This window comes from Cavia porcellus, unplaced genomic scaffold (genome assembly GCF_034190915.1).
Source record: "Cavia porcellus strain 051 isolate PalLab524CR breed Dunkin Hartley unplaced genomic scaffold, mCavPor4.1 scaffold_15, whole genome shotgun sequence".
Classification (NCBI taxonomy): domain Eukaryota; kingdom Metazoa; phylum Chordata; class Mammalia; order Rodentia; family Caviidae; genus Cavia; species Cavia porcellus.
This window is the reverse complement of record NW_026947498.1, coordinates 12,034,686-12,106,774: the sequence shown is the minus strand read 5'-3', so window position 1 is coordinate 12,106,774 and position 72,089 is coordinate 12,034,686. Positions and strand designations below refer to the sequence as shown.

The 72,089-nt window shown below is 39.1% G+C and overlaps 1 protein-coding gene across 15 annotated transcripts; it reads right to left on the bottom strand.

Moving 5' to 3' along the window:
- Positions 1-36,209: 36,209 nt before the first annotated feature.
- Prmt2 (protein arginine methyltransferase 2) lies at positions 36,210-61,915 on the bottom strand. 15 transcript variants are annotated; one of them, XM_063224704.1, is made up of 12 exons: positions 61,402-61,842; positions 60,292-60,393; positions 55,220-55,336; positions 53,988-54,170; positions 51,032-51,193; positions 50,143-50,307; positions 45,887-46,027; positions 44,169-44,344; positions 39,549-39,678; positions 38,500-38,636; positions 37,435-37,606; positions 36,210-36,805 (listed from the first exon to the last, which is right to left on the bottom strand). In XM_063224704.1, the coding sequence occupies exons 2-12, from the start codon at positions 60,328-60,330 to the stop codon at positions 36,773-36,775; spliced, it is 1,455 nt and encodes a 484-aa protein (XP_063080774.1). In that variant the 5' UTR covers positions 60,331-60,393; positions 61,402-61,842; the 3' UTR covers positions 36,210-36,772. The 15 variants fall into 15 exon arrangements, 10 of the variants coding, with proteins under 10 accessions (XP_063080774.1, XP_063080773.1, XP_063080777.1 ...); XM_063224703.1 differs by having other exon boundaries at positions 60,292-60,390; XM_063224707.1 differs by having other exon boundaries at positions 60,292-60,390; positions 61,618-61,842.
- Positions 61,916-72,089: the final 10,174 nt, after the last annotated feature.

Here is a 72,089-nt window from a genome sequence, read left to right as displayed (position 1 = left end):
TTTCATTATGTATCAGCAGGCTGCCCCTCAGAGATACCTACCCTCATTCCCTCCACCATAGAGCGCCTTCTCTCTTTGCCTGTTTGTTCTCTGAGGTTTTCACTCTGTGGAACCCGAACTGTGTGCCCACGTAGATGGATGTGTTACACTGGTGAGAAGCAGAATTCTATTCTAGAAGAGCCAGAATTTTATTCTCGAGACAAATCCTCTCCCTAAGTGGGTTACTGGTGGAGATGCTGAAAAGGCCAATCTTACTTCCACTCTTTGTTTTTCAAACTTGCTTTTTAAAGCAGCAGACACAATATTGGTCATATTCTGAAAGCAGAACCTAAGATAGAAATTCATGTAACATGCCCAGAACTCTCACAACACTACAGATTCTGTGTGCATCAAATGATAACTCCCTTCCCCAAAATTTCTTTTGTATATTGTTATATTTTCTTATCCTTATGAACTTAATTATTCTTCATGCGTTATATAAATATAATCATACATCTGTCTTTATTTAGATTCTTTTACACATACCATTGCACGTTGTATGGAAGAAAAAGAACTAAAAAGCCTCCAAACTGGAAAGGATGAATTAAATTTATCTCTGTTCACAGATGACATTTGGGGGTTTCTATTTATAAAACCCCAAAGATACCACTAAGAAAAAACTGTAACATGGCAATAGTTGTATAACAGAGTGATTATGCTTAATGAATCATACACTAAAAATTGGCTTAAACAGTAAATTTTACAATACCTACATACATAATTATATAAAATTTTAACAATATGTATTCATTTTCATTACATGTGCATTGAAACCTTCTGCCTTACATTAAGCCACAGTTTTAAAAGAAAAGCTGACATTCTTGGCTCTTAGGAATTGAGAAAAATGTCACATTAACAGTCATAAAGCAAAACCAGAAGTCATGAGACCAGAGCAGCTCAGTTTGAGGCTATCACCTGATAAACCCAGCCACAAGGAAGAGAAAAGACAGCTTTAACCCAGGGAGTCAGGACAAACATCCTGGAGGTGTCACACAGTGAGGTCCCTGAGAGCAGAGCAACAGTGGAGGTCGGGGAGGCGATTGTTCTAGGCTTCCGAAGTGGAGGAGCAAAGGTGCTTGACTTCTGCTCAGGAATATTACAGTCTCCTTGTTCAGTTCTACCTGGAACCTGGTCTGAATCGCTGCTGCGGTGATTTCTACGGTTATGATCACTGATGAGCTGAGCCAAAGCAGAGGTCCTGAATGTTTGACTGTCAGGAAGAAAGAGGTTTCCAGAAAATGTCAGAGTCTCTTTCTACACCCATTGATGCTCCTCCAGAACCGTCCCCTAATCTTCAAGTTCATCACATTAACTTAAAACCTAGAATTTCCAAGTCCATCTGGCTATTATAACAAAACCAGCTATAAATTTTAAATTAGCTTTAAGATTTTCAATCTTTGAAATTAAAGATAGTTTTATACAATTTCACATATATCCAATTACCAACAGTACAAAGTCCTTGTATTTTTCCCTAGTGTCCTGTTTTTTCAGAATGTTTAAACTCTATATTTTAACAGCTTTCTGACCTCAGCACAAACGGAATCCAAAGCCCTTTCAAATATTCGCCTACTGGGTTTCCAGGCACCCTCAGAGCCTCTCTGCCAGGAGCCTTGTCTGCAGACCTTTTTGCCTCCCACTTACAGCCTCAGTCTTTCACAGTATAGAGATGAAGAGGCTCTGTAACCTCATCAGATTTCTCCCATGCACCTGAGTTAGAAGGCAAAGTCTGAAAGTCATTCGCTCCTCTATCTGCAGAGTAATACGGTGAGTTGCAGCCAGCGCTGTGACTTTGTCAGCTCTTTAATAAATTACATTCAAGGATAAAGAGGACGACATCGCCTTGCTGATAAACCAGCTCTTTACTCTCCTTTTTCTACAATACAGTATTAAAAACACTGAGCATGTCCTTATATACCTTAGATATATAATATGTATAATTACAACACACAAATCCAAAAAACAAGCTGCAAAGAATATGTTTACTAACAAAAAATGGGAAGTGTTTCAGAATAAGGGACACAGGTTTTAAACTCTGTAATCTGTTAGCAGCATGTTGTTTTTGAACATCTGAGCTAAATTGTAATTCTGCTAGTTACAAGTGTATTTCAGCCTTCTGTCTTGCACTGAAACATAAGCAGTGATTAACCTTGGGAAAATTTGGACTAGAGGAAGGGATATTTGCATTTACTCTAGCTTTTAAGTCTGTATACAATTCTGTGTATATAAAGTGCTGTGATGGTGACATTAACTCTTTGCACTGTAGGGAAGGCACACAGCAGCGACTAAGAGGCACTAAAGAACTTACTCAGGGTCAACCTCCGAGGAAGCACAACCAGAATTCATTCACACGGCCCTTCATTGAATATTGATATAAAATCACCATTAGAGTTTTTAAGTTTTTCAAAGCAAAACTTCTAAGTTTTCCCTCTGAGTATAAATATACCTCTTGGATGAAAAAAATACACAAAGCTTAAGTTTTCCCTAAAAATAAATTTGACATATATAATATGTATTAATAATATGTTTATAAAAACTTCCTTGAACCTTTCTTATTAAATGCTACACAATACTTTCCAGTTACTTTATTTCCTACTGTCTATTTTTATGCAGTAAACATCAAAATAGAAGCTCTATCAATCTACATAAAAGATTTCTAACGGGACTGATTCTGAATTGTTCACTAACATGTTTTTCCTGTAAATATTTCACACTGCAGACTTTTTAGAATGTTAGCACTGGCTCCTTTAAAGGATTTTTAGCCATATATTTTCAAACCAACAAAACAGTTAAATGCAAAGAAAATGTGGGGGAGTGAGAAGATAAAGGCAGCGCCAGAGGCTTACAAGGGTGGAGTTCTTCTGCCACCTTGAGGCTGTTCTGTGTTACAGCCAGAGCTGCTTTAAAACATTCGGGAAATTTTTTTTTTAAGAACTGTTGTAATATATCTATTAAACATATGTGTGTATGTTTCAAAGGCACAATGGTCAGGGGTTTATAAATATGATTGCTGAATACAGTCACCCAGAACACACGTAGAGGGCCCATCCCTTGCCATTTAGTCCTGCCTGAGTGTGGGGAAAGGTTCAGGGTGTCCCAGCCCTCGTTGACAATGATGCTCACTTGGACGATGACGCATCCAGCTGACTCTAGCCGGAGATGACACAGCTTCCACGTTTCTCATAGAGCATCAGTGTCTTCTTCCTGGGCTCACAGCTAAACCACAGCTGTGCCTCTCGTGGTCCACATGGAATCATCTCCTCATCTTCACTGAATGTGATTGCTTTGTTTCCATTTTTCTTTTCCTGAGATATCTTGGCTCATTTTTGGTTTGATGACAACTTCTTTCTTGATTTTTTCTTCATCTGGAATTTCACTCAGATTTAGATTTTCTCTCCTTTTTTCTCCTGCTTTAGAACAAATGAAAATCGTCCAAGTCTAAGATCTGTGTCCACTGTAGCCAAGTTGGTCTCCCTCCTCCAATGAGACCCGGGTTGCCCTTATAACCCGGCAGAGCTAGTGTTTCTGGGGGAGCGCAATCCTCTGACACTCACATGGCACCTTCCCGACCTCTTGAAGTCTTTATTCAATTATTCTTTTCCTCACTGGACACCGTATTTATAAATGCAGCTTCTTTCCAACAAACTCCTTATGCTCATCTTGCTTTGTTTTTCCACAGCACTGATACACTACATAATTTTAACACATTTTAATGTCGATTGGCTTTTTTACATAATATATAAAAGCCATGAACACAGAGACTTTTGCTTTCTTTGCTGCTGCGTGTTCACAAAGACAAACTGTGACCGGTACACTGTAGACATATTCAAAAAATATTTGTACAGTGATAAAATGACAGAATGAGCAAATGAATGAATTACTGACTCATTATATCAGTAAATAAAATGAGACTACATTTAACCTCACAAATATGAAGCTACACTGAATAATCTAAAACACCATATTTTCTACTGAACCAGTGAATTTATATGATGTTTTGATATAATTCCCAAACTAGGTGAAGATGTAGTAAATTCCATACACATATGTTTTCCTAAACTGATAGCTAAGTTAATTTACAGTCATAAATATTTTATAATCTTTAACACGAGTCCCCCTTTTGAAAATATGCTGCAACAAAATATTTTAAGAAATACATAGATTCCAAGTAGCCCTGTATTGCAGCATTATTAATAATGGTAAATAACAGAAGGAAGCTAAATATTTAATAATAAAAATAATAAATTATATGAATTATAGTCAGTCAACTACTTTACAGCTATTGTAATTATAAGAACTTTCTGAAACCTGAAAATCATTTGTGGAAAATGAATTATTACATATTATACCTATGTGGAAAAAATCTATACAGAATGTGCAAAATTTTTCATTACTGTTTTAGGTGGTAAACTAAATCTTGTTTTTCCATTGCCCAAAAGTTCCAGTCTACTGCTACAGTTTTTACAGGTCTTCAATATTCCAGAGGAAAAACAATTGTTTTGTTCCTAAGTACTTATTTTATACCTCGTGCAAATTTATTACGTTTGAAAAGTGATTATTTCTTGATTGTATTATATTCATCAAGAAAAATTTGTATCTCTGTGGAAATACCTTTAGAATTGGTAGTTAAATTTACAGGCTTTAGATTTACTTGCATGAAGTGAGCAATCCAATAAATTCAGAATAAATTTAACATTATTCAAAAATTAGATTCTGTCTTGATTTTCAAATCTGTCTCTTCTACCTAATGTCTACATTGATTCACTTAATAATTTCTTGTGTAGTTGTGATCATATGCCTCCTCCTCTCACATTTTTGGTAAATGTTTATAATTGTTCCTCTTTTACAGTTACTAGTGCCCTTCATTTTGTAGCACATTACCTAGGAATTCATGGGGGCAATGGTTTAGACATAATAATTCACAGCTTGGAGGGCTCTCCTTGGAACCTGGGCCCCTGGCTAATTGAATGGAGTGGCTTCACCAGCGCATGTGATTCCTGGCTCCTTGCTTCCTCTGTCCTTTCCTTCTGGCTCTCAATCCAAGTTTAGCTTCCATGTTCTGTGACCTGATTCATTGTTGAAGTTGTTTTCCTTTTAGTTGTCTTGCTGAGCAAACTGTTCAGACCCGTGGTACACAGTTTGATATCTTTGGACACTCACATTAAAATTTTACCCTGTTGGCATTTCATTCAGTTTGGACTTGGGCCGTGACCCAGGCCCACTTTCGTGGTCATTTGATGGGGTGGCTGCCTGCAGCAGTCTCACATTGGCATGACTGCGACGCAGCCCAGGAATTAACTTGAAGGGTCATAAGGTCCCAACATTAAAACCATGCTCTGAAACAAACCAGCCATTCATTAATTCTCTTCCTTGTAAATCATATGACAAAGGAAAATACAAAAAGAAAATCCTTGTGTCTTCCTGTGGTCCCCTGACATCCAAGTCCCTGCTAGCAGGACCATCAAACTCCTCAGTCTGCTGACAGGCTGGCCCACCCCTGCCTGGGATTACTCTGGACAGAGAAATGTGAGAGAAAGTGTGTATTGTACCTTCAGCTTTCAGAGCCATCATATGATTCTTCCAGTGTTTATTCCTCTGCCTAAAAACTAACAGTGTCCTACACAGGAAACGCAGATCAAGTGTTCTGCAGTGAAAACCAAAATGAAAAACAATTTTTAAACTTAGTTGTTGTACAAGACTAAAGCTTTCAGCATCAGTTGTCACTATATATAATTCATCCAGCATGGGCTGCTACAATTGGTGTCTTCTTTCTAACGTTTTAGAGGTTATGTAAAATGGTAGATTCTGTGACCTTGAAAAAATTGCCTAATATTATTTTTTCCCTCTTATAATATTGTAGCAATGCATACTACAAGAGGTGATCATGATACACAAATGGTTGAAAACATATGCAAGCTATCTGTCATATAACATATGCTTAATAAATGTTAAAAGATTCATGGACCAGAGGCAAAGAGAACAGACACCCCAGCAAGAATCCCCCATCTGGGAACCAGTGCCATATGCGACCACCACCAGACTGGAACAGACCCCAGCCCCTTCTGGTGTACAGGCGGGCAAACAAGATGTACCAACTGCCTCACCGCCATAAGCGACAGGCTTATCCAGAGAAACACAGGCTGTGGTGAAAGCTGTGGAGGTAAAATATGATTGGATGCCTGTGGTGCTTTGGTGATTCACTAACGTTGCAGGTCTACGGCCAGTGATTTGATAGGTTCAGAGGATAGTGATACAGTGTGATCTTCTGAAGGAGATTCTCCTTCAGAGGATTACGGCCATTGTTGATTCCCTATGATCTTGTTTTGAAGTCATATATTGCTTCCATTATTTTGTTGGGTTGGATTTTATTTTTTGTTTTGTTTGATTATGTCAAATCTGGCAGGAGCAGCTATTTCAAAGATAGCAAGATATATTGTGGTAGCAATTTGGGGTTGGCTTGTTTTGAAGTCCTTTATTGCATTCATTGGATTATTTTTATTGCTTCTATCCTATTCTGTTCTGTTTGATTTTTACTATGTCTGAGGTTATGTGCAGCTAATTTGAAGCCATCAAAAGGCCTTGTAACTATTGTTGATATCATAATGTTTTGAACTCTTCTGTCTTTTACACGTTTATTTTGATTAGTTTGATTTTATTTTATTGTCTTTAAAATACAAATTTAAAAAAGAATGTTAGATACTATGTAGTAATAGTAGTAGTAGCAGAAGCAGCAGCAGCAGCAGTAGTAATAGTAGTGGTAGTAATCTCCAGCAGACATGAATGGTACCCTAATTTTGTGTATGTATCACATCTAGCAGAGTCTGTCTCCTTCAGTTCACCATTTATGTCAATGTTCCAAATGTTTTTAATTGACCAGCAGTTTTTCTTTTGTTAGGTCCTCTCTTGTATTTCTTTTCATTGGTTGTCTTTTGTCATCATTTTTCCTCTTCTCTTTTCAAATAAATAAATATATATATATGACGAAAACGTTATCATGCTTCAAGTACCTTCAAAACATTTATATCCTGAACAGATTTCATGGATTTCAATTTGTTCTTTGCCCTAAAACCAAATCCAAATAAATCACTTTGAGTATCAAAATATCTGCTCGAAGCACATTCTAAGCACATTCTAGGATGCAATATGTTCTTGTAAACACTCAGAAGTACCTGAAAGGGTCACAAGTTATTGTGTGCTGCCCTGCAGGAAAACTCTCTCAAAGCCATTCTTTCCTATTGTCATTTCTCAGAGTTGGGAATAATGTTTTCCTTTTCTCCCTACATGGGACAATTATATGAAAGACAACCTTTGATTTTTTAGAGATCCTAAAATTTTTCATGCTTAGTTTCTTATGTCTTTCTGTTCTACTTGCACCCAGCATTTGTAGTCATCTATGATCCTGATTTCTCACTGCAACCCTTTCTCCTGGCTTCTCTAAACAGAAATACTGTGTTTTCAGTTAGCAAAATCTCACATTTAAAAACACCTCATTCTTCAAAGCAAGAAAATAAAATGGAAAGTTCCTTTCCAGCAAAATTATCTGCATTCTGTTCAGTTTTGTAGATATCTAAATGTTTTGTTGTGATTATCTGATTCCATGATTGTCTAACTGACTACCTGGACTTTAACTTCTCCCTCAATCCAGTTGATTCTTTATTTTGTTCTCAAAATTATCATCTTAGAATTTAAAATTGATCATTTCATTTGGGAGTGAAACCTCCATTCACTCTCCAGTAGCTAAAATATGCCAGGCTTCTGAGCATGATCCTGTTCCTGAGCCCATCTTTCTTTTTGTTATTATTAGTGCATGGATGCAGCAGAGGCAGTTTGCAGTCATCTTGGGGAGTGGGCGCAGGTACATTATATAACTTGATTCTGTTTTTTAATCTTCTCCCCTCCCTCTTTTCTCTCTCCTCTAGGTCCCCTTTTCCTATTTTCATTCTTATTGATATTAATAATCTCAGCACACGTTTCTGACATAGGAAGTTGTGTTCACTGAGGTGATTAGCTTCCTGTATGTGGCATATCTTTAATTTCCATCCTTCCTAAAGCTCTTTCTTTCTTGCATTCCTAAAATACTACCTTCACTTGCTTCTCTGACTTCACTTTTAACCTTTTCTAGGCACCTCTTTCTAGATCTCTAAGTGTAGACCTGCCCCATAAGTATGTCTTCAGGCTTCTGCACTTCTCTATCACCTCATGCCAAAGACCCCAACCACTCCCAGGTTGCCTCTGACAGAGACCCACAAAACCAGCTAGAGTAAGCCTAGTCAGGAGAAGTACAGTGCATGCTGCAAATGTGAGTCACATGCGTAATTTTTAATTTTTCTAATAGCCACATTTAAAAAGTAAGACAGAATCAACTTAACAATATTTAATCTACTATATTCAAAATATTATTTCAACAGGAATTAATATTATAAAATAGACATGTTTTACATTGTTTTGGTTTTTGTTTTCTTTGAGTAAGTCTTTATATAACATATACTTTAAGAACACAAACAATGCATCCCAGATAGGATCAACCACTTTTCTTTAAAGTTCTCAATGCTCATATGTGACCAGTGATTACACTATTAAACAATATAGATCTAGTGCCTGGTACACTTTCTCAAAATTTACCTTCCTAATCTATTTAACATCTCATGTATTCTCTACCTGTGCTTCAAGTTGACCAGTCTCAAACAAAAAACATTTCTCCCTATATAGTCCCTTGTGCTTTACATAGTTAACTCTTCTTCCTGACTTCCTGAGCAGACAGAAGCCCCAAGAATAGCTCCTTACTTAGGTTCTGTAACTGTTCTAATCTTGAAAGAGCAAAAGGAACCTTTCAGATCACCCTGTCCAATCCCTGGGACTTTTCTCTCTACAAATGTGTTCTTAACATTCAAATACTTACAGCCGTTTGCATAATTGCTTCTGATTATAAGACAATGCAAACATTTTTACAGAAAGGCAATTTGTGTCTCTAAGGTGCTAAGATTTTTTACTCTACTGCACATTAGTTCAATTGTTGAACTCCCTAGAACGTGATAAATATTAATGCCTGGCTGTTTTGCATTTGGTTTGCCGTCACTAAGCTCACTTCATTATCAGCACTCTAAACTGAGGGTGATTATATTAAGGGCTCTTCATCTTTTCATTATCTTGCAATTATTTGACTACCCTACTTGACTACTTCATATTTAATTGAAATAACAATTGAGACCTCAAATGGGAAGTAGAGCTATTGTGTACGTCTTTCTATTTGAAGCATTTGAGATAGACAGGTCTTTATTCTTTGCATTGCAGAAAGAAAGTAGATTTGATGAAACTTTTCAAATGCTCAGGAAACCTCCCTCAAAGTTTTTTTCCTAAATCTCCAAAGCCATCTTCCTAAATCACATAAGCCAAAGTCTTATTCTACAAACAAACTGCTATCTCTGAACCAAAAAATCAGGTCATAATTAGAATGCAATACATGTTAGCAGGTTATTCAAACTTTTCCACAACTTCTAAAAGGCTTGACATTTCTAAAGTAAAATCTCACCTCTGTCTAACTCCTCTCATTAAAAAAACACTTACCATATTTTATTGAAAATTTAGAAATTATTTTCCTTTATCAAAAAACAGCATCCATGGTGGTTAAGAAGTTTTAGGGTTAACACTCATAAATTTTTTAGTGTTGATTTTTCTTCTGTAATTGCTTTAGTAGATCCCACCTATTTTGCTATGTTGTATTTTTATTAATTATTTTGTTCAAAATATTTCCTCGCCAGCCTGTTTAGCTGCCGCGCCTGGCCATAGGTCTGCAAAGGAGGAGCTGGGAAGATCTGGGGTGCCCTCACTGGCCTCTCTGCGTGTCTGGAGGACTCTGGATTTCTGCGCCCAGACTGCTGGAGTTCCCTCAGGCTTCCAGGTGCAGTGAAGGAGAGAGGTGGGTTTGAGGCTTCCACATCAGCCTCCCCATTCCCGGCTTCATTTGGAGACCTGCTGAGCTCCCGATAGGTGGGCTGGCCCACACTACCAGCCTAGCCCAGCCTGTTTAGCTGCCGCACCTGGCCATAGGTCTGCAGAGGAGGAGCTGGGCAGATCTGGGGTGCCCTCACTGGCCTCTCTGCGTGTCTGGAGGACTCTGGATTTCTGCGCCCAGACTGCTGGAGTTCCCTCAGGCTGCCAGGTGCAGTGAAGGAGAGAGGTGGGTTTGAGGCTTCCACATCAGCCTCCCCATTCCCGGCTTCATTTGGAGACCTGCTGAGCTCCCGATAGGTGGGCTGGCCCACACTACCAGCCTAGCCCAGCCTGTTTAGCTGCCGCGCCTGGCCATAGGTCTGCAGAGGAGGAGCTGGGCAGATCTGGGGTGCCCTCACTGGCCTCTCTGCGTGTCTGGAGGACTGTGGATATCTCTGCAACCAGGGAGGGTCCACAGGTTCCTGAAGCACTGCGGCCTGTGGTGAGTACCCTAACCCGGCTGCGATTGAAGAACTGTGGAGCTTCCAAGGGGCAGGTGGGCGCACAGTGTCCCTGAGGCCCAGCTTGTCTGGAACTGCGGAGTTCTGAGCAGGCAGAGGAGGGCCACTGGTTCTGTAGGCCTAATGGCTTGGAGTAGCGCGGCGCCAGAGTCCCAGTAGCTCCAAACATAGAAGGGGATTTTCAACAGATCCTGAACAAGCTTTCAAATAACACTTGAAACACAGAAATATAGGAAAATGACAAAACGAAAGACCAAATTACAACCTCAAACCTCCAGCCCATCTCAAGAAACCCTAGGAGCGATGTATATAGAAGAAAATATATCCCAACCACCTCATATATCGGACACAATAGCCACTGAAATTGACAAGCAACTCCAGGAAGCTTTAAAGAAATTCAAACTCGAAATAATCTCCCAGATAAAAGAAGAAATGATAAAAGAAATGAAAGAGATTCTAAATATATCTAAAGAAAACACAGATAAAAAATTGGAGGAACTAAACAAAAAGATAGAATCCCTAGACGAGCAATATAAGAAACAAACAGAATACATAATGCAGATGCACAGAGATATACAGGAAATAAAAAACTCCACTGAAAGTTGTAAAAACCGCCTTAATGAAAGTGAAGATAGAATTTCAGACCTTGAAGACAGGATTGCAGCTAGTGAACAGAAAAGGAAAGATCTTTTGAAAATAACAAGGAACCAGGAAACAACAATTCAACAACTGCAAGATGATGCAAAGAAGAATAACATAAGAATGATAGGGATTAATGAAAGAGAGGGAGACAACATGAAGGATGTCAGGAGGATATTTAGAGAAGTAATAGCTGAAAATTTCCCAAGCATGAGATCAGAAACTGACATCAGGATCAGTGAAGCATATAGAACTCCAAACAGTCATAACCAAAATAAAACTACACCCAGACATATAATAGTCACCATCCCAGAAATCCAACACAAGAATAGATTATTAAAAGCTGTCAGAGAGAAAAGACAAATCACTTATAAAGGAAAACCTATCAGAATCACAGCAGACTTCTCAGCACAAACGATAAAGTCAAGAAGAGCATGGAGTGAAGTATTCCAGATCCTAAAGCAAAATGATTTCCAACCAAGACTGATATATCCTGCAAAACTATCATTCAAAATAGATGGTGCAATACGATACTTCCATGACAAAGAACAGCTGAAGAACTTCATGAACACCAAACCAACCCTGCAAAAAATATTGAAAGACAGTTTAGATACACAAAGGAAAAAACCACTAAGCAAAGCAAATAATTAAACAGAACCAAAAGATAAAGATGCAACAGCAGAGAGATAACATTCCTACAATTAACCAGCATTTAACAGTAATAACCATTAATGTAAATGGTCTCAATGCACCAATCAAAAGAAACAGACTAGCAGAATGGATCAAGAAACAAAATCCAACCATATGCTGTTTACAGGAAACCCATCTAACCCAGAAAGATACTCACAGACTGAAAGTCAAAGGATGGAAAACAATTCTTCATGCAGCAGGAATCCAAAAAAAGGCAGGAGTAGCCATTCTGTTTGCAGACAACGTGAACTTTAAACCAACAATGACCATAAAGGACAAAGAAGGTCACTACATACTCGTAAGGGGAAAACTCCAAGAGGAAGAGATAACTATCTTAAATATATACGCACCAAACTCCAGAGCACCCAGTTATATAAAACAATTACTAACAGAAATGAAAACTCAAATTATCAGTAACACAATTGTAACAGGAGACCTTAATACACCACTGACACCAAGGGACAGATCAACCGGACAGAAAATGAGCAAAGAAATACCAGAACTGAATCACACCTGTGAACAAATGGGTTTGATAGACATATACAGAATGTTCCACCCAACAACATCAGAATACACATTCTTCTCAGCAGTACATGGATCATTTTCTAAAATAGACCATATATTAGCTCACAGAACATATTTAAGCAAATGCAAAAGAGTTGAAATCATCCCTTGCATATTATCGGATCATAGCGCTCTGAAATTAGAAATTAATGACAAAGGATACTGCAAAAATTCCGCAAACACATGGAAACTAAATAACACACTCTTGAGTAATCAGTGGGTCACAGAAGAAATTAAAGAAGAAATTAAACAATACCTAAAAGAAAATGAAAATGCAAATACAACTTACCGGAATCTGTGGGATGCAATGAAAGCCGTTCTGAGAGGAAAATTTATTGCACTGAGTTCCCACATCAGGAAAACAGAACGAATACAAGTAAATAACTTGATGCTACACCTCAAACAGCTAGAAAAAGAAGAGCAAGTCAAGCCCAAAGCCAAAAGAAGAGAGGAAATTATAAGAATCAGAGCAGAAATCAATGCAATAGAGACTAAGAAAACAATCCAAAGAATCAACGAATCAAAGAGTTGGTTCTTTGAAAGAATAAATAAAATCGATAAGCCCCTAGCCAACCTTATTAAAAAAAGGAAAGAAAAAGCTCAAATTCATGCAATAAGAAATGAAAAAGGAGAAATCACTACAGACCCAATAGAAATACAGAGGATCATCAACACCTATTTCGAAAACCTCTACTCTCAAAAGTTTGATAACACAGAAGAAATAGACAGATTCTTAGAAGCATATGAAGTACCAAAGCTAGATCAAGAGGATATAAAACTGTTGAATAACCCAATCTCTGCTAATGAAATTGAGAATGTAATTGGGTCCTTGCCCACCAAGAAGAGCCTAGGCCCAGATGGATTCACTGCAGAATTCTACAAGAAATATAAAGAAGACCTAATGCCGACACTCCTCAAACTATTCAATGAAATTGAAAGGGAAGCAATCCTTCCTAAGTCATTCCTGGAAGCAAATATTACTCTAGTACCAAAACCTGAGAAAGACCCAACTATAAAAGAGAACTATAGACCGATCTCCCTAATGAACACAGATGCAAAAATCCTCAATAAAATATTGGCAAATAGGATCCAGCAAATCATCAAGAAGATTATACACCATGACCAGGTGGGATTCATCCCAGGAATGCAAGGATGGTTCAACATACGCAAATCAATAAATGTAATCCACCATATCAATAAAGCCAAAAATAAGAATCACATGATCATCTCTATAGATGCAGAAAAAGCCTTCGATAAGGTCCAACACTTATTCATGATAAGAACTTTACAGAAAATTGGAATAAATGGTCTTTACCTCAATATAATAAAGGCCATTTATGACAAACCAACAGCCAGCATCATACTAAATGGCCAAAAATTGAAAGCCTTTACTTTAAAATCGGGCACAAGACAAGGATGTCCTTTATCACCACTCCTATTTAAATAGTACTGGAAGTACTAGCCAGAGCAATTAGGCAAGAAAGAGAAATAAAAGGGGTAAAGATAGGAAAAGAAGAAGTTAAATTATCATTGTTTGCAGATGACATGATACTCTACATAGAAGACCCCCTAAACTCCATTGAAATACTCTTAGATACAATAAATAAATTCAGTAATGTGGCTGGATACAAAATCAATACTCAGAAATCAATAGCATTCCTATACACGAACAACAAAATCACAGAGAGGGAAATAAGAGAAACTGGACTATTCACATTAGCAAGCAAAAAAATGAAATATTTAGGAATTACTCTTACGAAAGAAGTGAAAGACTTATACAGTGAAAATTATAATACACTGAAAAAGGAAATTGAAGATGATCTCAGAAAATGGAAAGACATCCCTTGCTCATGGATAGGAAGAACAAACATTGTGAAAATGGCCATTCTCCCAAAACTCTTATACAGATTCAATGCAATCCCAATAGAAATACCATCAACATACCTTATAGATCTAGAGAAATCACTCCTAAATTTCATCTGGAACCAGAAGAGACCTAGAATCGCAAAGGCAATTCTAAGCAGCAAAGACAAAGCAGGAGGCATCACAATCCCTGACTTGAAGTTATACTACAAAGCAACAGTAGTAAAATCAACATGGTATTGGAATCAAAACAGAGCTGAAGATCAGTGGAATAGATTAGAAGATACAACCACAACTACGAACACACTCAACCACCTTATTTTTGATAAAGGAGCCAAGCAGGTTCACTGGAAGAACGACAGTCTCTTTAATAAATGGTGCTGGAAAAACTGGCTCTCCATTTGCCGAAAACTAAAGCTAGACCCATGTCTATCACCATGTACTAAATTAAAATCTAAATGGGTCAAAGATCTGAATATTAAAACAGAAACACTAAATCTATTGGAAGACAAAATAGGTAGAAACCTTGGAGACATAGGAGTAGGTAAAGAATTCATGAACAGGACTCAAACCGCACGGGAAATACTTCCCAGAATCAATAACTGGGACCACTTCTTATTAAAAAGTTTCTGCATGTCAAAAGAAATCTCCAGCATAGTGAAAAGAAAACCCACAAACTGGGAAAAGATTTTAGTGAACTCTCTCTCAGACAAGGGCCTCTTGTCTAAAACATACAAAGAATTAAAGAAACTCAGACCCCCAAAATTCAAAGATCCAATCCAAAAATGGGCATGTGAGTTGAATACGCACTTCTCAGATGAAGAAATCCAAGTGGCAAATAAATACATGAAAAAATGCTCATCATCATTGGTCATTAGAGAAATGCAAATTAAAACCACACTGAGATACCATCTCACTCCTGAAAGAATGGCCAGGATCAAGAAAACCGACAACAAATGCTGGAGAGGCTGTGGGGAAAAAGGAACTCTCCTGCACTGCTGGTGGGAATGTAGACTGGTACAGCCTTTGTGGAGATCTGTCTGGAGATTTCTCAAAAAGTTGGGACTGGAAATCCCATTTAGTCCAGCTATTCCACTTCTAGGCATATTCCCAGAAGAACTGAAAGCATCATACCACAGTGATATATGTGCACCTATGTTTATAGCAGCACAATTTGTAATCGCCAGATCTTGGAAACAACCCAAGTGCCCATCAACTGAGGAATGGATAAAAAAGTTGTGGTATTTCTATACAATGGAGTATTATTCAGCTATAAAGAAGGATCACATTGAGATATTTATCAATAAATGGGCGCAGCTTGAGACCATACTCATAAGTGAAATAAATCAATCTCGCATGTGTGAATACCGAATAGTTTCCCTAATGTAAGTAATGATTCAAATACATAAAAATATGTGGTAATCATGATTCCCCATTAGGTGGCCTTGAAGCCTTATAAAGTTTTCACTCATTAATTAGAAAGGCTTTATTCTGGGCTTCTTGATATGAAAATATTTGAAGCTGGAGTATATGAAGTTTTACCCAAATATTTCAAGGAAAAAGACACTATGGTAACTACTATTAAGTCAGGTTATAAGGTGGTGAAGTACTAGGTTATTGAAACAGTCATGCTGTGACCTCTATTGTTATATTGTTATGTCTTGTTTTATCTCAATCTCCCCCTTATTGTTTCAAAAAAAAATTATTTAGTCATTTCTTATGTTTGTCTTAATTAAAGAAAAAATTCAAAAAAAATTAGGATATATAAATAGTAACTCTTTTCGATTTCCTATTAACTTGTTTTGAAGTCCTGTAGTACTCCCACGATCTTGTTTTGACTGATTAGACTCTGTTCCATTCTATATGATAGTATCAAGTTTGAAGACATAGGCAACTACTTTGAAGACAATAAGATTCACTAAGATACCCATTCTGGTTTGACTATTGTCTTCTTTGGAAGTCCTGTAATGTTTACAATGCCTAAGTTTTATTGGTCTTGTTCTCTACTGTTTTGTCCAACTTTATAATATCTAATAAGATAGACAATTCTTCTTAAGGAAACAAGGGACAACGTTGATAACCATTGTTGATAAACTTGTACTCTGTTCTACACCATGTGCTATGTCTATCCTTGGTATTGACTGACAGCTTTGTTTTGCCATATTTGACTGTATTCTTCCCCCCCCCCCCAAAGAAAGTAATAAGCACTAAGGAGTAATAAAATCCAAGATGTGTAAATTTTGTTGTAAAAAAGAGAGGGAAAAAAAAAAAGAAAAAGAGCTCTAACGGATATAACAGCAAGTGTGTTTGGGGGTGTTAAATAGCTGACTTTATCAATGTTTTTGGAACATTGAACACAGCTGTTTGCAGTCTCCCTGTTTGAATGTCCACCTTGTGTTCTTTGATACTGTGAATTGAGGAACTATTTTCAAGAAAATAGTGTGTAATCTACTAGCAGGTAATTTCTTACTGTTATGGTTTTTTGTTTTGTTTTGTTTTGTTTTGTTTTGTAGTTCTGTATTGCGTGTACCCTTACGCCGCTTTGGTTTGTTTTGTGTTTTTCTCTTTTTCCTCTTAAATTAAAAAAAAAAATATTTCCTCGTTTTATGTTTCCTTTAACACTTAGCTTGCCTAGAAATATGAATTTTCTGTACACATATAATGATTTTAATGGCTCTTTCTAGTTTTATCTTAATATTTTCATAATGAACAGAATATTTCCTATAATCAAAATCTTCAATTTTTTGAAACTTGATTTATGATCCACTATGAAGAATATTTTGTACATACATGTCTGTGTTTTGCTTTTGTTAATTGAACTGTTCTAAATTATTAGCACACATTAAGTGCTATACTTGTTAAAGTCTTATGTATCATCACTGATTGATTTTTGTATTTATTCTTACAGTTGACGGGAGAACAGGGTTGCTTTTCATAGTGGAGATGGTTTTCTTTAATTTATGTTTTCTATGCACCTGAAACTGTGTCTTTAGATGGAATGACCCTAATATCATGAAAATTATAACATAACTTATGTTCAAATGTTTTTAATCTGAATTTTATGTTGTTTCAAAGAAATACAAGCATCTTGCTTTCTTTTTTTTCATTTTTTTTAAATTTTTATTTAAAGAAAGACTAAACAAAACAGAAAATAGGTAGAAATAGTACATATGTTCAGAGAAAAAATTTAAAAAGTAAGAAATCACTAGCTGATGTTGTCATTTTACAAATAGTTATCCAAGGAACAAATATGAAACATGTAAAGTAGGAATTCAAACAGAGAGACTGCAAAAAGTTCTGTACAACTGTCCAACAAAAACTTAGTAACATGGTTGTCAATCCTATACAGTTAAACATACATGCAATTATCCATATCTTCATTTATGTTTAGATTAAACAAACTAAAGCAGGTTAAAAATCATTCTGAACAAAGAATAATAGTATTGCTGGATTTCACATCATGACGTTCCATGATCAGCACTGGGTACTGTAATGTCTTCTTTTTAAAACTGAATTTAAAGAAAGACTAAAGAAAACAGAAAATGGGTAGAAATAACACATAATTACAAAGAAAAAAATAAACAATAAGAAATCACAATTTGATGATTACAGATTGTCTTCTTACAAATAATTATTTAAGATACTAATGTGGAGCATATAAAGTGGGGATTCAAACAGTGAGATTGCAACCAATTCTGTTCCACTATCCAACAAAAACTTAGAAATATGGTTATCAATCCTATACACTTAAACATACATGCAGTTACCCATATCTTCAATTATGTTGACATTGAATAAACCCAAACAGGCTAATATCACTCTGAACAAAGAATAATACTATTACTGTGTTTCACATTATGACCCTCCAGGATCAGCATTGGGTATTTTAGTGTTTCTTTTTCTTCAAAGTATCTGTTCATTTCATCATGTGTCATAAGATCAGTTCTCATAAACTGTTTATAGATTGTACACATGCATGAGTCTTAACATGTGTTTCTTTTCTTTTTTTTTTAATTTTGAAAGTAGTAAAAATGCAACAGTACAAGACAGAACAAAGCCAATAGAGACAATGCAGTGAAACTGGTACAGGATTTCACAGTAGGATACTGGGATAGTAGTAATAAGTACCATGGTGTAACTCTTTAACTTCACAATAGTTGTCCAGTCAATTAGGTATTGTAAAATCAAATCAAAAATAGATTATAAAACCAATTGAAAATACTGAATAGAACAAAAGAAACATAACAAAACAGTGAAAACAACCTATGCCTTCGAACAGAAGATAGAAAGAAATCCCCCATATTTGCTATACTGCATATGGTCATCCTCCCAAGAGATGTTGAAACATTTATCCTCAGTAGCTATGGGAGGAGGGAGAAGGTGGGGGAAGGGTGCTTGATTTTCAGCCAGCATGGCCTTGGCTCACAGGTAATGGTTCTCCTCCAATCCAAGCTGCAGGTGCTTAAAAAGAGGGTGGGTGAATAAGCTATCTGAGTCCCGCCATGGCCGGATCTCAGGAGCTCTGTTCTCCTCCTGGCCCGCGCTGCAGGCGCTTACCAAGAGGGTGAGTGAATAAGCTGCCTGAGTCCCTCCATGGCCAGGTCTCTCATGTTTTGCTTTCTTGACTAGGGTCTGTGCAGTATATTTCCATACTGCTAATATACTTGTGATCTTATACTTACAGTTTTTAACTTTGAGGTAGCGTATTATTAGATCTTACTTTTTTTAATCATACCTGACAACTCATGTCATTAATTGAAGTATTTCAATCCATAAATGTTACTGATATAGTAACCCTTAGGACTTTTATCATGAAATTTATATTTCAATTAATCTTTTCTTTGTTATATTTTTCTACTTTCTTTGCTAAATACATTTAAATACATTTAAATACATTTCCAAGGATTACTTCACCCACTTTCCCGTGTAGTAAATTTACAAATATCTCAGTTTTGTTATCTTAATGGTTGCTTCAATTATCAGTCTATATTTCAAGAAGTAGTTCACTCTTCATAGGCATTAAAAATAAAAAAAGATGCACCTTCATGTGTTCCATTTTTATTTTCATGCACATGTTGTCAGACTTTCATATATGACAATATATAATTCTATAACCCTTCTTTAAACCCTAAATTATATTTTAAAGAGATTTAAATATGATACACATTTCATAAATTTATCTATGTAGTCAGTTTAGAGGGCTTAAGTTCTTGATAATAATCTAATATTTACCTCTGATATGATTTTCTGTTTGAATGAAATATTTCCTCCAGTATTTTTGTAGTTATTTCTCCTGAAAACAATTTATGCAACTTTACACACTATAAAATACATTTCAACAGAACTTCTTGAAAAATAATATATACCAAGAATCCTTTATTTAGTTTCTCTAAAATCATCTACAAAAAATATAATAGAAACACAAAATATTGATTTTTAACCTGGGATTTTTCTAAATTTAAAGCTCAGTAAAAAAGAAGAAAAAAAGAAAGAATGAAAGAAATGAGTGCTTCCCAAGGCTAATAGAATAAAAGTAGATTCCCACAATGTATAATCTTGGTAAACTCTTAAACACCCAAAACAAATTTCACCTTCTGGGAAATTCTCGGGGGAAAAGCAATGATAGAAATTGTGACAAAGGTGATTGTTTAGATAAAGTACACACTTAATAATGTGACTGAAGTAAATATAGCACTGTATACAAAAAGTTACTACATAAGTATGAAATTCCAATTTTTTTACTTGCTAGAAGTACTCATATAAAACTCTACACTGTTAGCTTCACTTCCCTATATTTTCAGGATCCTACATAGTATTATATACCACTTCAATAGTCTCAGATGTCACTGATTTTAAATAAATGTTTAGTGAGCTTTTCATCCAGCTCATTAATTTTTCTTATATTAAATATATAAATATAGGATATATTAACATATGTCCACATATATAAGTATACCATATTTTTCTCTTTTTATGGGAATATATTATTTTTTAAATTATCATTCCTGTTACTTTCAGTAGAATAGGCACAATTTCATAATACTTGTAAAGTTAGAATGATAAGATAGTATACTATTTAGATTTTTCATAATGTGATCAGCTATTTGGCTTACAAAATTTTCTAACATACACTATTTTGCCTAATAAGTCTGTAGTTAATTTATGTGTATTTTTAAGTTACAGTTCATCTGACAGAGAAAAATAAAGTGCTATGTTCACAGGCTTTTAATTTTTGGATTACAATATTTTGCATTATTAAAACTAAAAACAAGCACTCCTCTAATGTACTTTAGGCACCTCCTAAGAAAAATGTGAGCACATGCTACATAATTAATTCAAAATACATTTTAAAAAATAAAATGATTCACAAGCCTGCATAAAATAATGTGATAGTTATATACACTAACACAGAATAGCATCAAAACCATAACATGTCTCAAACATCACCTGAGCCAATTTCAATTTCAATCATATTACTATAACTCAGTTTACTGCAATATAAGAAGCATTCAACCAGTGTGTATTAATTCTCTTTACTTAATTTCTTTACTGTTTCTTTATTTGCATGATCATCAACAAGGTGTATTATTTACTACTTATATATTCTGTATGTAAAGGATAAATTGTTAATGTCTTATACATGGTACATAAAAGGTTTTTTTTCATGTTAAGGATGACATTCTGGCTTTATTATAGAGACTCATATACTTGAAAAATGAGCCTCTTGAGCTTTTTTTGAAATGTGTATCTCTTACCATGCTGACACTTTTCAAATCATTATATGCCAAGTAAGAATATTTCCAATTTGTATATCCTATAAGTGTAAATTATTATAAAAGTAAAATTCTGTATACTGACAAAAGTTTGTCTTGTAGTCAAGTAATATTTTCAGTGTAAGTTGTTATTGCTAATTATCATTACCTTACTACCAAAATACTTTAAGAAATGTATTAATAAATATAATTTTTAAATACACTACCTTCATGGTATAGAGGCTTGATGAAAACTACTACAGCCAGTTGGTCAAGATTAATATTACCATACACACGCCAAATATGTTGGTAGCATGTATTTTTTAATGCTGTAATGGAAATGAATTTTACCTTATGATCTTCCTTCAGAGACCCCTAAATATTATCAAGCATGAGAAAAATTCCAGATAAAACTATATTGATTGACAAGCAACAAAATTTTAGACAAGTACACTTCAAAATGGCAAATGTTATCAAAAACAGAAAGAATCTGTGAAATAGGCTACAAGGCTCAGAAAATCAACTAAATATATTGTATTTTGTATAAGATTCTGAAATAAATGAGACAAATGAAAATTGACATAATGAAAAAATATGAACTTTTCTTATAAAACATTATTCATATTGGACCAATGTAACTACTCTAACAACATAATTTGTAACTACTCTAACAACATAATTTGTTTACAGTGACATATATGTTTGTCTGTGTATGTCTTTAAAGCTGTTATATTAATCTAAAATTATTCTACAATGAAAAGTTTATTGAAGTAAAATTATTATCTGTGTAAGGTGAAATATTTCATTTCTATAAGATAACTTTTAATGTATTAAATAATCTTTTATAAAGGGAAGATGGAAAATCAAACTGCCAAGAAAATATATGTTGTACACTTTCAAACAGGATTGGCATTCTTGCAATCTTAGTAGACCATTACTTTAATCAGAAAAAATCCAGCAAAGTATAGCTGTGTACATCACTCCTTTTGACTTTCTCCCAAACTTAAAGCAATTCTTTCTCTTGTAATTTCCTATAATCAGACATTTCTTTTTCTATGGTGTTTATACTTGGAGCATTATAATAATACAGTAAAGAAATATATTTTGTGGGGCTGGGGATTTAGCTCAGTGGCATAAGCTCCTGCCTTGCAAGCGCACAGTCATGAGTTCGACCCCTGGTACTGATAAAAGAAATATCTTTTGAAAAATTAATAATACAGCACTGATTTCATAATATATTACCCCACTGTATAATATTCCATTTATCAAGCTACATCTTTATATAATTTTGAGCTACAACCCCTACTAGATTTTATTTTACATCTGCTATCTTGTTGAGCTGGCATAAAGTTTTTAGTTATTTCATTCTGTAGCAAGATCAGTTTCAAAGAGATACTTTCTCAAAATTATACACTAATCCAATATATTACTTTTGTTCTTGAATAACTAGAGTAATTTTGCATATTCCCTAAAGAGGCAGGTGAAATCTAGCTGAAGCATTTTCATCAATTTTTGTTATATTCTCTATCATATTATGGACAAGACACTCAAGACAAATCAATATGTAACCTGACCAGGTCTTTACCTAGGCAATATGAAGGTGCTTCAGCAGTTGTCTCTGAAAGCTTTTCATTCAAACCTGTCACAAAGCTCAACCACTACATCCTCCATTATCACCAGTTAAACACTGTGTTCTTAGAGATGACATTTCATAGCACCCTGTATAAGGTGTATTTCACACAGCTTTTAATTTTCCAAGTTTCTATTTTTAACTATTAAATGAAGGTCATAGAAGAGCAAAGATATTTATGTCCTGGTGACCTGGAAACAGAACATAGCAGCAATTTGGACAGGAAGAATCCTGGAACAGGTATGACTAGCTAAAATAGTTATTCTCTATCTAAAATAATGCCCTTTTGGGTAGTACAGTTTGGAGCTGAAATGCCCCCGTCTCAAAATCTTGTGTGTTGATTTTTTGGTCTTCAATGAAACAGTGTTCAGAGACAAGGCCTTGCATAGTTGATTGTATTGTAAGGGCTATAATCCCATTAGTGGAATAATTCATTTACAAATTAGTTTATCAGGCTTTGAAAATAAAGATTAGTATGCAGGATAATCTGAGGAAATAGGACATTATGGAGAGTACTCTTAGAGGAGACATCTTGTCCCTGACTTAAGCTATCATTTCTTCTTTGCTTCTCAGCTGCCTTTAGCATCTTTTAATCACTACATCTCCCTTGTCATGGTTTATGTCTGTGGCCACCAGGCCTCACAAGTTTGAATTGTGCATTTGTTATTCATTCATTGTCTAGTGCTTGTATTGATGGTATCAGTGCTCCACCCACAAAGGGGTGGAGCCAGGATGTGTTGTAATGGCAGCAAGAAGGTGTATCTTGCTCTTTGCTGGTTCCAGCCTGTTTGCAGCCACCATGAACTGCCGCCCAGCCATGCCCACCTACCTTGGAGCCAACTGAATGTGGACTGAAACCTCCAAAAACTATAAGAAATAAACCTTTCCTTTCCCCAACTTGGGCTTCAGGTATTTTTGTCTCAGCAACGAGTAAAAAGTAAAAGTAACTAAGATAGAATTTGGTACCAAGGAGTGGGGCCGTTTGCTGGGACTATACCTGACCATGTTTCTCAAGAGGCTTTGGAAATGGCTTGTGGGCAGAGTTTGGAAAGGTTTGGACATGTCACCTGGATGCATAGAGCTGGAGCAGCTTAGGCTATTCTGTAGAGGAGCTTCTGGTCAGAGCTCAGGAGACCAGAAGGCTGATGATAGAAAGCCTGATGGTAAAGACCAGGCTTGGGAGGTTTCTGCTGGGAAGAACTGCATTGGTTGTTGGACTCCCCATGATGTATGTTATGGCTTGGCAGAAAGTTTGTCTGCATTTTGCTCCTGCCCAGAGACTTTGCCTGAGACTGAAACAAAGGGCAATGGACTGATTAATCTTGAAAAAGAAATTAAAAAGCAACCAAATATTGAGGCTGTGGCATGGCTATTGTTGGGGGCTTTTAGCCAGCTTTATGTTGCAAATCAACAGCAAAGAGCCCAGCAGGATAATTTACAATACTGTGAGTTTGGCCAGAAGGAAAATTCCAGGATGGCTGTGGATTGTAAAGACAGAGTTGAGATTTTGATTCCTGAGAAGAAACAGAGAGATAAAAAAGATGGCCCTGGGGCATCCCAGGAATCGGGTCCCCACCCTTTGCAGCCTCACTGCAAAGATGAAAGAATTTGCTCAGAGGAAAAGGCTACAGAGCACCATGCTCCAGAATAATGACAGAGGCCACATGAGGTTCCAGAATGGCGGCAACATAGAGAAGCTTTTCCTCACAATCAGGCAAACAGAGCCCTGTGATCCAGGCGACCCCTACAGCCAAGAGAAAAGAGCCTGGCTACTGCTTCAGCTGGCAGCAGACTTTCGTGGCATCCACAGTGCTGATTTTAGGTGCAAGAAAAATGCACAAATTCTGAGGGTAAGACGGCTTCCACCTCGATTGCAGAGGGCTTGGGAGACCAAGCAGTGTGCCCCTGGGAAGGCAATTTGTGAAGATGTAAAGGTGAAGCCAAAGGTGCAGTGGAGACCCCAGAAGTTTGGAAAAGCCAGGAACGTGGATGATCCAAGGAAAGCCACAAAAAGTGAGCAGAGAGGATTTAAAAGAAAAGCTGCGGGAGTTGAAATCGCTGGAAGTGCCCTGGGGGTGGAATCACCCAAGCCTTTTGGAGCTTACAACCAGATTGCTTCAGATGCTGAGCATGGAACTCTAGGACTTAATGTTACTCCTGCTGGATGTTGGATTTGCTTTGCTTCCAATGCTTTATATTTCCCTGCTTGAAACTTTTGGAATAGTAATGTTTATTTTGTGCTTTTGCATTTGAGAAATGTTTAACCATGTTTCATTTGTACAGGGGGTTACAGTTAAGAGTTTACCATAGATCTTGGAGGAAACTTGGGACTTGAACTTTTCAGCAATGCTAAAGCTGTTAGGACTTTGGCAACTCTTAGAGGTGGACTAAATGTCTTTTGTATAAAGGATATACGAGTCCAGGGGGCCAGGGGTGGAATGTCATGGTTTATGTCTGTGGCCCCCAGGCCTCACTAGTTTGAATTGTGCATTTGTTATTCATTCATTGTCTAGTGCTTGGATTGATGGTGTCAGTGCTCCACCCACAAAGAGGTGGAGCCAGGATGTGATGTAATGGCAGCAAGACAGTGTATCTTGCTCTTTGCTGGTTCCAGCTTGTTGTTTGCAGCCACCATGAACTGCAGTCCAGCCATGCCCACCTGCCTTGGAGCCAACTGAATGTGGACTGAAACCTCCAAAAACTGTAAGAAATAAACCTTTCCTTTCCCAACTTGGGCTTCAGGTATTTTGTCTCAGCAACGAGTAAAAAGTAACTAAGACATCCCTCATCCGGATGTCATAACTCACACAGTTCCTCAGCAGTGTGTGGGGTCCAGAAGCAAAGACTGCTACATCTAAAATCATGATCCACAATTTGAAACTGCTTTCCCCAAATGTTTTGTCACAGGGACAGGAAGCTAGCTGATGTGATCAGATTACTTAAGGCTAATTGCCTTGTATTAAGGTAAATGTCTTCTGTGACAGCTTGACTATGTTAACTTGAATGACTTAGAAACTACCCATGAGATAAGAGCATGCATCTCAGCATGATGTATCTTGATGGATCACAGAGGCGTGATCTTAGATATCATACCTGCTCCAGGACTCTTCCTGTCCAAATTGCTATCTTCTGTTGGCAGGTCACCAGGACACAAGTATCTTTGCTCTTCTCTGCCCTTCTTCTCTAATGTTTCTGCTGCTGAACTAGTTAACCATGGATTGAATTGGCTGAAGTCACAAATCAAATTAAGTCTATCCTCCTTAATTTGTGATGTCAGCTATTTTATCCCAGGGACAAGAAAGCTAACTAATACATCTTTCAATTTCAGAAAAGGAGTCAAAGCTTTACCATAAATCTAATTAAATTATTTGAGCCATATGAATAATTTATTTGACTGAAAGTCTAACTTCAAAGTTTGTATTTCCTCATGTTTTTCAAAATTCATAAGTATGGAATTTATTTTGAATAAGGTGAAGCCAAACCCATATCTGAAAACACTGAAGTTTTTCTGTAAGTGAGAAAACTTCAATTCCAGTTCCTGTAAGAAAACTCAGATAAGAAATAAGTAGACAGTATGAGACCAGACCCTCCACTGGACTCTGAAAGTATAATATGTTAGTCATTGAGCAATAGTATTTGCGTGCTGGATAAGGATGAAAGTTAATGTTGTAAATCTTTCAATATTTGGGAAAAAGTTAGAAACATGCCTATTGGATTAAAATCTCTAGATAAATTTTAAGATAAATTCTAAACTTTTAAAATACCACAAAAGCTTTTCAAAGAGAATTCTAATACATAGGTCATCAGATTCTAGGCACAAAAATAACTGTTATTATTATATTTCAGATCATTTAAAAATCATTTTAATTAGTTACACATAATTTTGTGAGCAACATAAAAATGATATGAAGCACTATTATTGTAATAATTATACATAGTTGGTGTATATGACTTGGAAAATCTAGAGTTTGATATTTTTCTTCAAAGAAATATGTTTTCATCTTATAAACAATATGAATGAAGTAATGAAGAATACTCCTTTTTCTGATGGCTACAGAGAAGTCATCTTTATTACTCTCAAGCAAATATTCAAATATGATGATCTGAATTTTGGATTACTTCAATTTATTACATGACTAAATGCTAATTCACCTCTGATATAATCCCAGCCCAATATTACTCTATAGTTTCATAGCATTCATGTTCTTCACATTTCTTTATGTAATGATAACATGAAATTTAACTATGAAGGTAAGCAATTGTGGGCTTTGTTCTTACTGAATGCTATTCATATACAGAGAAGTGATTGGTACAAAATGCTAAATTTTGAATTAATAAATAAATCCATTAGTATTTAAAGCTATAGTAAATAAAATAAATGATTACTAAGTAAAATTCCATTTTATTTCCTTGATATATGTACCTTAATTTTCATTTTTAAATAAATAACTGAAACTCAAAAAATATGAAATTTGTCCTTTGCCACACTCCTAGGAAAACAATGTGCTTCTATAAATTCTGATATATTATTATTCTATCACTTAAAAATAACAAATGACATCCATTAGAGAGTTTCAGAGGTTTCTAGTAATTACTTAATTCTTGATTCTTTTTTTACAACATACTATTTTTGATGCATATCCATGATACAAATCAGTAAGATTCACTGTGACTTTTTATGCATACATTTAACATGCTTTCATCTGATCAAGCCCTCTTCTGCCCTCTCTTCTCTATGCTTCTCTCCCACCAATCCCCTTTCCATCAACTTCCTTAATAGTCACTCTGCCACTTTTGGATTGTTTTATTTGATTTTCCCTTAGCAGGATGACCTCCAATGCCATCCATTTTCTTATGAGTGACATGATTTATGTTTTCCTTTATGGCTGAATATTATTCTCTTATGAATATATAGCACATTTTGTTTATCCTTTCATTCATTCACTGGCCAGTACTAACTTGATTCTATATCTTCATTAGTGGGAATAGTGCCATAATAAAAATGTATATACAGGTATCCCTATACTATGTTTGATTTTCACTTCTTTAGTTATATGCCAATGATTATTACAGCAATTGTTTTTAGTTTTCCTAATTTCTTCTTTCTTTTAGTTCTGACAGTGAAATGGAGTACCTTACACCTGTAAGTCAAATGCTTTATTGCTGAGTTACATCTTGAGGCCCTATTTTTAGGCTTTTAAGAAACTACAGTACTGATTTCCATCACAGATGTAGCAATTTACATTCCCACAAATGGAGAACTTCTAATTCTCCACATTCTCTCCAGCATTCATAGTTCTGATAGTAGCAATTATGACTAGAATGAGATAAAATCTCAATGTAGTTCTAGTTTGCAATTCCCTGAAGGTGAAAACAGTTGAATATAATTGATACCGCTCTCATTCATTTTATTTCTTCAATTCTTTTCTGCATAAGTATGCCTAAAATATAAAAGAAAACAAACCATTCCTTTTAGAACAATGATTCTTAAGAACTATTATATGAAAAGGTTAACAAAGAAATAATCCATTTCTTGTATGCTAATACTCATAATACTAATGAGATATTGTGTAAATGGGAAATATAATTAGAATCACTTATTTTATGCTTGGACAATCTTTGTATTTTAATAATGAATCAATTTTTGATTTACAAAAATAAGAAAAAAACATTATTTATGACACTACTTTCACATTTCTGATCATCATGATGTTTATAAAATTTCTATTTGGGCACTCATGTTTATAGCAGCACAATTTGTATTAGATAAATCTTGAAAACATCACAAATGCCTATTAACCAAGGAATGGTTAAAAAAGATGTGATATTTTTACACAATACAATGTTACTCAGCTATAAAGAAGGATAAACTTGGAGGCTCTGAGATGAACATGTACTTTTCAGATGAAGAAATACAAATGGTGGGGGTGAGTCTGCTCCCCATTCAGAGCCTGGGAGACTGTGTTAAGATCATTGCTCCCAGTGCTCAAGGGCCCGCTACACTAGGCTGGGCTCGCCTGGCAGGTTTCAGGCCTGCCCAGGACACACCGAGCGACCTTCCTCAATTACGGGAGTGGAGAGCAGGTGAAGTGAGTTTCTGGGCATTGGTCCTTGCCTGAGGAGAGCTTTAGCCCACCATCCACAGTGGGTAGGTGTCTGCCCAGCTACCTGGAACACTGAAGGTAGCATGGGAGGGCCTGAGGGCCTGTGTGGCCCTCAGCAACCTCCATTCAGTCCCAGGAGCCTAGGGCATAGGAGACAATTTCCAACACATCCAGGGGAAGCCTTAGAAAAACACTTGAAACACAGAAATATAGGAAAATGACAAAACGAAAGACCAAAATGCAATCTCAAACCTCCAGCCCATCCCAAGACACCTAGGGGCCATGTACATAGAAGAAAATATACGTCATACACCTGAAATACCTGTAATAATAGCAACTGAAATAAAGAAGCAACTCCAGGGAGCTTTAAAGGAATTCAAACTAGAAATAATCTCCCAGGTAAAGGAAGGAATGATAAAAGTGATGAAAGAGATGCTGAACACATCTAAAGACAACACAGTTAAGAAATTAGAAGAACAAAACAAAAAGAATCCCTGGACAAATAATTTAACAAACAAACAGGATGCATGAAACAGATTCAAAGAGATATACAGGGAAATCAAAAATTCCATCAAAAGTTGTAAAAACCTCAATGAAAGTGAAGATAGAATTTCAGACCTCGAAGACAAGACTGCAGCTAGTGAAGAGGAAAGGAAAGATGTTTTAAAGAAAACAAGGAATCAGGGGCTGGGGGTTTAGCTCAGCGGCATAAGCGCCTGCCTTGAAAGTAGGCAGTCATGAGTTCGATCACCAGTACAGATAAAAAGGAAAAAGACAAAAAAAAAAAAAAAAAAGAAAAGAAAAGAAAACAAGGAATCAGGAAATAAGAATTCAACAGTTGCAAGATGATGCAAAGAAAAACAACATGAGATTAATAGGGATAAATGAAAAAGAAGGGGACAACATAAAAGATCTCAGGAGGATATTTAGAGAAGTAATAGCTGAAAATTTCCCAAACATGAGAACAGAAACTGACATCAGGATCAGTGAAGCATATAGAATTCCAAATAGCCATAACCAAAATAAAACTACACCCAGACATATAAAAATCACCATACCAGAAATCCAACATAAGAGTAAAATACTAAAAGCTGTCAGAAAGAAAAGACAGATCACCTATAAAGGAAAGCCTATCAGAATCACAGCAGACTTCTCAACAGAAACAATGAAGTCAAGAAGATCATGGAGTGAAGTATTTCAGATTCTAAAGGAAAATGATGTAGACTGATGTACACTGCAATACTGTCTTTCAAAATCAATGGAGAAATAAGATACTTCCATGACAAAGAACAGCTGAAGAACTTCATGATCACCAAGCCAACCCAGCAAAGAATACTGAAAGACAGTTTAGACACACTTAGGAAAAAAAACCACTAAGCAAAACAGACAATTAAACAGAACAGAAAATAAAAATGCAACAGCAGAAAGATAAAATGTCAACAATAAACCAATATATAACAGTTATAACCATTAATGTAAATGGACTCAACCACCAATTAAAGGAAACAGACTGGCAGAGTGGATCAAGAAACAAAATCCAAACATATGCTGTATACAAGAAACTCATCTAACCCAAAAGGATACTCACAAACTGAAAGTCAAAGGATGGAAAGCAATATTTTATGCAACAGGAACCCAAAAAAAGGTGGGGGTAGCTATTCTGTTTGCAGACAATGTGAACCTCAAACCAGTAACAATCAGAAGAGATAAAGAGGGTCATTACATACCCATTAGGGGAAAACTCCAAGAGAAAGAAATAACAATTTTAAATATATATGCACCAAATTCTAGAGCACCCAGTTATATAAAGCATCTATTAATAGAAATGAAAAACCTAATTAGCAATAACACAATTACAACAGGAGACCGTAACACATCACTGACACCAAGGAACAGATCAACCAGACATAAAATCAGCAAAGAAATAACAGAACTGAATCACACATGTGAACAAATGGACTTGATAGACATATACAGAGTGTTCCATCCAACAACATCAGAATACACATTCTTCTCAGCAGTACATGGATCGTTCTCTAAAACAGATCACATATTAGCTCACAGAGCATATTTAAATAAATGCAAAAGAGTTGAAATTATTCCTTGCATGTTATCGGATCATAGTGCCATGAAATTAGAAATTAATGATAAAAGATACTGCAAAAATCCCACAAACACATGGAAACTGAATAACACACTCTTGAGTAATCAGTGGGCCATAGGGGAAATTAAAGAGGAAATTAAACAATACTTACAAGCAAACGAAAATACAAATGCAACTTAACAGAACCTGTGGGATGCAATGAAAGCCATCCCCAGAGGAAAATTTATTACACTGAGTTCCCATATCAAGAAAACAGAATGAATAGAAATAAACAACCTGATGTTACACCACAAATATCTAGAAAAAGAAGAGCAAGTCAAGCCCAAAGCCAAAAGAGAGGAAATTATAAAAATCAGAGCAGAAATTAATGCAATAGAGACTAAGAAAACAATCCAAAGAATCAATGAATCAAAGAGTTGGTTCTTTGAAAAAATAAATAAAATTGATAAGCCCCTAGGCAATCTTATTAAAAAAGAGGAAGAAAAAGCTCAAATTCATGCAATAAGGAATGAAAAAGGCAAAATCACTGCAGACTCTGTAGAAATACAGAAGATCATCACCACCTATTTTGAAAACCTCTACTCTCATAGGTTTGATAACACAGAAGAACTAGACAGATTCCTAGAAACATATGAAGTACCAAAGCTAGGTCAAGATGTAAAATTGCTGAATAACCCAATCTCTATTAATGAAATTGAAAACGTAATTAAGTTTACCTACAAAGAAGAGCCCAGATGCAGACGGATTCACTGCAGAATTCTATAAAACGTACAAAGAAGACTTAATGCTGTCACTCCTCAAACTCTTCAATGAAACTGAAAGGGAAGCAATCCTTCCAAGTCATTCCTGGAAGCAAATATTACTCTAGTAACAAAACCAGAGAAAGACTCAACTAAAAAAAGAGAACTACAGACCAGTCTCCCTAATGAACACAGATGCAAAAATCCTCACTAAAATATTGGCAAATACAATACAGCAAATCATCAAGAAGATTATGCACCATGAACAAGTGGGATTCATCCCAGGCATGCAGGGATGGTTCAACATATGTAAATCAATAAATGTAATCCACCATATCAATAAAGCCAAAAGTAAAAATCACATGATAGTTTCTATAGATGCAGAAAAAGCTTTACATAAGTACCAACATTCATTTATGATAACCTTACAGAAAACTGGAATAGATGGTCTTTATCTCAATATAATAAAGGCCATCTATGATAAACCAACAGCCAGTATCATACTAAATAGCCAAAAATTGAAGGCCTTTACTTTAAAATCAGGCACAAGAGAAGGATGTCCCTTATCACCACTCCTATTTAATATAGTACTGGAAATACTAGCCAGGGTAATTAGACAAGAGAGAGAAATAAAAGGGATAAAGATAGGAAAAGAAGTTAAATTATCATTATTTGCAGATGACATGATACTCTACATAGAAGACCCCCAAAACACCATTGAAAGACTCTTAGATATAATAAATAAATTCAGCAATGTAGCTGGATACAAAATCAATACTCAAAATCAACAGCATAACAGGATCACAGAGAGAGAAATAAGAGAAACCAGATCCTTCATAATAGCAACCAAAAAAATGAAATATTTAGGAATTACTCTCACAAAAGAAGTGAAAGACCTATAGAAGGAAAATTATAATACACTGAAAAAAAGAAATTGAAGAGGATCTCAGAAAGTAGAAAGACTTCCCTTGCTCATGGATAGGAAAAATAAATATTGTGAAAATGGCCATTCTCCCCAAACTCTTATATAGATTCAATGCAATACCAATAAAAATACCATCAACATACCTTACAGATCTAGAGAAATCACTCCTAAAATTCATCTGGAACGAGAAGAGTCCTAGAATAGCAAAGACAGTTCTAAGCAACAAAGGCAAGGCAGGAGGCATCACAATCCCTGACTTGAAGTTATATTACAAAGCAACTGTAGTAAAATCAACATGGTACTGGAATCAAAACAGAGCAGAAAAGCAATGGAATAGATTAGAAGATACAACCACAACTACAAACACACTCAACCACCTTATCTTTGATAAAGGGCCAAACATGTTTACTGGAAGAACTCTTTAATAAATAGTGTTGAAAAAACTGGCTCTCCGTATGCCGAAAACTAAAACTAGACCCATGCCTATCACCATATACTAAATTAAAATCTAAATGGATCAAAGATCTAAATATTAAAACAGAAACACTAAATCTATTACAAGACAAATTGGGTAAAATCCTTGAAGACACAGGGGTAGGTAGAGAATTCATGAACAGGACTCAAACCGCACGGGAAATACTTTCCAGAATCAATAACTAGGATCACACCTTATTAAAAAGTTTCTGCATGTCAAAAGAAATCTCCATCATAGTGAAAAGAAAACCCACAAACTGGGAAAAAAATCTTAGTGAACTATCCCTCAAAGGAGTTCTGTCTAAAACATATAAAGAATTTTTTTAAAAATCAGATCCTCAAAATTCAAAGATCCAATCCAAAAATGGGCATCTGAGATGAATACACAGTTCTCAGATGAAGAAATACAAATGGCAAATAAATACATGAAAAAATGTTCATCATCATTAGTCAATAGAGAAATGTAAATTAAAACCAAACTGAGATTCCATCTCACTCCTGAAAGAATGGCCAGGATCAAGAAAACTACCAACAACAAATGCTGGAGAGGCTGTGGGGAAAAACGAACTCTCCTGCACTGTTGGTGCGAGTGTAGACTGGTGCAACCATTGTGGAGGTCAGTCTGGAGATTTCTCAAAAAGCTGGGATTGGAAGTCCCATCTGTTCCAGCTATTCCACTTCTAGGCATATTCCCAAAAGAAATGAAAGCGTCGTACCATAGTGATATACATACACCCATGTTTATAGCAGGACAATTTGTAATAGCCAGATCTTGGAAACAACCTAAGTGTCCATCAACTGAGGAATGGATAGTTGTAGTATTTTTGTACAATGGAGAACTACTTAGCTATAAGGAAGGATCACATTGAGATATTTATAAATAAATGGGCGCAGCTTTAGACCATACTCATAAGTGAAATAAATCAAAACTCACATGTATGAATACTAAATAGTTTCCCTAGTGTAAGAAAGGATATGAATACATTAAACTATGTGGTAATCATGATTCCCCATTATATTGGTTTGAAGCCTTATGTTTTCACTCAATTGGAATTGTTTTATTTTGGGTTGTTTGATTTTATTGTCTGTGATAGTACGAACAGCTATTTTGAAGAAAACAAGACATCATAATAGCCAGTGCTGATTTAATATCATCTTGTTTTGAAGTCCCATCAAGCTGCTGTTCTGTCTCCATTGGTTTTAACATGTTGTATCTTACTGGATTTTATTATATGTGATAGTATAAACACAATTGTTTATAGGCAAAGAGATAATATAGAAACCATTATTCGACAGAACCACAGAAAAGAAAGATATCCCATTGGAAACAAGACTTAGTTGGGGTCTGGCATTGGCTTTGGGTCGACAGACAGAGAGGCAAACACCACAGCTGTCTCACCGTGCTTCAGTGGTGTGTCTGTTCAGTATGGGGATCAGGAGCGAGGGCATAGGCTGAGGCCAAGCCACAGTGGTAGGAACAGAAGCCAAGGGAAGGGTGAAGTGGCAGAGAGCCCTGTCCCGGTGGGTAGAAAAGAGGGAAAATACACGAAAGGAGAGTCCCATTCTTGCATGGCCAGGGAGATGAGGAGAGGGGAGGGGAGTGTGGGAGGCTGGAGATCCCAGGACCTTGGCCTGGCTCCCTGCATCACTGAAGCCCTCCCAGACTGACCAGCCCCATTCAGAGGGTAACCCTTGAGCCATCTATCATCTCAACACACCAGAGGCTAGCTTGGAGCATTGAGATGTGACCCTGAACCATGAGACCCTAACCCTAACCCTAACCATCTTCACAAAAGTAAGGCACTGACTGGGTGTGGTGGTGCATGCCTATAATCCCAGTGGAAATTTCTGAACACTAGCCTACCCAAGCAAATATATAAAGGTTGACTACTCCTTTTGTTCTGCAAGCAGCTGCATCTTCCTTTTCTTGGTTCAGCTGAAGCCCCAATTAATGACTTAACATCTCAGTCATTAAAACCATAGCAAAGTAAAAACAGTGAAAGAGTCCCCTTCAATACTATGACAGTGCTCACAATCAAAATAATTTAACAAGTATTGATAAGGATGAGAAAAATCTTAAATCCTTACAAACAGTGCACTCTGTGTGAAACTTCCAAATATAGAAGAGATTTACAATGCCACACAACCCTCCATTCCTAGGTAGAGACCACAAAGAATGGGAAACACTAGCCTATCCCCAACCTCTACTCCTAACACAAAACTCCATCCTTTAACCCTAGCCCCAAATTCTAAACCCTTAACCACATCTTCAACTCTAATAGCAAGTTGAAAAACAAAATTTATACAAGAAATAGAAGATACTCAGAAACATGTGCCTAAGAACTCCTAGCCTGATTTATACCAAGAATGTTAACAAAATCTATTAAAAGTGTACAACCTTAATAGTAAAATGGTCAGAAAACTAAAATGGATACTGTAAAAACAAATAGGATATCCAGATCACCAGTGAACATATGAAACTGCACTAACCATGGAAAGATCACCCTGAAGCCACAGTTCTTTGAAAAAAAGTCCAAGGACAAGGACAAGTCCAGGAGGACAAGACCCACTGAGCTTTCTGCGAAGGATATGATGTCTTCTTGGAAACCTGTCCTTGGTACGGGAAGTACCCAGCAGAAATGTGTTTTATGTGCACCAGAAACACATAAAGAAATGTTCATGTGCATATTATTCATAAGAACTGGGAACAACCCATATGTCCACTGTCAGTAGATAATATAGAGACTGAGGTGCACAGAGAATGTATGAGGAATAACTCACACTGCCCCTAACTCAGGGATGAACCTCACAGACCAAGGCTGACTTGAGGAAGGCAGGCAAAGAAAAGTAAGGTATACCCATTGTCTTTGTGTGCCTTTGTGTACTTCCTTTACTCTTCAGTAAAGGAAGTCACAAGTTAGCACACTACCTTTGAGGGGTGACACCTGGAGGAGCACCTGAGGAACTCTGTGTGTGGCCATATCTGGCAAGAGTGCTGGGTATGGGCATGTGCACTTTGTGAGATTTCACCTCTCTATATATTCATGACTTGAGCTTTCAGTATATACTGTATATTTTAACAAAATTTTGCACAATGAAACAAAAGCAAATTGTAGAGGTAGAACGATTACCATGGACATTTCTCTATAATACTGAGAATAGGTCACAAAGTACAACTTTGAATTGTGTTTGTGAAAAATAATCCACATGCACACAAACAGCATTACATAGCATTACTTCATTTAAAAATATTTATTGAGCAAGTACTATATCTAACACATAATTTACCTGGAAGACACCTACACACACAGCCATCACATACAGAGACCCTCACATGTACTGCCAGCTCTCAGGCCAAGCCATAGCAGCACTGCAAGGCCCCATCCCCTACCACCCAGCTCCACAGCCCAACGTCCACACAGGGAGTGGCTGAGTCAAGGGCAGTGGGGACACCACTGATACATGATGTGTGAATGTCACTGTCACAGGCTACACAGGCTGCTTGCGTGTGTCTGATGAGTCTAGAACTACACCTAACTAGGACACTGAATGACAACCACCTGCAGGCAGCAGTGTGGGCAGCACAGAGCAGACACATGGGACACAGCCTACTCTAGAGGGACGACACTGGGCAAATGCAGCAGGAGCTCCTGCCTAGAGAGGATCCCAATGTCACCTGCCAGGCTAGGAAGGGGTTGGGGTGACAGGAATAGGCAAGGACTTCGCAGTGAGTGTGCTGGCAGCCAGACACATCCTCATTCCTTGGGACACACCCTGCTTCCCAAGCAGCTTGTTGACTGTCATCTCCAGATTGGAAAAACTTTTTCTCCAAACTGGAAGAGATAAAAGAGAACAAACCCATCAAATGGTATGCCTGTGGCAATTCATAGTAATTTAACCCTGGACAAGAGAATAGGATTCAGGTACGTATTTTTTAAACAACAAACATTTAAACTTTTGAGTATAAAATTAGCACAAATCAGTCATTAAAAAGTAAAGGGAAACCATAAAATTATTTTTGTTTTCTCTGTTTTCCAGTAGCCCCTGAGCCCTGAGGCTTGAGAGCACCCCCAGCAGTCCCCAACATCCTATTCCAGGCAGAGCTGCCCTCTACCACCACCTCACATGTGGAAGACAGAGGCCGTTCAGCCCCCAGCACATGTCTAGACCAACTGCAGCCTACGAGCTGTGAAAGGTGCCTGCCAATGTGTGTGGGTCCCTCCTCCCACTGACTGTGTCATCTAAAGAAATGACTTACCATTCTGAACTTTACACCTCTTACACTAGACAAAGAGAAATGAAACTAATGAGAGCATCCACTTCCTGTGTGAAGATTTTAAAAAGGTACAAAATGGCAGGCAACCTTCCAGGTATAAACAAAACCTTTGCCATAGTTATCACCACTCAGCTGTTTTTGTGAGGACAGCACCCTTAACTCATTATTTCTTACAATTTTACTTACTTTTTGAGATGTGGGGTCTTGTTTGGAAGTCACAGTCCAGCTCAGAGTGACCGACATGTGCCTTCTCCATACCGGATTTCTTTGCAACACAACAAAACCTGTGACCACATCTCCCCTGTGGACTGGGACTGGGTCATCCATCATAAACAAGGTCTGTTTCCAGTGTGTGGTGCTGCAAGACAGGATGCAAGATACTTGCAAGCCTGATCTGCCATCCATGATATGGCCCTCAAGTGACCTGGCCTAGATGCCTTGCAACCTCCTTAGGAGCCTGGCAACACAGAGGTTGACTTCTCAGTGTAACAGAGAAACCACATCTAGGCCCGCGATCTAAATGGTCTTTATGGACCACTGTGTATCAAAGCAACAACAGAGGCAAATACCCAGCTCAGACATAGTGGTAAGAACATTCCTCCAGAGCCTGTGAGGTTCCCAGAGGTAAGGATGTATATGTGAGGAAGCCCACTGGACAGGAAGCACAGGCTCTCAAACCCACAATGGATGATGCTGCACAACCAGGGTCACTCGGCCCTCCCCCAGCTGCTGATGCCAAGGTTATTTACAGTCATAAAAGAATGATATAGACTGAGTATATCTCAAGTCCCAAATTATCACTTCTGAGGGGTAAATTTAATGTGAAGAAAAGAGCTATAATGCTGATGGAGTCACACTGCAGGATCCTCTCTCAGGGAGGTGGGAAACACTCCAAATCTTTGGGCCTGATGCCCACATGCAGGCTGGCCTGGGTCACTTTCTGTTATCTCCCAAAACCTCCCTGCTCTTCCTCTCCTCCCTGACCTCATCACCTTGACAGCAACTCCCCAGACACTCACCATCCACCTGATTTCCCATCTGCTGCCTATGCCAAGTTAGGAGAATCCTGGAAGGCAGCAAGACCTGTGCTACCATTCCCAGAGCACCTGGCGGCAATTTACCATAGGAGGCCAAGGGGTCCACTTCTGGGGCAAAGGTGATATTCAAGGCATGGCAAAGGGGACCAGGCTTGTCTAGGCTCTGTATCCTCTCCCTGTGCACACACACCCACATACCCCCATAGACACTCACGGATGCAATGGGCCAGTGCTGAGCACCTGCTGTGGCTGGCCCTCCTCCAAACTCTGAAAGTGCACACTGAACCAAGCTGTGAAGCCGTGCAGGGTCCCGGATTTCTGGATGTCAAAGTGCAGCTCCCCACGCATGGTCTGCATCAAGCACAGGACAGTGTTGGAGCCATGTAGCCCGGCCCAACCACAACCCCAACCCTAATCCAACCTAGACCCCTACCCACAGGGTTGTTGATAGCCCAGCCCCAAATACAATTTCAACTACAATCCAACCACAAATGCAACCCAAACCCATCTCTAAACCTGACCCCATTAGGCAACCTCAACCTCAACCCAAACCACAGTTTGCAATCAGGTCCAACTCCAATACTAACCCCAACCCAATCCAACCCAACCCAACTTAACCTCGACCACAACCCAAACAACACAACCCCAATCACAAGTCCCAGACCATCTTTCACCCCCAATCCTAACCACAGCTCCAACCCAATCCACAGGGTTCACAGCCCAGACCCAAACACAAGTCCCTGCAGTCTGTTCAGGTTCCACTGCATAAGCCTGGTTCAAGTTCTACCCCCATGACCCAAAGTCCTGCCAGCACTGCAGAGGCTGCCTGTTCAGCATGGACCCCACCTGGGTCCCTGAAAACACACCAGGATGACCAAACCAATGTGGGAGTCACAAAGAAAACACATCAGGAATTTTATCAATGGTAATTAAAAATCCTTGAAAGAATTTTTAATTCCAATACTGTACCACGACACACAGAATATAACTTAAGGGATTTTGAGGATGACAAGAATATTAAACATCTAAAAATAAACAAAGATGCTAAAGAGATTAACTATAAAGAAAATGATGTGAAAAATTAAAAATCAAAATGAAACATAAAAAAGGAAAAACTGGAAAATTTAATAGTAAATAGTGTATGAATTCACTCACTTGTTTTCATAAAACCGTCACCAACACCCCACACTGGCTGAAGGCCTGTGATGGGCCAAGCGCAAGCCAAGTGTCACAGGCAGCAAGGGAGCAGTCACTTCTCCTCACCTCTACATCAGAGATCTGCACGGTTCTCATGTCCAACTGCAGTATGGTGCAGGGCTCAGAGAGACAGTCTTCTGGCTTCAGAATGTGATTATACTTGGGCTTTGAAAAAAATTCCTTGATTGCTAAAGATCTGAAGGAAAAGGGCAAAGGAAGGGCTCAAAGTCAACCCAGAGATCTTGCTTTGTAACACATCTGACAGAAGCAAAGAGCTCACAAATCAACAGCAGCAGGAAGTTCACCAAGTCTGGTGCCTGGGCTCAGGGAAGCCCTTGGGACCTGCTCTAGAGGTCCTGCCCCAAGGGACCTATGCGTGAGACCTGCCTGGAGGAAAAGCTGCTGCCCTAAGCCCCACCTGAGCCTCACTTGTCATGAGGATTTCCCTTTCAGGGACTGAGCACAAGGATGCCAGCCATCACTCCATTACCCATAAGGTTAGTGTTCAGTGTGTTTTCTTTAGTTTTTGGATCTATTTTCTCTCAAGTACCTCCTGTGAATCTATGACACACTGAACACAGAAGCAACCCAGGGTTGCTTCTCAGCTGCCTGTGCTGAGTTTTGCACACACTCCATGACACAGTGACCAACTTTTCTTAATGAATGTGATATATGGTAGGAACCTTGGAGATGCTTGTGTTAATATGGACAGTGGGTCCACCACACAGGTCTGACAAACCTCGTGGTCTTGCATGCCTTCCTACTTGTGCTGGCCACAAAGCCATGTTGTTCACCACAAAAATTCTTTAAGACTTAGCAGAGCAGTAACTTCTGGAATAGCAAGCATAAGCCAGTGTTTTCATAAAGATTACATGCACATATTTCTGATTATATTTTTAATGATAAAAATAATTCCAAATTTTTACAAAACTGGAAAATATAGACAAGTATAAAGAAAAACCTTCAATTATTCATCCTCCTGGCTTTATGTTTTGATATACAGTATGGTTTTTTTTCATACTTATTAATACATATACTTACTAATACGAAAGAGATGGCATTTTATATAAATAGTTTGTTCTGCCAATTTTACTACCTCAAACAATTTCTGATACCATCACATAAAGTCACAATTTGATATTCAACAGCTTTAAAAGTTGTCAAACTTGTCACATTTTGTACCAGTACTTATCACCTATTTGGTGCCTGATTCACAACTTAGTGTTGACTGCTTCGTGATTTACTGCCCTTTCCAGCTAAAACTTCTCTTAATGAATGTGATACATGGTAGGAACCTTGGAGAGATGCTTGTATTGAGATGGACAGTGGTAACTGTCATACCTCCTGAACCAATTAACTATGATTACAAATGTACTATTATACTCCTAGATACCCATGATTTTTTTAAACAGTGCTGGATACCCATCAGGTACATGTATAGCAGGTTACATACATCTGTAGCACAGCTGCTTGTGCTGAGTTCTGCACACACTCCATGACACAGTGACCAACCCTAGTGGGCAACCCTGGGAGTGGGGTGGGTCTGAGGTTCTAGGCCCTCGATGTGCAGCTCTAGGGATACAAAGCCCATCTGCACCACGAGCACTACTGGGTATGCAGGCAGCTGCTACCAGACAAACACATGCTATAATTTAATTTATTCTTTGCTCATCTAGTAAGCAAAAACAGCATTTATTTTAATAATAACATTCTAGTTTTTCAAATATTTATCAGCAATTTGACTCATTTTTGTGACTTGATTATTCAAGTGACATGACTAGAACTTTGTGTGGATATTCATCTTTTCTTAATAGAGTCTAAGACCTATTCGCAAGTACTGCTCTTACTTATTATCTTGTAATTGTTTTTTGCTGATTTCTAACACACAGATTCCATCAAATCCACCCTCACTCTCCTGATTTGTAAGGAGCTTTTCATGTCCTAAAATACTCCGATCCATGCTTTCTGCTCTGTCTTACTGGCTTGTTTCTCGTTCTGGCATAGCAGTGCATAATTACTCTAGCCCTGCAAAGATTTTAAAGCCTGGCAGTCAAGTTCCTTCCCAGGTCCTCCCAGATGAAATGTCCAGCCACCTCGTGAAAGATCTCCCCTCTATCCCCTCTAGGATTCTGACTGAGGAAACAATGATTCCATATATTAACTGGAGAATATTTTATATCTTTATATTTTTCTTTTATATTTGAATTTTTTAACTAAAATTAGCCCAGAAGCTCCATGCTTTGCTCCAGCTCCCCCAAATACAATTATCAGCAGAAGCCCAGGTTGATCTGGTCTTCACCTAAGGAACCAGAAGTTTTTTATACAGTCATATCTTGACACCCCAGTACTTTGAAACTCATCAAATTTGATATGTGACAGTTTCTGGCACAAAAATTTTGTCCTGACGTATTTTGTTGGATTGGTATGCAACATGTCTCCCAAGTACCAAGGTACCACTGTACTGAATTAGTAGGCTAGAAACAAGCAGCTAGGAGCTACCTGAAAAGCAAAAATGTGATTTGCCTTCTCAATTTAAATCACTGACTACAGATAAGATCCCCACAAGCCTGGGATTTCAAACTTCAGATCAAGAGAACATAACATTTTTAAGTATGCTAATAAAAAGCTCACAGTATTGGCAAGGGGTTGGAAAAAACTCAGAATCTCAAAACAAACTAAATGGAGATAGCAAACTAAATGGAGGACTAAAGAGTGAACAGGAATCTACTTATCTCTGAAGCAGGTAAACATAGCAATTTTCTTTTTATAAAAAAACAGTAACATACAGCTTACCTCAGGGATGGAAAAACAGAATCCTGAGCCCTTACCTGATGCCCATTAAAAACAAGATTTGTGTTTTCTCCTGTGACAGCCAGGGATTTAAAAGCCAGTTTTGCTATTGAACTATGACTCTTTACTTGGGCCTATACGTGCCCAATAGGTAACTAGGAACAAAACAAGGACTGACTTTCATTTTTATCCTTTGCTATTATAAATCTTGGGCTAAGTGTCTTCTCATCTCTGCAAATAGATAAGTTAATCACTTAGGGGTGTCTGCCTAAAAGTTGGGAAAACAAGGCTGATTACCCTGAATTTATATATGCTCCCTCCATTCGAGATTAAGGAGACCAAGGTGGAGGATTTTCAGGACTATGCCCCAAAGTCTCTAACCCTTGTTCTGTATCTGACACCTGTGGTTTCCTGAGAACAAAACCATCTTCCACTCATAAAGACTCTGGATCTGTGACACGAGGACTGAGAAACTATGACACCAGCACAGAGGTAATGTTCAACTGGATCCAGCCTGTCAGCCTAGCCTTAAAAACCTGGCTTCCTGCCATTCCAGAGGGGTCACTCTGAACCCCTATATTAGCAACAGTACTTCCTGGTGAATGAGGCCATTCTTGAATGTCCACAGTACTCTCTCCCACACCATTCCCAACAGAGGCTGCACTCAACAGGACAAGGCTCAGTAGCAAATTGCCTGAGTTGGAACCCGAGGCTCAACCACAAAAATGTGTCTGTGTATTGAAGACCAGAAAGGCAATTATTTCAGAGTTCTGCTTTCTTTGCAAAACACTAGGAAGCACCAACATATTTTCTGACACTCATTAAGATTTATAGCTTTCAGTCTGACATGGTAGCACACTCCTATAATCCTGGTACTTTGGGATTAGAAGGCTGAAACAGGAGGATCACAAATTCAAGCCTAGCCTGGGTAACTCAGTAAGGTGGTGTCTTAAAATAAAACATTAAAAACCTGGTTATGTAGCTCAGTACAGAGACCCTGGATTCAATTCCCAGTATCACAGTGTGTGTCAGAAGATGCTTATAGCTCTCATTGGGAATAAACACTTGTGTTTTAAAACTCAACATTATTTTTTCTTGTACTGGAAATCGAATTCATGCTTGCCTGGCAGGCGCTTATGCCACTGAGCTAAATCTCCGCCCAAACAACATTATTTTTGAAAGTCTAAACTTTTGTTTTGGTTTGTTTTTTGTTTCCTACCTTTTTGAGACAGGGTCTTGCTAAGGAGTGTGGGCTGGCCTTGAGCTCACTTTGTAGCCCAGGCTGGTCTTGAATTTGCAACAATCGTCCTGCCTCAGCCTCCCGAATACTGAAGTGCAGGCATGTATCACCACACCAGGCTTGAAAGCCTAATTTTTAAACATCACTTTTTTTTCCATTATATTTGAGAACTTAATTTGAAGACATTTCAATTCCTACTTCATCTCTAAAAACAACATACAAAAGTTTTCACATGCAGGGAGTTTAGAATAACTCAGGGGAGCCCAATTCTGAAGGCGGGGCTTTCTTCCTCAAGCTCTCACCCCTCTCCGACCTCCCTCAGGAGCAGGGAGTGCTACGTGACCTTCCTAACAACCTTCTCACAGATCCAAAACTGTGTAGCAACAGCCCAGGGCAGAGGAGGAAACAGCGCAAAATCTCAACAAGGTTCGTCCAGGATTGCTAGGTGAATAAAGGACAGTTTTCCTTCAAGGACACGATGTTTCCCAGGGAATTACCTGGATAACCTCTGAGAAGGCACAGGTATGTGCAGAAACAGATGCAGCATTCAGGACGGCTCTCAGCCCAGTGTGACCAGCCCAGTGTTTCCCTCCCTGCCAGCAGCTCAGGGTAGCAACTCACTCCCCTCCAGAACTGGCTGCACAATGCACACCTACTTGAGTGCGCTGAGGTTGAATTCGTAGGCATTGTCCCAGAAGAGCACCTTGCTGTGGTAATCCTTGTCAGCACTGCAGGGTACCAGGTGCAGGGCAGCAGTGGTCGGCCAGATGACCCCGTCCTCCTTCAGCCATGTGTCCCGGGCATATAAGATCGACTCAATCATGAACTCGAACTGCATGGGAGGTGAGACACACAGGGACATGTCACCAGGGTCACAAAGTAACAATCCACCTGGGAGTTCCCATCTGAGCCTCCCCTACTAAGGTCAGGCTGGTGAGAAGGGTCTGTTCTATACCCACAACTAGAGTCACAGATGTGTGTCAAGATATCCCCTCCTGCTGGACTGGAAACTAAAGGGTGTCTAACAGCCAGGGAGAGTTTTCAGGGCTGAATGGGATCAGTTTGGTAGAAGGCATTTGCAGAATTCTCACTACTCTGAGATTGAAACCTTTCCAAAAGCACTGGAAGATCAGGCAAATGAGCAGAGGTCCTTTCTGGACACTAGAATCAGGGGTGCAGGTGCACTCCATCTCCCAGTGTCAGGACAGTGGGTCACTTCTGTGACAGAGGATCCACAGCCCCAAGGTCAAGCTTCCAGTCTGAAAAGAATTCACTTCAAACTAGGGAATAAAGAGAGCAATAGGGTGAGACTGAGGCCAAGAGTCCTTAGACTCAGGAAACAACAGAAGGACTCTGATTTTCTTAATTAATCAAAAAAGATTTTAGTCAGGTGTGATAGCACATGCCTATAATCCCAGCATTCAGGAGGCTGAGGCAAGAGGACTGCTGGGAGTTCAAGGTCAGCCTGGGCTACATAGTGGAATTCAAGAGCAGCCTGAACTATATCGTAAGAAACCTGTCTCAAAAAAAAAAAAAAAAAAAATCTGAGCAGATTTTTATTACTGAATAAAATGTTCAGTATTGAAAACTTAGGAAATTCAGAAATGCACAAACAAGTTAAAAATCACAAGTAAACTTGGTGTCTAGAAGGAATCACTGTTGTTGCCCTGCAATTTATCTCTAAATTCTTCCTACAGATACAAATCTACATACACAAAATGCATATCCATATACATAACTTAAAAATTTTAGTTTTTGCTACCATACAGCAAACTGTTCTTTCTTACTATACAGCCTATATGAAGTCTGGCACTTGTGTACATCTGTATACACACAACCAGAGTCAGGATACACAACCCACTACCTCAAAACAGTCTCCTGACAGCCAGTCCCTCCCCAACCCAGACTCTGGAAACCTCTGATCAGGCCTCCACCCTGCAGTAGTGTTTTCTGGAGCACAGCATGTGGAACACAGTCACATGGTTAGGAGCCTTTGAGACAGGCTTCTTTCACTCAGTGGAAGGTCCCCAGGTTCATCTGCTGGACTGTATGCTTTGAAGGATTCTCTCCATTGAGTGGATGTGCCAGCATATCCACTGACATGCTGAAGGACTCCTCGGCTGTTGCCAGCTTTTGGAAATCACAGTCATTCCATATAGGTTTCCATGTGAAGACAGCTTGCACTTCTCCCAGGTAAACAGCCAGGAAGGGACTCTGGGTCACAAAGCGAGTGCCACAAACACTGGAGGAGCCCAAACCTGCCCACAGTGATTCCCAAAGCCATCTACAAGGGTGAGCTGCTCCACATCCTCACCAGCACTTGCTACAGCTGCATTTTCTCATTTCAGCCATTCCTCAACAGCTGTTTTCTCACCGTGGTCTGAAGGTGCACTGCCCTTGAAACTTTCTTCATGTGATTGTCTGTCAATGTATGTCCACTCTGATGAGGCTGTCCAAGTTTTCTATCCATTGTTTCCCGGGTTGTTTTCTTCCTGTCAAGTTTTGAAATTTTTCTCTGTATATTCAGGATACACAATGGATGTATGATTTACAGTATTTCTGAACCTTAGCCTACCTTTTTATTCTCTTAACATGATTTTCTACAGAACAAATATTTTAATCATAATGAAATCCAATTTATCATCTAAAACATATGGATCATGCTCAGAGTCTGTCATAGCTACTTATCTCATTGCTGGATAAAATACCTGACACCCAAAGTTAAAGAAGGAAAGATTTATTTTAGCTTATATTTTCTAGAGGTTTCAGTCCAAAACTGGCTGGCTCCCAGACCTGATGGTTTGGCAGGGCAGCAGGGCAAAGCAGCACAGCACGTAAGTAATAGTCTTTAGCAGGGCAGCTGGGAAGCAGGAAGCAACAAAAGCAGCAGCATCACAAAGACTCTCCTTCTCTTTTATTTCATTCAGGCTAGAAAACCTACAAGTTAGCACCACCCATACTCAAGGAAGATGTTCCCATCAGCCACACCCAGAACAAATCTAAACAAGTCAGCAGACTCCTTTAGTTATTACACACCTTTAATCCATATTCACATACCCTAGATCCAGGCACCTCCAAAAAAGCCCCAGCTATGAGCACATAAGCTTTGGGAACAGACACATCCAGATACAAGCCATAACAAACCCATACTTAACACTCCGCCTCTCTCCAGGTCATAATGACTTTTTTCTTATAATTTCTTCCAAAAGTTTCAGTTTTATATTTACACACTTAGGTCTAGGATCAATTTTATGTTTAGTATCAGATGTGAGGTCTAGGTTGGTTCCTTTTGGTTCTGGATATGTTTGCCAACTATTCAACAACCTTTGCTGGAAACATTTTCTCCACTAAATCGATTTTGTACCTTTGTTAAGAATCAGCTGACTACATTTGTAGAAATCTATTTCCCTACACTGTTCCACTGACTTGTGTCTAACCCTTCATTAATGCCACACTGTCCTCAGTTGCTTTAAAATCAAGCACATAATTCTTCTAACTTATTTATTTATTTCTGGTCTTGAACACATTATGTAACAGAGACTGAGGTCAAACTCAGGGCGATCCTGCCTCAGCCCTCCGAGTGCTGGAATTATAGGCATGCACTATCACACCTAGCCTTGAGTTTCTCTTTTATTGTGCTGCTATTCTAGTTCCTTTACATTCCACACAAACTTACCACATATCTACTGAAAATACCTACTTGACTCTTGACTGAAATTGGACTAAGTCAATCACCCTGAAAATGGACGCTTGCCAGGTTCAGCCTTCCAGGTCCAGCATACTGTGTCTCTCCAATTCCTTAGGTCTCTTGACTTCCCCCATCAACACCTTGTGCTTCTCACATACAGTTCTTGCACATGTTTTATCCAGTTCTTAGCATGGTATTTAATATTTGTGGAGCTACTATAAGTAGTACTGCTTCTTTAATTTGTTTCCAGTTTTCAGGATATAAAAACAATGCTTTTACTCTGTAACCTTGCTAATCTTACTTATTAGTTGTAGGAAATATTTTTGTAGATTCTTTAGAACTTCCTATAAAGATAACTATATTATTTGGGAATAAAGATGGTTCTTTTGCAACCTGTTTATTTCTTCTTTTTTGTGTAAATTAGAAGTTCATGTGCTGTATTAAGTAGGAATGATCACCAGTGTCTTGTTCTTACTCTTTTGGGAAGAAGTACCAATTATTTCCCTCCTGTGTATGAAGTCAGTTACAGAGTTTTGTACATGCTCTTTATGAAGAGAGACAGTTCCCTGCGATTCACAGTTTGCTGGATTAAACTGATGTTTAAATATGTCGGGGTTTTTTTCGGTATTAACTAATATAATTATGTGATTTTCTTCTTTGGTCTGTAAATATGGTAGTTTACACTGATTGGTTTTCAAATTCTGAACCAGGTATGCATTCCAAGGATAATTTCCTGTAGTCTTATCCCTTTATCATATTACTATTAAATTTGCTAATATTTTCTTGAGGATTTTTACATTTATATTCATGAATTATTGGTCTATAGTTTTCGTATTTTTACAATAACTCTGGTTTTGGTATTGCAGCAATATTCAACTCATGAAACAAACTGACACACATTCCTTCTTCTCCTATTGTCTAAAATGGTTCAGAATTGGTGTTCTTTCTTCTTTAAATATATTGGTAAAATTCACCAGTAACATCAGCCTAAGATAGTGATGATTTTAGAGTTTACAATGATACAAACAGCTAGCTATGGCACATATGCCATAGGTTTGCCACTAGTGATTTTTAAGGATGAGTTCATTAGTTACTGGAGCATCCAGGTTATCTATTTCATCTGGGTAAGGTATGGTAAAGTCTGCAGTTTTCAAAGGAATCAGTGTACTTTATGCAAGTTGTTTAATTAGCATAGATACAGACCCAAGAAAGGGGAGTGACCAACTCAGGATCAGTTCAGAAACACTTCCAATTCTTGTCTCTTCCCCTAGGCTGTTGCTACTACAAAACCCTTGACCTTGAGCCTGCCATAACTCACAGCTGAATGAGGAGAAGATGCTCCTCTCCATCCTACCTACAAGTGAAGCCAGGTCACTGTTGCATGTAATGTAATAAAACAAAACTGAAATCATGCTGCACATACTCCTTGCACTTTAAAATCACCAATAAAGCTGAGGATTTAGCTCAGCGGCATAAGTACCTGTCTAGCAAGCCAAGGTCATGAGTTCAATCCTTGGTACCAAAAACAAAAAAAAAAAAAAACATCAATATGTCCTCAAATCTTAGCTCAATTAGTAAAAATTTTTCTAAAACATAACTTTACTGATCATATGGATGGTCACAATTATTACTACTACACCTTTTATTTGAATAAAATGGTGCTGCCATGAAGTTTTTGAACATAAAGTTCTATAAAAATCTGTTTCCTTAGAATACTCTCATTTAAAAAATGTTAACGCCTTTTTTGTGCTTGCTTTGGCAGCATATATACTAAATATTTTTAATGCTTTTTGACATGTTCTGCCCTATTTTACCTCAAGAAGCTGTATCAACTCTCACTCCCCAAAAGTGTGCATAATGGTGCACGTCTCCCCCAAACCTCTACAATTCTGGAGATTGTCAGATGTTAGATGATTGCCCAGACAACTCTGCAAGGCAAAAATAACTTATTCTCTCATGATACTGTATGAGTCTCTTTTTGTCTTCTGCAGTTCTCTGGATCATTCATTGCTTTTCTCGTCTCTCTCCATACTCCCGTGGGACACTCATCTCTTGCTTTCTTCATGCCTTGCTGGAACTCCTTGTGTCACATAAGCTGCAATTCTTATAACAGAATAGTTTCACTCACTTTACAATAATTTATTAATGTATAAATGGTAATTTTTCATCAAATATTTCTGTTTATGTTTTGTTCTTTAAACAACCTTTCTCACCCTAACATCAGAAAAACTTTAGTAGTTCTACATTTCCTTCGTCTTAAACAACTCTTTACCCTCAAGTTTAATGTTTGTGGTGTGAAGAAGGATTTGTTTTTTCGTAACTATTGTTTCACCTTTATCTCTGGCTGACTACACTCCTGTCTCCCCAAATGAAAGCCTGAGCTCTCACTCACCTGCCACCACTTTCTTCCAAGTTGGCAGTGTGACAGACAAAGGCAGGCTGTGTTAGAAAATAACCACAAGAGTCCAGCCGACACCCAGCAAGACCAGGGTAAGTGGTTGCCAAGGACAATACCAGGTTTCACAATCACTAACTATAGATTTCAAGCATCACAGGGAAACCTAAAGTGAGGAGATAGGAATGAAAGACTCAGCAAACCTAACTACAGAAACCACCTCATTGTGAGTTCTGGGTCACTGCACAGGCGCCCAGGGATGGCAGTTTCTACAACTCACAAGAAAGTGACATTCCACGGAAGGCAGTTTCTATGACTCCCAAAAAAGACATTAACTTCAACTTAGCTTCCTACACAGATATTTTTTTATTCAATTAAAAATCCAAGACACTGACCCAGTTTTATAAAAGAAATTAATTATAAACTCACCTTAGGAGAAAAATCAAAGCTAATGATGATTTCTGAAGATCCCTGAGGCAGGCTGGGATGTTTAGGTACAGAAGTTCCAAAACCCCATTGCCCCTGGTCAGCACAGGCCAGCCCTTACCAGCAGGCAGGTCCCCATCCATTCGGACACCAGTACGTCTACTTTCTCAGGCAGTACCACATCCTCCACCTTCTGCTGGAACACGGTGATGGTGTCGGCAAAGCCATTCTGCAGGACCAGTTGGCCCGTGTGCTGTGCCATCTCGCTGGCCTCCACAGCATATACCTGCAGCAGCAACATGCTCAGCAGTGCACACCCTGACCCCATGCAGTGGCCTGTGTCCTCTACCCTCCTCCTAGATCACAGTCAGCACAGAAAATGGCACGGTACTGAATAGCAGTGGGTGGTGCCACTGCCCCTAACTTCCTCGGGTGATGTCCAGGAAAAATGCAGTTTTTCATCTAGCAGTTTTCACCTGCCACCCATCCATGCTTCAGGTGAACAGACCCACCATTCCCCCAGCTTCCCTTCACTGAGCAAATCTAATCACTGTCTTGAGAGCAGCCTGTCTGAGAACACAGTGGCCTGAGGGGCAATTAGACCAGTCTCACACAAAGGGTACCTGCTGGTGGGGGAGCTGTAGCTGGTCCAGCCAGCAAATTCTCAGTACTTTCTACCATTAAACCAGCATCTTGTACACTGTCAGGCTCTTTGGAGCTGCGCCATGAAGGGAGGGCAGGGAGGCACAACACTGACTCCAGGATATAACTTGTTCTACATTTAACTGAAGTAGCAGTTCAAAATACATATCCCATAGCACAGCTTACTTAGTTACCTCCATTCCACCCCATGCCACTCCTAGCTGTACATGACCTGCCCATTCATCACAGCCACCACTTGCCTGACATGAGCCTCATCACCAGGACCACCAATTCATCCACCACCAATCTGGTAACAGCACCTATGAGACCCAGACACCACCTGCAGTGTAACCTTGTACCCAACTCACCACCTTGGGCCGTGCATGATGTGCACAGAATAGGCTGATGATTCCAGTACCACAGCCAACGTCCAGGATGACCTTGTCCTTCAGGGATTCCTTGTTCTGCAGGATGACACTATGATACTTCATTGTTCGGGGCTGGTCTGCCAACATTTCCAAATGAAGTTTCTAAAGGAAACACACTGAGCATCACTGTGAGGCCACAGAGGGCAGTCCAGTACCACCAGTGCAGTCCAGTACCACTTGCAGTTTCTCCCTATACTTCCCAAGGAGCAAAGTAAACAGAGAACAATGGGGACCACTCCAGATGGAGGAGCAGACATCTCCCCCATAGTCAGGGGGATGGTGCATCCTTATCACCTTACCACCTATCTATCATAAGAGAATACTGAACATGTCACAGGAAAGCTGTCAGGGAGGACAAATGAGCTCCTCTTCACACATAAGTTTGCTCCAAGACTGCCTGAGGAAGGCAGAAATTATAGCTGGAATGGAACTAACAGTCCTAGATGACACACAAGTTTGCCCCTAGACTGCCTGAGAAAGGTGGAAATTATACATTGGATAGAGGTAACAGCCCTGGCTGGCCAATGCTGCATGATAAAAAAGAAAAGCACTTGGGATCCAGGGACATAGAGAAAGACTGCCTTAGGATGCTGGCAGAGCCCCAGGCCACTGCAAGGATACAACACACCCCAGCATCTTCAGCTGCAAGACCCAGCTACAGAAGAAGCACCACTAGTGGGAGACAAGCAGCCAGGCAGGAACAGAGCCCAGGAGGGTTGCCCAGACTGTGCCCATACCTGGCTGGCACACACAAGAATCTGAATGAGGACCCTCACAGCTCCTCACAAAGACACCATTGTAGCATAAAATCAAAGGGGCAAGAGGGAGGAGGCTGGCAGGGAAAAAAATCAAGCCCACTCATCTGCCTACAAGCACCTACTTTAAACATAAGTACAGACTGGGCAAAACACAAAGGATGGGAAGGCATGCCACACTCACAACATGGAAGGAGAGTTGGAGCAGCTACACCGACGTCAAGCAAAATATATTTCAGGGGAAGGCATGTTTCCAGGTCACAACGACACAGGAATTGGCTCATCAAAAGGACATCATAATTCTAAATATTTCTGTGCCTAATAACAAAGCGTAAAACAATAAGCAGCAAAAATCAACAAGAATGCAAGAAACAGAGTTACAGTTACAGGTAGAGTTTGACACCCTCCTCAGTAACTGACTGAAGTGGACCAGGCACAGCATCAAATACTTACAACAGCAGCAACTACCCCAAAATGTCCAGAGGTAAATTTAACACAAAAAGTAGACCACTGTGTACAAAAACCTTAAAACTCTGAGATATGAAACAAGGTTTGAGCAAAGATGAGTAGACACCACAGAGACTCATGCCTCCCAAAATGCTACTCACAGTCTATGCAGCTCCAGACACAGCTCCAGCCAAGCTGGCTTAGGAGCACAAAATGATAGCAGCTTTTCAAAATAATAAATGACAAGGCTATCAGGAAGATGCTAAAATTAGAATGGCTTCCACCCTAACTCTCAGATTTACACAGCTACTGTGATGAAAAGAACAGTAGAAAAATAAGTGGATCAGTAAAACACGACAGAGATGCCATAGAAGATGCTTGAAATTTATGATAAATGTGGCATTTGCCCAGTTACCAGGAATGGATTAGCAGGTATTTGTAGCAAGAATCTAAGGCAGAATATCATCTTCTGCTTTATCACAAATAAATTACAGAATGCTCTAAGTATTTCACTGTTTAGATATATAACAGTTGTGGCAGAAAGTATCCATAAACCTTACCAAAAGAAATCTGTAAGCAGCAACTATCTGTGCTGGGAATGCAGACTAGGGAAGCTGATTTAGGCTGAAAGTTCTAACCATGTACGTAGATTAATAAGTGGCTTTTAATTATAATTTTAAATTTGGAAATACAGCATACATACAAAAAAGTAAATTAAAGGTATTAATTTACACAGTAAACTATTAATTAAGTGCATATTATTAAACAGTAACACAGCATACCCCAGGTGTTACTTACAGGATGCTTGCTGCACACTGAACCTTCCCACACAGCACTTGATCAGACACTCCTTGTGATAAGCACAGTCACCCAATTCCAGGCACAGACCCATGCTCCCAGTGTTACCACTCTGCTACATTCAAACCTTTATTTAACTGATCAAATGTCACTATATCTGCTTCCTCTACTCAAATGCTTCTGTACCTTTCACCCTACAAATAGCCATTTATGTCTAGCTTTAAACAGGTGCTGTTGTCTGAGCCATACATCACAGGCCCTTCTCTATAGCAGGAAAGTAAAATCATTAGTAAGTTGGCTATTTATAGGTATCACTGTTTCCTGATTTATATAATTTTTTACTTTTTTTTTTTTTTTTTGGTACCAGAATTGAACTCACAACCTTGCGCTTTCCAGACAGGCAATTATGGCATTGAGTTAAATCCCCATGCCTCTACTTCAATTTTAAAGCAAAATGAATTATTTCTTTTAAACACTGCTAAAATTCATAATCCTTTACTCAAATAATATCTCTAAACTGGGTCAACAAACAGCAGCTCTTGGGTCAAGTTCATTGCCAACTGCTTTTGTATAGCCTAAGAAAGGCTGCTGCATTTTTTGTGTGTTCTAAACAAACAAAAAAGATTTTTAGATATATGAAAGTCATAGGAAATTCAGATTTCAATGTCCCAAATAATGTTTTAATAGAGCACAAGCACATGCACACAGCTGCCTTCACATCACCAAGGCAGAGCTGGGCAGTAGCTAAAGAGATCTCAGCCAACCAGGAAGTTCCTCACTCTTTCTAAACAACCAGAATAAGCAGACCAGAAACTATTTTTGAAAATCTTGAGCCCAAAACTAAAGACAAAAATATGCCATGAACCCAGCTGAGCTGGGAATCCAGAAGGCCATACCAGAGTCCCGTAGCTGCCAAAGTACTCCTCATCCTGCCACGTATCCTCAGGGTCGTACTCTTCCACCTGCCTCCCCATGTGGTTCGCTGGAATGTACCCACAGCAGCCTGCCCGCTCACCCCACCACCAGTCAGCTGTGGTTTGTCTCAGGATAAGAATTTTTTCTCCCCTGAAAAAACTGAGCTGCAAAACAGTCAGAAGCAGACAGACATTAAAATCCAATTAAAAAAAGGAAGGGGAAAATATATATACATACATACACACAAGATTCATTGTAAAGAGGCTTGCGCTAATATTGTTTGTACAATATTATACTATAAATGCCTATATCTTGAACTTTGCATAACTAATTTACAGATAGCAACACACAATGTATTAACATTGTTACCCTATTATCAATTTGAAATTTTTTTCTCTTTAACATAAAAAAAGAAAAAGAAAAAAATCCAATAAAGAATCCAGTAATTCAAGATAAACTCCTGTCAGCAGTGACTAAATCAGGGATTTCAAATAGGGTCCACAGGTAATTCCAGCAACTGACAAATTATAAAAGTCACAGCAGGATTTAAGAGATGTTTTGTGGAACACCTATTTGAAAGAATGACACAGCTTAATTCATACTCTTTAAAAAGAAAGAGCAAACATGGCATAGCAGCACACATCTGTAATCCCAGCATCCTGGGTAGTTGAGGAAGGAGGGTCACAGTTTTGAGCCCAATCTGGACAATTTATCAAGCACTGTCTCACAATAAAAAGTTAAAAAAAGTACTGGGACATAGTTTAGTGGGAAAGCTATTGGTTCAAATTTTAATAGGACAGAAAGCAGGTGAAGGGAGGCAGACAGGAAGGGAAAACATTTTTTCAAATGGTTTTGGGTAGAATTTCTCAGTAGCCTTTTATCGTACTGTTATGCTGCAGCGAACTCAAGTCACAGGAGGCTCACTATGACATATTAAAGAAAGCAACTTCCAAACAGATGCTCTGGAGACCTTCTGTGTAATCAAAAGAAGCAGTGCAGCTGATACTTCTCCCTGGATGGGTCAAGGACCCCATTCCTCACCAGGTATCCTGGGTCAGAATCTGTGAAGCTGGGAAGTGAAGGACATACACAGATCCACATGGCTCAAAAGGTCCCACAGTTTTTTTAACTCTGTTATGACTCTGCAAAAGTTGTATCTGATTTTACCACCAAATATGTTGAAAGCCATACATCACATACGTTGCACAGCTACCTGGGTCTCATCAGTGGCAGCATAGTCTGCGATTGCCACAAACTCCTCTGGCTGTGGTTGCATACTCTCCTGCAAGAGCTGGGCTTCGCCAAACCCCATGGGCTCCTCTTCCTGCTCCTGCCATGGAGACACAAAGACAGCACCGTGGAGTTTCTTCTTTTCCATACAGGTGATTAGGATGGGTTCAAATAAAGGTTCCTATAACTAAGGATTCATTAGGCAAATCCCTTGAGTCATCTTTACCACCATAACTGAGGCTGTCACCTTCACTCCACCTTATTTTACATCTTTGATATGGCCTAAAGAGAATATCAATGGGACCAGCAAGGAAAGGGGTCTAGGACCCTTGGCTACACAGATGATGTTTCCTGAATGTAAAAATACACACAAGAAAAAAAACTGCATGGGCTTGGGTTCCAGAGACCTTTTCTCCATAGTACAGATCTGGACAGCACAGCCAAAGGCCTAGAAGAGGTGTTGTGACCTGGCATAAACTGCCATAAATACTTACGGAGCTCAGGCAACCCCACTGGGACCCATTCTATCGAGATCTGGAGAAACCCTGCCTTCTACCACATTCCATGAGGATCCAAAGTCCTGGAAGACAGCCCTAAAGGTGGCAGAGCCCTAAGCCATACATCCTAGCTCAACAGGGCAACCCATCCCAATTGACATACTTTTAGCAAGCATTCCTAAACATAAAACTAATTTTTGCCCACTTTAGGGAATATGTAAGTATATAAAAGAACATAGAAGAAAGCAAAAATATACTGTAACCTCATCCTGGGATTACAGACGACAATTAACATACTGGTATTTATCCTTCCAGACTGAAGAAAGTGTACATTAGCACATACACAGAGAACTTGCTGGAATCACACAGTTGCCTTATGATCTATTCCTCAATTCCTAATTCTGAATATTTTCCCTGATATTCAATATGCTTTTAAACATATATAATGTATAGATACTGTTATGGATTAAAAACTTGTGGTCAACTTAACATCAGCTAAATTAAATCAGCATGGTGCTGAGCATAGAAGTTCTACCTGAGGAAAGTTGTCGGCATAAACAGAGACATGGAGAAGATGAGTGAGGCGCTGTGGGTTTCTCTAAGGGTTGCTGTTTGAGCAGTTGGTTCTCCTGGAGGAGTTGTCATGACTAGCTTCCCCAGGATGAGTTCGACCATTGTCTCCGGAGGAGCTTGGGACCTTGTTGGTGAAAGTGGCTGTGGTTCACTTTGGGGGAGTTCTGGTCCTTACATTGAGCATTACTTCCTGGCTCCAGAGGGGAAGACATATGCCGTTTAATCTCCAGGACAAACTCATCATGCTGGATTTCTGGCATGTACTCGGCTATTTTTATCAGCAGAGGAGCTTAGGACCTCCACGTCACTGAAGATGGATGTGGTATTTTCAGGATAGCCCTGGTTCTTATTTTGAGTGTGAGTTCTCGGCTCCAACATAGAACCCTCAACCTACCAGCACAGCTCCTTCACCTTGCTGGCATAGACTTTCTAGCTTCCACTGCTGACCTTTGGGCCTTCCCAGCACAAATCCATAAAACTGGTGTGAATCCTTCTCATGGGCTCTAGATCTCCAGGTGGACTAATGGAAGGCACTGTTAGGGGCTCTAGGTTTTCATCTGGATGCATGCAGGACAATGCTGTGGGGTTCAGACCCTTGGCTGAATATTCCAGGTCTTTAGTGTTGTGGATAGATTTCCTGCACTTTCTTGTGTTAAACTCTGGGTGACCATCATAAAATAATATTATAAATTCTGTGTCCTGATTCTAATTGTTCTCCTCACAACCCCTGACTATAACAGATACACACATACAGTGGTACCTCAGTTCAGAAACTTAATTCTATGATTCTGGGTGCAAACCAAACTGGACAAGAACTGATCCAAAGTCAGTAGTTAGGTTTAATGTTGACCTTATGGAGAAATTTGATTTGGTGCTCCTCCAGGTTGGACTGTGATCAGAATCGTGCAGAGAATTAAGTTCATGAATCAAGGTACCTCTTGTACTGGGGGTAGAATCCAAGGTCTTCACACTGAGTGGCATTGCCAGCCCCCCACCCACCCACCACTTTACTTTTTTTGTGACAAGGTTTTGCTAAATTGCCTCAGCTGGGCTAGAATTTTTAGACCTGCTTAAGCCTCCCAGAATGATGGGATTATGAGCATGCATCACCACACCCAGCTCCAATCTATCTATTTCTGATACTGATTTAGTATTCTAGTCTATGAACTATCATAATTTAATTTCCTTTTGAACATTTGTACTCTTAGTTTTCTCTATAATTATGCTAAGATCAGTTTTCTTAAACATAAATCACACTTCCTGCACCTGACAACTTTCTTAGAATACATTCCTGAGTGTGAAGATAAGGATCAAGACTCTAGGCCTTTATGACTTTTGATTTTACTGCCAAATGCCTCCAAAAGGGCAGGGCTTCTCACTTCCTTATGGGGAGTGGAATTTGGCCATGTGGGTGGCAACTGCTAATTTACTGCACCTTCATCAGTAATAGATATTGATCATCTTCATCTCCATCACTGGAAGTAATATCTTTTCATTACTTCCATTTGCCTTTATTACAACTGTCAAGCATGTTTTTCAAAGTACTGATTGGCCATATTTGTATTTTGCTAATATCCCACTGTGTCCTTCACATTCTCTCTACTTCAGTTCACCACTCCCTTCCCACCTCCCTCACATGGTGAGCTCCATAATATGAAACCCTGCCTCAAAAAGGAACAACAAAAACAAATAAACAAAGACAAGACAAGGAAAAAGGGGGTAGGGGTTTAGCTCAGTAGTCCAAGTGCCTGCCTGGCAAGTGTGAGATAATGAGTTTGATCCCTGGTACAAAAAAAAAAAAAAAGAAAGAACAAGACTAAATCCTATCAATCATTCAACAAATGTTAATGGACTAAAATGCTCTAGTTGAAGGGCAGAAACCATTTTACAGGAGGAAGACAGATCCAAGGGCTAGACTCAGCTTTTTTACAAGAGAAATGTTTTCAATACAAGGAACTAAGTTAAGCTGAGGAAATGTGTATATAACTTGACATATCACGTGAGCACTAACCGTAAGAAAGCTATTACAGTTAAGTCAACATTTGAAAAAGCAAATGCAAGGCAAAAAGTATTACTACAGAAGAGACATACTTTGTAAAAACAAGAAATCTGGGGCAAGGATTTAGCTCAGCGGCATAAGCACCTGCCTGGCAAGCGCAAGCTCTTGAGTTTGATCTCCATACCAAAAACAGAAACAAAAACAAGAAATCAAATACTCTAAGAAAATCCTAAATAAATGAACCTAGAGCCCTCAAAAGACTAATGATTAAAAAAATACTAAAACAAAAATAACCAATATCATCACATTTTTCTTCTGTAGTGGAGAGTGCATTAACAGAATTACTGAAAAACTACCAAGATTCATCAGGCATTAGGGAAATTAAAAATATCATTTCTAAATCCTCCTAGTGACCAAAATTAAAGAATCTGATACTGTCAAGTATCAGCACTACTGTAAGCTCCAGAGACCTGTGAACCAGTGTGGTTACTTGGGGGAACAACTGATCTTTCCCCAGTGCAAATAATTGTGTGCAATTTCTTCCACTGGCAATGCCATCCCTGGGGCACAACTGACAAAAGACTGGTGACACACGCCAATGTAAGATGGAGAAATCTGGAAATATGTCAAGTGTCCAGCAAAAAAAGGAAATAAACAAAACACGGTTCAACCTTCTGTGCAAGAAAGGAATACAACAGACCTGCACATTCACCTGTGAAGGTAAAGTGTGCACACAAAGAACACAAAGTGAACCTGCATAAATACTTGCAAATGCAGTGTGCTTATACAACAATCTCTAAAGTAGTGAAGGAGCATGCCACAGTACCAACAAGGTCAAATCCCCCAAAAGTAAAGTTATATGAGAAGGGTAACCACAGGTGACAATGAGCATGATATTACCCAAATTACTTGTTCCTCTGAAGAAAGAGGAAGAAGTCTGGATATAGGGAACAAACTTCTATTTACAGTATCATTATTTCATAAGTGTATATTATGAGGCAGGTATGACAAAATGTTTTAAAAACTACACAATGTGTACTGTACTCTATGTTTGCCATGTTACTCTGCAACTTTCAAATATATATATATGTTTCCCAAGAGAAAAACAGAACATCCGTGGAATTAAAGTATTTTTATGACTAATTCTAAGAAACAGACTTGCTAAGTGTGGTGGGGCAAGCCTACAATCCCAGCACTCAGGCAGCTGAGGCAGGAGGATTGCTGCAAGATCAAGACCAGCCTGGGCTACAAAATGAATTTAAGAGTAAACTGCACAGTGAAAGACTGTCTCAAAGGATAAAACAAAACAAAACAAAAATGACTAATGAAATTAAGTCAAATAACAAAATTACTATATATTTAAAAACCAAATAAGATAAAACAATTATTAGAATAAGGAAAATACTAAAATTGACAGTACAGAGATGAAAATTAATTTTTTGGTTTGTCTATTTGTTTGATACCAGGGATCAAATTCATGACCTTGCACTTGCCAGTCAGGTGCTATGCTGCTGAGCTATACCCCTGGCCCATAAAAATGATTTTTAAAAGTTTATTACAGTATTCATTTGTTAACTGCACATAATCAACATTCTTCCAATTTTAAGATGATTCTACTAACTTGAATGAAACTCTACATGTACCACAGGCAAAGAAACAACACAAAAATTGCTCTCTTGATGCTAAGCCTATCTGCAGCACCTCCCTGCAACTTCACTGAACACTCAAGAACCAGCTTAGGCCTCAAATGTGGAGCCCTGGAGGTCTGCACCACTGGAAGCATGATAAGCATTTCCCTGTAAGTACTTACATCAGTTCAGAATTCCACTATTCTCCCCTTTTAATGTAAGCATGATACTTGTTGTTGTTGACAACCACCCTCCAAGGGACAAGAAACATTCCTCCACCACACTTGTGAGCCAGTGCACAGCACTCTGCACTGTTCATGTTCAGGAAGCAGGCTGTTACAAGCAGAACCACAGTTACCTGCAATTCACTTTGGGGACAGTCAGTCGATGTTGCCATAGTTCACTTAGGCACTGCCTCATAACTGATGCTTTTATTATTTCATTTTCTCGTCCATTTCTACTTTAAAAGAGAAACACAAAGTATATGTTACACTGCTTGATAACTAAATTCACTTTACCTGTAAGTCCTCTACCAAAAAAGTATGTCAACAGTACAGAAATGGAATCTTTAGGGACAAGTGAAAGAAAGCATTTAAAAATTATACAAACTTCAATTTGTGTTCTATTTCCTACACGGTGTTAATCTGCAGCTTGTTACTTTCTGTTAGATCACCATGTTGATTTGTGACAGCAAAGCCAAGCCTACTCTATCCCTGTAACTGTTAGCTTTACCGCCACTTAAAATCCCCTGCCTACATTGGGGTGGTTGCACATGCCTGTAATCCCAGCACTAGGCAGGCTGAGGCAAGATGATCTTTGCAAATTCGACACCAACCTGGGCTACAAAGTGAGCTCAAGATCAGCCTAAACTGCATAGTGAGACTCTGCCTCAAAATGTAAATAAAGACACTTGCGTTGCCCTCAAAGTGTTCTCATCTGCAAAATCAAGGCCAGCTCAGGCAGACCCTTTCCCCCTCAACCTCACTTTCTAAGCGAATTCTGGGGTATATATATTTGACCATTACAAGTAATTATTTGTTCAAAATTGTGTTTGACATCTAAATCAAGGTTGATACTAATTTATATACATTTAAAAGAACAGTCTAGGCCAGGATTGGCTGCGGCAGCAGGGGGCGTATACGGAACTCTAGAATACAAGTTCGGGTGAGGGCCAGGAGGGCGTGGCTCCCATTCAAAGACTTCCCGCTGGTACCGGCGAGGGCAATGCTGGCCCAGGATGCCACCTTAGGAAGAGCTCCGGTCGCGGGAAGTGGGCGGGACAGGCGCCCAGCTCGCGAGGGCCCAGGGCTTAGAGCCCAATGGGGTGGGAGGGGCGCTCGCGGAGGTCTCGAAAACGATCCGGAAGCAAGGGTCCACCAGTAACGATATGCAAGGCGAGGCCCCCTTATTTAGGATGTACTGCCTCACTTGCGGTAAAGCTGCCTGAGCTGCCCATCAGAAAACCTACCTCGCCCTCGTTTCTCCGTTGAGTTATGAGCATTCACCGCGGAGGGGCGTCCGGACCCCACCCGGCGCCTGTGCCACCGCCCACCACCCGCGCAAGCGCAGTGAGCACAAATCCTCGGAGCAGTGGGTCCCGCCCAAGGCTGTGAAGTCCCGCGCAGGCGCAATCCGCAAGTGCCTTGCAATCTAGAGACGGCGAACCCGGGTTTAGGATACACACAGGTACATTGTGCATACTCAGGCCTATAGCTCCTGCAATGCAAATGCGCTTCACGGCGACGACTCCGACGCCTAGCGAGGCGGGTGCGGCTGCTGAGTGTCGGCTCCGAAGTCAGCGACAGCGGAGTGTGGCTGCTGCTGTGGTGCCTGGCAGGCCTTCTGGCGTGACCGCTGCCTCAAGGAACAGGCGTTGTTTCCGGCGCTCGCGCAGCGGCCACTGGGAGACCGCGCGAATTCCGCGAACTGGACGGGGACTTCGAGAGTGAGCGATCTCGCGTGGCTCGGCCGCGCGCTAGCCTGTGGCGGGGGTGGCCATCTCTAGTCCCTGCATCAGGAAGACCGCACTGCGCGGTTGTAGCCGTGCACGCCTTGGCCCTAGGACCCCAGTGGTGACCGGTGCAGTGGCCTGGAAAAGAGCCTGTGAGGAAGCCGGGACCTCGCGGCTTGCGGGCAAACACCAGCAGTCTGAGCCAGAGGGGGGCTGAGTTGGGTCCGCGCAGCGTGTGCGCGTACAAGGCTGCAGCCTCCCGAAGACCCTTGCCCGGTTTTACAGGTCTGTCTGAAGAGAAGTTAAAGCGCTGAGCCGGAGCTTCCTAGCCCAACAGAGGCCCGCCAGGGTCAGTTGGCAGTTTTTAGAAGCACAGGAGCAACGGAATGGGCCCAAAGTGGAATGGACTTGCAGACAGCAACTCAGCATCTCCAACACAACCCCCAGCAGCCTGACTAATTAGGAGAGGGACTCCCTGATAGATGACATTAGGCATAAATCCGATCTGCATTAAATCAATTATTGGGTATGTGAAGCAGGGAAAGTAAACCATAACCGAGAAAAATGTACAAGTAGAAATACTGATGATCAAGATTCTGGAGTTGACAGACAAGGACTTAAAATGAAAATTGGTATGTTAAATTTTTAAGGGAAAGATGGACAAAATAGGTAAAGAGAAATTGATATAGAAAATAAGGACATACTTTTAAAGACAAATGTGTAAGTTCAGCTAAAATTTCATGATACCCAAAATGACCAACACGTGGCAGAGTGGATGTAGCAGAGGTAGGAACAAAGAATCCCATCTAAGCAATTTATCCATACTGGCACACAAAAAAGAACTAAAAAAAGCACGAGATGGTATTATTCTCTTATTAAATACTCAAAAAGAGCAGAGGTTAAAGCAAAAGAAATATTGATCTCTAAAAATCACAGAGTTAAGTGAAATCAAGCCAGAATTACCAGGCATTTAGCTTAGCAGCCCAGGCGCTTTCCTGGCAAGTACAAGGTGATGAGTTTGATCCCCAGTACCAAAAACAAAAAAAAAAAAAAAATCGAGCCAGAATTTATACAAAGAAAACTGCACAGTTGTATCACAGTCGTATCACAGTAAAACTGAAAATCGATAGTTAATGAGAAAATCTTAAAAGCAGTACAAGAGAAAGACTACCCGCAAAGATCAGCAGGAGTTTAGGGATATGACAAAGAAAAGGCACCCTTAAAGTGCTGAAAATAGTGATCTACTAAACCCAACTGCAGTGCCTGTTACAAAGAAAGTCAAGATAAATTTGTCTTCAGATAAAATCTGAGAATCTGACACAAACAAACCTCCATAAAAGAAATGTAAAACGGTCCAAATTAAAGAGATCTCATAACTACAGGAAAAAAGAGGGCCAGAAAGTATGAATAAGTGAATAAATACATGTTTAAGGTTTTTCCTTATGAACTGATGTTTACGATATCAGTGACAAGAGCAAGGGGACTAAGAGGAATTAAACTTGTACATTGCATCTTTATTAGGAAGCCAGAAAAGTATAGTAACTTTAGGTAGGTGAAGAGTGCATATTCATCTCACAAAGTATAGTAATGAAATAGAAAAATATTGATAGACAAGGTAAAAGAATGAAACAGGATGAATGAAAAACAAGTAAACCAAGTTTATGTATAATAATATTAAATAGAAAAATATGCCATTTAAAAATTTTTTATTTTAGATTTAACTAGACAAAAAAATGATGCAAAGGGATAAGAAGGACTACCTCACAACACAATAACATTTTAAAGAGCTAATGTTAAATAATATCACTGAAGAGCTTTATTTCATAATAAAATCAAACAGGAATTCTAAATAACAAAGCTTCAAAATATGTAAATTAAAATTTCAAAAAATATAACTCAAAGGAGAAGCAGCCTAGATAAAGTTGAAATTTTTACACTGCACATAACTCAATATACATTCAAATTCAACCAATATATGTACTATGTTAGTATAGTGTGTGATATTGTGTCTATCAGTATATACCACTAATGAAAGAGTACACACTATTTTCAGGTACACAGAATGTTTCAACAAAATAGACCATGATGGGTTAAAAGGCAAATTAAGTCTGGCAGATGTTGACATGGTCCTATTTTTCCTCCTGGTGTTCCTGCTAGCATTGAGTGAACTAGTTGAATGCCAAGACTGGTCATGCCACACAGACATCAGGAGGGCATTAAAGAAATTGTAATATATATAAGCAGCAGAGACCACTAAACTTGTGTAAAGGCAACATGGCATGGGTTCAGGCAGAGAGTAAGATCCTCTGCCCCAAACAGAACAAAGAGAAGTGTTTCCCTTTTACAGGAATGAAGAGAAGGTAGAGGACATTAGGCAGAAAGAGCCCAATGAACATCTGTGGTAAAAGTTATCTGACAATCTTGCACTTCGTTGAGTATAGTTCTTTAAAATGTCCAATGTTATGGCCAGGGATTTAGCTCAGTGGTGGAAGCACCTGCCTGGCAAGTACAAGGTTATGAGTTCAATCCCCAGAACCAAAAAAAAACCCCATATGTCCAATGTAGATTTTCACGTGTCTTGAAATATTCCCAGTGTCTCCATGACCTCAAAATTCCTTGTCCTTGATAGAACTGTGGGGGACCGGTGGCGGCTGAAAAGATAAGAAGCATGAAATATAAATGACCTTTATTTTGAGAATGCGGGGAGAGACACCCCCGACCCCCGACCCCCCGGGGCACGACGGGGGGCGGGGGGTTCAGCGATCTCTCCATGGCCCACGTGGAGTGAGGCACATAAGTAGCCTCGGCTTGGGGTGGAACCTAAGGGGGCATTAGGGATGCACAGGTAGCCCATTGGTCTGGGCCAAAACCCTTTCAGTCCTGTCTTTATCTCTTCCTGTATTTGCCAATGACAGCCTCAGGTGCTGAGCTGAATTCCCTGCAGAGTAGTGCTTCTGCTGGCAAGCAAGCTGGAGGCTGGGAAAGTTAGGTCCTGTTGGAGATTTAGAGAAATGAATACTCCTATTATGGTATTTTGATTAGAGCAGACGTCATGCAAGCTGATTAAGAATTGGCTTTTTAAAAAGGAAATGAAATGATGTGGCAGTCTCCTGTAATGCTAACTACTCTGGAAGGTTGAGGCTGTCATTGACAAATACAGGAAAAGACCACTCTAGGGACTGAGTCTGACAGCCAGTAGCTAGCAGGAAACAAGGTTTAGTCTACAAAACCTCAAGAAATCCAGTTTCTCTAACAACCAGTATCAGTGTGCTAGGACTACCATGACAGAATACCACAAACCAGGTGACTGAAACAACAGACATTTATTGTCTTGTTTCTCAATGCAGGAAGTACATAAATCGAGTGCTGGAAAATTAGGTTTCTGGTGGATGCTCTTTTTCTGGCTGTTTCCCTGCCTTTCTTCTGTGCATACCCAGAGACTCTGGTATTTGAAGGACACTAAGCCCTAGTCCATTATAACCCCACCTTTATGGCCTCATTGAGTTACCACCCTTAAGACCTAACCTTCAAATACAGTCACATTGGAGATTAGCTTGAACATATGAACAGGGATGGGGGGAGGCATATTTCTATCCATAGTACAGCCTCCAACACTAGGAAACAATATTATTTTTCCAAAGTAATCATCCAAGAGAAATGAAAATATATATTTGAAACAAGTCTTGCCCAACAATGTTTATGGTAACTTTAATCATATTAACAAAAAATCAAAAAAGGTAATATTTAAATGACATCCATTTGATTGGAAGATAGACACAAAAATTGTGGTCTATTAGTATAATGGAATACTACTCAGGAACATATGTTGCAAGAGCATACCCGGCTTGGACTAACAGAACTGAAACCACTGAAATTGAAACAATGCCTCTTGTGACCCCCAACTTCTTTTGAGCCAGAATGATGCTGATGAAGCTACCCTTTGCAAACTCAGAGGGTTTCCTATAGAAAAGGAAAGTTGTTTCATATGGCAGAGTCACATGCTTTGAATGGACACTCACAGGGCAGTAAAGAGCACTGGAGTGGGAGTGCCTTCTTGGAGCAGAGTCAGGCTCTACCCAAAGAACACATCCTGTGAGGCACTTCACAATAAATGCCCTGCAGGACTTCAAGATCATTGTGAGCCACAACTACTTTGCACTTTGCCTTCACCATTTCAAATGGCAGCATCATCTAGCTGCGTAGATGTGTGGAGAGGTAGAGATCAAAGTATTTTGTTAGTTCCAGATCTGGAACAAGCTAAGATAGCTGAGGATCCTCAGATACTTTTGGGTATGGTTTAATTCATTAGACCTAAACTCAAGACTGGCATCAGGACTGGATGAGACTTTGAAGGTCCTGGAATGGGCAAATTTGGGGGTTTTCTTTTTGAAAATTTTTGTTTGAGAAATGTAGATGTTTGAGGATCAAAGGACTAATTGTGAAAGATTACAAGAATAGATATTCTACTCTGCAGTTTTCTGTTATTGTTGAAAGCTCTAAAAGCTTTGCCATCATTATACTATAGCCTATACTAGATTCTTGCCGTGGGATTGCTCCCAGTGTGGCTAAAGGTACCAAGTGTTTGCAAAATTGAGATCATACTCTTACAGCACAAAATTGACAGCTCATCACTTTTGGTTTTCTGTGGCTCAAAGCAAATCATTTGTCTTGCCCACTCCAAGGAAGGGACAGCAATTGCATGATTTGACTACTGACAGCCAATGTTCAAGCCTAACCTCCATTTCCCCTTCTGGAATCAGGTAAGAAAACTTTCCCGCCTTCCCTTGGGGCCAATGTGAAGTGTATACAAGAAAATTTCCCTGTCCCTGTGCCCTAACCACAAGAAACTCAGGCCACCTGCTTCTTTCTTTGTGTACTTGTGTATGTGTGTGGTTCTGGGAATTGAGCCCTGGGCCATTACACTGAGCTACATAGGCAGCCCTTTAATTTTCTTTTATTATTTTGAGACAAGGTCTCACTGTGTTGCTAAATTGCCCAGGCTGGGCTTGAACTTGAAATCTCCTGCCTCAACTTCTCAAAAGTTTTGATATTAAAGATGTGTACAACTAAGCTAGGAAAATTTGACTCCTTAGTTCACAAGTCTTTTGCTTAAGAAGGAAACATCAAGGGGCTGTTCCTGAGGAACCCAAGTGCCCCATGCCCACACAGACCTTACAAGGCTAAGAAGATACAGGAATTGTATCTTCCAAAATAAGATGAGACTCCAAGGTCTTGGGCATGTTTGTTCTGCATATGATACCATACCATGGGATCTTTTGGCTCAAAAACAATGGAAACAAGACAAAATGAATATTGTAAGCACACACCTTAGCACATGAGCTTAACTTTCAGTCTGGATAGGAAACAACCTAGGAGATTAGTAAAGCACTCTTCTAGGTGTGTGGGTGGTTTATAGAGATGTGATCTTAGGGCCTATATCTCGTCTCTGGTCCCTTCTTCTCTGGTGCTGTTTACCTTCTCTGCTTCTCTTCTGCCACAAACCTTAGCTACTATCTCCATTCTGGATAAACTTGGCCCTATCACCATGTATTGATGTATACAGAGCTGGCAAGGCTACTTCTTTGGCCTTTCAATTGGCTTTAAGCAATGGAATTTGGGCTGGCTGAGGAACTGCTATGTAATCTCTGATGCAAAGTGACAGGTCAGAGTTGCCCCACCCAGTGACATGGTTGAGCCGGGTAGGATGGAGAGCCATGCTCCATGGGGTCAGCTGGGACCAAGCTTTGGGAAAGAGGTTATGGCTTCCCAGGGCAAAAAAGATTGTACATAAGAACTGAAGCACCAACCCCAAATTATTAGCTGTTATCTCGGTAGTTATGCAGGTTGATTTGTCTATATCTCTTGCCCTCTGCATATTGCAGAGGTGATCTCAGACCTCCTACCTAGCCCAGCTCATGTAGTCATGGCAGTCACGTATTTCCCACCACTCTCACTGTCACTCATCCCTAAGCCACTCCCCTCATAGAGAATTAATAATATATGGGAAAGGCTCTGGGTTGAGGCCTTTGTTCCTGTGAACCACCATCTTGGCCAGTCTTAGGACCTCTCGGATCCCATTACTGTATATATGTCTCAGTATCTTTATTCTCACCATGGGTTGCATTGGAAGTGGTAGATTGAAATTATTGAAGTTATTGGAATTCTAATCAGTTAATTTCAATCATTTATTTCACCAGGGGTTTATTTTGTTTTAGCTGTTTGTCACACCATGGTTATCTCCAACTAGTACCTGACATGTGTGTGTTGCAGCCCTAAAGTAGACTGTGCTTTCCAATGTATTGTAATCCCAAATACTGTCATCCAAGTGTTAAAATCCTCTTTCTAGTTTTCCTCACAATCCAAAAAGTTATACTTGTAATCCCATTGAGACATTATTGGAACCCCAGCAAGTTAATTCCAATCTACCAGCACCAATGCTACCTATGGTGACAGTAAAGACACCAAGACATATTCCAAGTTAAAGGCAGCCAAGGGGTCCTAAATCCAATCCCCATGAGGATGTGTGGACAAAGGTCCTGATCCTAGGCCTCTCCAGGAATTTATTAGCTTGCAAAGAAGGGGGGTGAGTGACTTAGGGATGAGTGACAATGGGAATGACAGGAATTACATGAGTAACTTGAGTTGGTTAGCCAGGTGGGGAGAAAAGCATCTCTGTAAATTGCAGAGATAAAGATATGCAGAAGGATCAATTCACATAATCTAATAAAGTAGCACCTGAATTGTTTTGGGAGGCTGTTGGCTTCGATTTTTGATATGTAAACTCTTGTATCCTGTGGAGTCATAGCCTCTTTACTTTGAGACTCCTACCCAGTTGACATTCCTGGAACTATTAGCTCTAACATCCTGCTGTGTTCATATCCTTTACATGAAGAACACTATGCGAGGAAACAGGACTGTCTATTGGCTTTAGAGATTGCATACCAGTACCTCCTGGGCTAGCCTTATTTGCAATGCTTAGACCCCCCAATTGAAGAGAGAAGGAAATACCATAGCCAGCTCTCTACATAACAGTATAATGAATTTAAGTCTCCAAATGATCAAAGTTGCACTAACTGTTTTGCATTCAAGGGGAGTCACTGGAGTTGTCTCCTACACAATGTTGTCTACAACTGTATCTCCCATCCCTCATGCTCTTCTCCAGTGTGGCCTTACTTCCTCTCCATCAAGAAGTAGATTTTTAAAAACAGTAAATTCTAATTGATTTTGAGTTGACTTAACAATCTTTCTTGATTTTGAGTTTTAACAATCTCTCTGAAACCAAGAAATTGTGACAAAATGGCCCAGGATGACTTCTGAGGATAGGTCACAAAGCCCATATAACTTCTACCTCATTCTCCTATGGGAGGCAGCTCCCATGTGAGAAGTTCAATCATTGTGGGATACAGAAGTGGCCCCATATCTCTGGCCTTCAACAAGGGACTGAAAACATGATAATGGAGCTCTGGCCAGTAACAAAATCAGCTTTGGCAGTTGTGAGTATAGAATATTTTATTTATTATTTTTTGAGTGTTTATTGAAAGGCAACTATACTTCCACTTGATGGTAACAAATGAAAACAAGACACATAGGTTACAAGAGTATTAAAATATAAAATAATAACTCTGACTATGAAATTTATAAAACCTATCTACAGAAAATTTTAAAATATTGCAAAGAAGTTAAAAATTTCAAGAAACATTTTAAGGTGAAACACTTGAAGATAATAATTTCCTATAAAAATCCAAAAGAGTTGAAATCATTAAAACAATTTTGTAAAGGAAGAAAAACTTTGGAAGGCTAATATTACATTATTTCCAGAATTATTATACACTTATAATACCTTATAGCATGGAGCTTTTTAAATGATTTGGGATTGATTTTTCTTTATAAGGAAAAGTTCCATGATCAAATATGCATTTAAAGCTCTACATCATTTTTGGAAATATTCCTAGAAAAATAAAAATTTAAGAATCAAATATAGAGATCTGGGGTGCCCTCACTGGCCTCTCTGCGTGTCTGGAGGACTCTGGATTTCTGCACCCAGACTGCTGGAGTTCCCTCAGGCTTCCAGGTGCAATGAAGGAGAGAGGTGGGTTTAAGGCTTCCACATCAGCCTCCCCATTCCCGGCTTCATTTGGAGACCTGCTGAGCTCCCGATAGGTGGGCTGGCCCACACTACCAGCCTAGCCCAGCCTGTTTAGCTGCCGCGCCTGGCCACAGGTCTGCAGAGGAGGAGCTGGGCAGATCTGGGGTGCCCTCACTGGCCTCTCTGCGTGTCTGGAGGACTGTGGATATCTCTGCAACCAGGGAGGGTCCACAGGGATCCTGAAGCACTGCGGCCTGTGGTGAGTACCCTAACCCGGCTGCGATTGAAGAACTGTGGAGCTTCCAAGGGGCAGGTGGGCGCACAGTGTCCCTGAGGCCCAGCTTGTCTGGAACTGCGGAGTTCTGAGCAGGCAGAGGAGGGCCACTGGTTCTGTAGGCCTAATGGCTTGGAGTAGCGCGGCGCCAGAGTCCCAGTAGCTCCAAACATAGAAGGGGATTTTCAACAGATCCTGAGGAAGCTTTCAAGTAACACTTGAAACACAGAAATATAGGAAAATGACAAAACGAAAGACCAAATTACAACCTCAAACCTCCAGCCCATCTCAAGAAACCCTAGGAGCGATGTATATAGAAGAAAATATATCCCATCCACCTCATATATCGGACACAATAGCCACTGAAATTGACAAGCAACTCCAGGAAGCTTTAAAGAAATTCAAACTCGAAATAATCTCCCAGATAAAAGAAGAAATGATAAAAGAAATGAAAGAGATTCTAAATATATCTAAAGAAAACACAGATAAAAAATTGGAGGAACTAAACAAAAAGATAGAATCCCTAGACGAGCAATATAAGAAACAAACAGAATACATAATGCAGATGCACAGAGATATACAGGAAATAAAAAACTCCACTGAAAGTTGTAAAAACCGCCTTAATGAAAGTGAAGATAGAATTTCAGACCTTGAAGACAGGATTGCAGCTAGTGAACAGGAAAGGAAAGATCTTTTGAAAATAACAAGGAACCAGGAAACAACAATTCAACAACTGCAAGACGATGCAAAGAAGAATAACATAAGAATGATAGGGATTAATGAAAGAGAGGGAGACAACATGAAGGATGTCAGGAGGATATTTAGAGAAGTAATAGCTGAAAATTTCCCAAGCATGAGATCAGAAACTGACATCAGGATCAGTGAAGCATATAGAACTCCAAACAGTCATAACCAAAATAAAACTACACCCAGACATATAATAGTCACCATCCCAGAAATCCAACACAAGAATAGATTATTAAAAGCTGTCAGAGAGAAAAGACAAATCACTTATAAAGGAAAACCTATCAGAATCACAGCAGACTTCTCAGCACAAACGATAAAGTCAAGAAGAGCATGGAGTGAAGTATTCCAGATCCTAAAGCAAAATGATTTCCAACCAAGACTGATATATCCTGCAAAACTATCATTCAAAATAGATGGTGCAATACGATACTTCCATGACAAAGAACAGCTGAAGAACTTCATGAACACCAAACCAACCCTGCAAAAAATATTGAAAGACAGTTTAGATACACAAAGGAAAAAACCACTAAGCAAAGCAAATAATTAAACAGAACCAAAAGATAAAGATGCAACAGCAGAGAGATAACATTCCTACAATTAACCAGCATTTAACAGTAATAACCATTAATGTAAATGGTCTCAATGCACCAATCAAAAGAAACAGACTAGCAGAATGGATCAAGAAACAAAATCCAACCATATGCTGTTTACAGGAAACCCATCTAACCCAGAAAGATACTCACAGACTGAAAGTCAAAGGATGGAAAACAATTCTTCATGCAGCAGGAATCCAAAAAAAGGCAGGAGTAGCCATTCTGTTTGCAGACAACGTGAACTTTAAACCAACAATGACCATAAAGGACAAAGAAGGTCACTACATACTCGTAAGGGGAAAACTCCAAGAGGAAGAGATAACTATCTTAAATATATACGCACCAAACTCCAGAGCACCCAGTTATATAAAACAATTATTAACAGAAATGAAAACTCAAATTATCAGTAACACAATTGTAACAGGAGACCTTAATACACCACTGACACCAAGGGACAGATCAACCAGACAGAAAATGAGCAAAGAAATAACAGAACTGAATCACA

Bases quoted from the DNA above. Each gene is read 5' to 3' on its own strand.
- Prmt2 (XM_063224704.1), bottom strand. From the start codon at position 60,330: ATGGCAACATCGACTGACTGTCCCCAAAGTGAATTGCAG. The intron at 55,337-60,291 runs GTAACTGTGGTT...TCTCCATGGCAG, and splicing joins GTCCCCAAAGTGAATTGCAG to GAGCAGGAAGAGGAGCCCAT. The intron at 39,679-44,168 runs GTAGGTGTGCAT...CTTTTCCTTCAG, and splicing joins TTCAACCTCAGCGCACTCAA to ATCTTTAGCAATCAAGGAAT.